Source organism: Balaenoptera ricei, chromosome 6 (assembly GCF_028023285.1).
Source record: "Balaenoptera ricei isolate mBalRic1 chromosome 6, mBalRic1.hap2, whole genome shotgun sequence".
NCBI lineage: Eukaryota > Metazoa > Chordata > Mammalia > Artiodactyla > Balaenopteridae > Balaenoptera > Balaenoptera ricei.
The window spans coordinates 78,609,522-78,681,610 of record NC_082644.1 but is presented as its reverse complement, the minus strand read 5'-3'; positions in this window follow the sequence as shown (position 1 = coordinate 78,681,610).

Here is a 72,089-nt window from a genome sequence, read left to right as displayed (position 1 = left end):
TAAAGAAAAAAGAATGAAAAGAAATGAAGACAGCCTAAGATATCTCCGGGACAACATTAAATGCACCCACATTCACATTATAGGGGTCTCAGAAAGAGAAGAGAGAGAGAGAGGACCCAAGAAAATATTTGAAGAGATTATAGTCGAAACCTTCCCTAACATGGGAAAGGAAATAGCCACCCAAGGCCAGGAAGCGCAGAGAGTACCATACAGGATAAACCCAAGTAGAAACACGCCGAGACACATAGTAATCAAAGTGGCAAAAATTAAAGACAAAGAAAAATTATTGAAAGCAGCAAGGGAAAAACGACAAATAACATACAAGGGAACTCCCATAAGGTTAACAGCTGATTTCTCAGCAGAAACTCTACAAGCCAGAAGGGAGTGGCATGATATACTTAAAGTGATGAAAGGGAAGAACCTACAACCAAGATTACTCTACCTGGAAAGGATCTCATTCAGACTCGATGGAGAAATCAAAAGCTTTACAGACCAGCAAAAGCTAAGAGAATTCAGCACCACCAAACCATCTCTACAACAAATGCTAAAGGAACTTCTCTAAGTGGGAAACACAAGAGAAGAAAAGGACCTACAAAAACAAACACAAAACAATTAAGAAAATGGTACTAGGAACATACATATCGATAATTACCTTACATGTGAATGGATTAAATGCTCCAACCAAAAGACACAGGCTCGCTGAATGGATACAAAAACAAGACCCATATATATGATGTCTACAAGGGACCCACTTCAGACCTGAGGACACATACAGACTGAAAGTGAGGGGGTGGAAAAATAAATTCCATGAAAATGGAAATCCAGAGAAAGCTGAAGTAGCAATACTTGTATCAGATAAAATAGACATTCTCAAATTAACATTCTTTAAAATAAAGACTGTTATAAGAGGTAAGGAAGGACACTACATAATGATCAAGAGATCAATCCAAGAAGAAGATATAACAATTATAAATATATATGCACCCAACATAGGATCACCTCAATACATAAGGCAAATGCCAACAGCTGTAAAAGAGGAAACAGACAGTAACACAATAATAGTGGGGGACTTTAACACCGCACTTACACCAATGGACAGATCATACAGACAGAAAATTAATAAGGAAAAACAAGCTTTAAATGATACAATAGACCAGATAGATTTAATTGATATTTATAGGACATTTCATCTGAAAACAGCAGATTACAGTATCTTCTCAAGGGCACACGGAACATTCTCCAGGATAGATCACATCTTGGGTCACAAATCAAGCCTTGGTAAATTTAAGAAAATTGAAATCATATCAAGCATCTTTTCTAACCACAATGCTATAGGATTAGAAATAAATTACAGGAAAAAAACGTAAAAAAACCAAACATATGGAGGCTAAACAATACATTACTAAATAACCAAGAGATCATTGAAAAAACTAAAGAGAAAATCAAAAAATACCTGGAGACAAATGACAATTAAAACACGACGACCCAAAACCTATGGGATGCAGCAAAAGCAGTTCTAAGAGGGAAGTTTATAGCAATACAATCCAACCTAAGAAACAAGAAAAATCTCAAATAAACAATCTAACCTTACACTTAAAGGAACTAGAGAAAGAAGAACAAACAAAACCCTACGTTAGTAGAAGGAAAGAAATCATAAAGATCAGAGCAGAAATAGAAACAAAGAAAACAATAGCAAAGATCAATAAAACTAAACACTGGTTCTTTGAGAAGATAAACAAAATTGACAAACCTTTAGCCAGACTCATCAAGAAAAAGAGGGAGACGACTCAAATCAGTAAAATCAGAAATGAAAAAGGAGAAGTTAAAACGGACACCACACAAACACAAGCATCATAAGAGACTACTACAAGCAACTCCATGCCAATAAAATGAACAACCTGGAAGAAATGGACAAATTCTTACAAAGGTATAACCTTCCAAGACTGAACCAGGAAGAAATAGAAAATATGAACAGACCAATCACAAGCACTGAAATTGAAACTGTGATCAAAAATCTTTCAACAAACAAAAGCCCAGGACCAGATGACTTCACAGGTGAATTCTATCAAACATTTAGAGAAGAGCTAACACCCATCCTTCTCAAACTCTTCCAAAAATTGCAGAGGAAGGAACACTCCCAAACTCATTCTACGAGGCCACCATCACCCTGATACCCAAAAACCAGACAAAGCTGTCCCAAAGAAAGAAAACTACAGGCCAATATCACTGATGAACATAGATGCAAAAATCCTCAACAAAATACTAGCAAACAGAATCCAACAACACAGTAAAAGGATCATACACCATGATAAAGTGGGATTTATCCCAGGGATGCATGGATTTGTCAATACACGCAAATCAATCACTGTGATACACCATATTAACAAATGGAAGAATAAAAACCATATGATCATCTCAATAGATGCAGAAAGAGCTTTTGACAAAATTCAACACCCATTTATGATAAAAACTCTACAGAAAGTGGGCACAGAGGGAACCTACCTCAACATAATAAAGGCTATATATGACGAACTCACAGCCAACATGGCTCTCAATGGTGAAAAACTGAAACCATTTCCTCTAAGATCAGGAACAAGACAAGGTTGTCCACTCTCACCACTATTATTCAACATAGTTTTGGAAGTTTTAGCCACAGCAATCAGAGAAGGAAAAGAAATAAAAGGAATACAAATCGGAAAAGAAGAAGTAAAGATGTCTCTGTTTGCAGATGACATGATACTATAAATAGAAAATCCTAAAGATACCACCAGAAAACTACTAGAGCTAATCAATGAATTTGGTAACGTTACCGGATACAAAATTAATGCACAGAAATATCTTGCATTCTTATACATTAACAATCCCTTTCACCATTGCAACAAAAAGAATTAAATAGCTAGGAATAAACCTACGTAAGGAAGTAAAAGACCTGTACTCAGAAAAGTATAAGACACTGATGAAAGAAATCAAAGATGACACAAACAGATGGAGAGATATACCATGTTCGTGGATTGGAAGAATCAATATTGTCAAAATGATTATTCTACCCAAAGCAATCTACAGATTCAATGTAATCCCTATCAAATTACCAATGGCATTTTTTTACAGAACTAGAACAAAAAAATCTTAAAATTTGTATGGAGACACAAAAGACCCTGAATAGCCAAAGCAATCTTGAGGGAAAAAAATGGAGCTGGAGGAATCAGACTCTCTGACTTCAGACTATACTACAAACCTACAGTAATCAAGACAATATGGTACTGGCAGAAAAACAGAAATACAGATCAATGGAACAGGATAGGAAGCCCAGAGATAAACCCATGCACCTATGGTCAGCTAATCTATGACAAAGTAGGCAAGGATATACAATGGAGAAAAGACAGTCTCTTCAATAAGTGGTGCTGGGAAAACTGGACAGCTACATGTAAAAGAATGAAATTAGAACACTCCCTAACACCATACACAAAAATAAACTCCAAATGGATTGAAGACCTAAATGTAAGACCAGACACTATAAGACTCTTAGAGGAAAACATAGGAAGAACACTCTTTGACATAAATCACAGCAAGATCTTTTTTGACCCACCTCCTAGAGTAACGGAAATAAAAACAAAAATAAACAAATGGGACCTAATGAAACTTAAAAGCTTTTGCACAGAGAAGGAAACTATAAACAAGACGAAAAGACAACCCTCAGAATGTGAGAAAATATTTGCAAATGAATCAACGGACAAAGGATTAATGTCCAAAATATATAAATAGCTCACGCAGCTCAATATTAAAAAAACAAACAACTGAATCAAAAAATGGGCGGAAGACTCAAATAGACATTTCTCCAAAGAAGGCATGCAGATGGCCAAGAGGCACATGAAAAGCTGTTCAGCACCACTAATTATTAGAGAAAGGCAAATCAAAACTACAATGAGGTATCACCCCACACCAGTTAGAATGGTCATCATCAGAAAATCTACAAACAAATGCTGGAGAGGGTGTGGACAAAAGGGAACCCTCTTACACTGTTGGTGGGAATGTAAATTGATACAGCCACTATGGAGAACAGTATGGAGGTTCCTTAAAAAAGTGAAAACAGCATTACCATATGACCCAGCAATCCCACTCCTGGGCATATACCCAGATAAAATCATGATTCAAAAAGAGTCATGTACCACAGTGTTCACTGCAGCACTATTTACAACAGCCAGGTCATGGAAACAACCTAAATGCCCATTGACAGATGAAGAGATAAAGAAGATGCTGTACACATATACAATGGAATATTACTCAGCCATAAAAAGGAACAAAACTGGGTCATTTGCAGAGATGTGGATGGACCTAGAGACTGTCATACAGAGTGAAGTAAGTCAGAAAGAGAAAAACAAATATTGTATATTAACGCATATATGTGGAATCTAGAAAAATGGTACAGATGAACCAGTCTGCAAGGCAGAAAAAGGGACACAGATGTAGAGAACAAACGTATGGACACCAAGAGGGGAAAGCGTTGGGGGGTGTGGTGGTGGTGGGATGAATTGGGAGATTGGGATTGACATATATACACTAATATGTATAAAATAGATAACTAATAAGAACCTGCTGCATAAAAAAATAAATTAATTAAATTAAAAAAAATATTTTCTTTTATTTGGTCTGAATACCAGTAAGGTATTTTGTCTCTTTTCCAGTCTGTATCTAGAAATAGGTCTCTTAATTAGTTTTGCCTGGAGTGAGCTTGTTCAATATATACTTGTTCCCTCAACACAGGAAAGACTTTTTTCTGCTATTGCATCCATTCTAGGCTCTAGCTCTTCATTTTTGTACAGTAGTCCCTCCTCCCCACCGCAGTTTCACCTTCTGTGGTTTCAGTTACCTGTGGCCAAGTGCAGTCGGAAAATATTAAATGGAAAATTCCAGAAATAAACAATTCATAAGTTTTCAATTGTGCATCGTTCTGAGTATCATGATGAAATCTCATGGTTTCCGGCTCCATCCTGCCCAAGACGTGAAATCATCTCTTTGTCCCACATATCTGGTCTGTTAGTCACTTAGTGGCTGACTTGCTTATCAAATTGACTGTCACGGTATTGCAGTGCTTGTGCCCAATTCACCCTTATTTTACTTAATAATGGCCCCAAAGCACAAGAGTAGTGATGCTAGCAATTCAAATATGCCAAAGAGAAGCCATGAAGTGGCTTCAGCAGAGGTTAGCGTGCTCTTGAATTCTGTTTACCATTCTTTTGAGTTTTTTAATTAAACTTTTTATTTTAGAATGATTGTATATTTACAGAAAAACTGTCTGGATAGCATGGAGAGTTCCCACATAGCCCCTTGCTATTTTACTTAGCATGCAGCAATTTGGATTCTCTTGACCTAGTTTAGGTGTTTTTTCTTTTAATAGAGTTTATATCTATTTATATTTTACAAAGGATGCTAGACAGTTTACCAAAATTTTCATCTGTGTGTTTCAGTGAATTATTTTTAGAGTATGCTTTTCTTCTGAGCCCTCTGGATGGTGATATTTTCTTTTAAACATGGTAGTAGTGACAGGAGACTTTTCTTTTGAACCTTGCTCGTTAGAGTCTATACTTTGCATTTTAATATTGTTGGTAATTTGAGAACTAAGATTTTTTTTTCTTTTAAACAGCTAACTGTCAATTGGGAAAACGAATTAGCACTATTATTAAACAAATTATCACAAAATTGGTGACTTAAAACAGCAAAAATGAATTCTCTCCCAGTTCTGAAGGCCAGAAGTCTGAAATCAGTACACTGGCCCGAAAGCAAGGTGTTGGCAGGGCCATGCTCCCTCTGGAGGCTCTCGGAGAGAACAGTTCCTTGCCTCTTCCAGCTCTGGTGACTGCTGTCATTCTTTGCCTGTGGTCACATCATGCCAATTTCTGCTTCTGTCTTCTCATCTCCTTTTCCTCTGTTTACGTGACATCTTCCTCTGCCGCCTTCTTATAAGGATAGCAATTACATTTAGGACCTGCAGGATAATCTCTCCATCTCAAGATCCTTAATTACATCTGCAAAGATTCTCTTTCTTACAAGGTAAAATTCACAGGTTCCAGGAGTTAGGACCTGATATCTTTGGGCGGCCTTTATTCTACCTACCACAGGCATGATCTACTATGATTCAGCAATTCTACACATACACACATTCATTTTTTTTTCTACCAGAAGACATGTAAAAAAAAAAAAAGTTCATAGCAGCATGACTTGTAATGGTCAGAAACTAGAACATCCATCAACAGTAGAGTGGATGAATAAGCTGTGATAGTTGTGCAGTGGAATACTTTACATCAGTGAGAATGAAATCACAGAAACTACATGCAACAGCATGATGACTCTCACACATAGAATAGGACTGAAAGAAAGCAGATAGAAAAGAGTACGCCCTAGAAGAGTCTACTTATGTAATGTTAAAAATAGGCAAAATTAATCTGTGTGTTAGAACTTAGGATAGTGGTTACCTTGGAGGGGGTAATGATTACAGGAGGGTGAATGAGGTGATAGTAGGATTCAGGGGTGATAGAAGGATTTTCTGATCTGATCTGAATTCTGAGTGAGAATTCATTGAGCTGTCTACTTGTGATTTGTGAACATTACCAAAACAGAATATTCAGTGAAAAGAAAGCTAACAGTTTTCTTAGGGCCAGGCAGAATCTTCAGGACAATGTCCAGATGACTGGAGCTGGAAGAGGAAGGGGTCCCAACTTCAGGTCAAAGTCAGGCTTTCAAAGTTTGAGATGATAAGAACTTAAGAACTGGTAGGTGAGGTGATGATATTTAGAGGAATGTCAGCTCCCTCACATTCTTGTATAAATGAATATTGTATAAATAAATCAGGTGATAGAAGGGACAGATGGATCAATAGATAAAGCAGACATTTGGTCTGAGTTCAAGGAGTTGGGTCAGTTAAGTCAAGTCGTTTACTCTCAAGAACTACACTGTCCAATATGTGGCTATCAATCACTTGAAATGTGGCTGGTCCAAACAGACATTCTGTACATCAGATTTCAGACCCAGTACAGAAAAGAATAATTTATTTGTATGTTGATCATATATTGAAATGATAACCTTTGAATTATTGGGTTAAATAATATCTATTATTAAAATAAATTCCATTTGTTTCTTCTTAAAATATGGCTACTAGAAAATTTTAAATTTATTATATGACTAGCGTTTGTGACTTGCATTCTATTTTTATTGGACAGTAGTGATCTAGACCGTGATAAATCTGCTAGGCGGTTACTAGACATGCGAGCTATCAGCTACTTACTTTTCTTGCATATGCAAGACTTGGATAGGGCCTGATGGAGTTTGGTCTCATGATAGGAAGAATGAAGTGACTGAAGTTACAACTGAACTATTACCACTGAACTATTATTTCTGAGTTTTCAAGTCTATGGGAAACCTAATTGTTCTAAACAATGAGTTCAAAATTAAGGTACCACTGCTCATCTGGTAGTTACATAATCTCTTAACAGACCCAGTGTCTAGTACCGTGTAAGCGGCTTTTTGGGAGATGGTGGTATGAAAGAGTGGGCAGAGAACAGGCTTTGGAGTCCGACATTCCTGAATTCAAGCAGGAAGTCTATTACTTATAGGCTGGGTGGCCTCAGTTCAATGACATAATTTCTCTGGGCCTCAGTTTCCACAGCTATATAATGGGCTTATTAATATCCACCTAGTAGGGTAGGTGTTAGATTTGAAATAATATATAAAGTATACAGTGCATAAATGACACTCAAAATATGGTAGTTGCTGTCATTCTTGAGTTCATTAAGAAGTGTGAGGAAAACACTAAACATTTTATAGGCTTTGATGAGAAAAATTCTAAAGATTTTTCTTTGTACATCTTTGTAATACTTCAGACCAATTCAGGCCATTCCAAACCTTTGGTTTCTCTAGCAAATAATGAGGATAAGCTCACACACATGGAAAGCCAGGCCACAGGAAGCCTCCTCTTTCTCACTGTGTACATTTAGCTTCAGGGATGTAATGCCGGGATCACAAAGAATTACTCTGCATTCAAAACACTCAGCAATGTCAATCTGCTCCTTTTAGTACCAGATGCTGACGGGCCACCCCATCAATCATTCTCACAGTCACCCATCAGCGTGTCATCGCTGTGTCAGAGATCTGTTTTGGCAGGCTCGCTGCAGGGTACACGTAATCAGCGGAGATGCCACACTTAACTGTGATTGATGCCTGTCTTTTGACAATTTCTCCTGCCAGACCCCTCCATCACTCCATGGCAATGTTTTCCTGAGTGCTAAATAATTTCTCTGAATTATCACAGACGCTTTATAGACTGACTTGCAGAGATGTCTTTTTGTCACAGCTGCATTTGGAAGGATTTTTATTTTGTATGTCCTTTTTTTTTTAAACCTCTGATGATTCTTTCCATGTTTCTATCACTTTCTTCATTCATCACAGCAGGACATTTTTTTGAGGTAAATAAAAAGGATATTATATGCTGGAGAGGGTGTGGAGAAAAGGGAACCCTCTTGCACTGTTGGTGAGAATGTAAATTGATACAGCCACTATGGAGGTTCCTTAAAAAACTAAAAACAGAACTACCATATGACCTAGCAATCCCACTACTGGGCATATACCCTGAGAAAACCATAATTCAAAAACAGTCATGTAGCACAATGTTCATTGCAGCACTATTTACAATAGCCAGGACATGGAAGCAACCTAGGTGTCCATCGACAGATGAATGGATAAAGAAGATGTGGCACATATATACAATGGAATATTACTCAGCCATAAAAGGAAATGAAATTGAGTTATTTGTAGTGAGGTGGATGGACCTAGAATCTGTCATACAGAGTGAAGTAAGTCAGAAAGAGAAAAACAAATACCATATGCTAACACATATATGTGGAATCTAAAAAAAAAAAAAGGTTCTGAAGAACCTAGGGGCAGGACAGGAATAAAGACACAGACATAGAGAATGGACTTGAGGACATGGAGAGGGGTAAGGGTAAGGTGGGACGAAGTGAGAGAGTGGCATTGACATGTATACACTACCAAATGTAAAATAGATAGCTAGTGGGAAGTAGCCGCATAACACAGGGAGATCAGCTCGGTGCTTTGTGTCCACCTAGAGGGGTGGGATAGGGAGGGTGGGAGGGAGATGCAAGAGGGAGGAGATATGGGGATGTATGTATATGTATAGCTGATTCACTTTGTTATACAGCAGAAACTAACACAACATTGTAAAGCAATTATACTCCAATAAAGATGTTAAAAAAAAAAAAGGATATTACAATCAGTCTAGTTGGGCAGATGTCTGAAATCCATTTCAAATTCTTCATTTGGCTGGCAGCATGACCTTGAAAATATAAGTATTACTACGCCTTTGCTTAAACTATGCCCTTGTTATTGCTATGTCTCTTCTATTAGAGGTTATGATTTTTAAGAATCTGAGATGTCAGGCAAATCCAAGTAAGTGTCCCACACCTCCCTTATAATCTGGCATCTGATGTTGGCCACAGAGGCCCTTTTTGGCCAAATCTGCACTTGTGTGAGGTGACCTCATTGCTCCCTGTCCTTCTTCTTCCTCTCTGCTACCCCCATTGAGCCCTAGCTCTAACCCAGATGCATAACTGTCATGGAACCATTAGTAGATGACAAATTCAGATGGCCCAAGAAGCTCCTCTGTTACAAGAAGACACCTGTAACTGAAAGCTAAAGTTATGCCAAATGAAACACTTACTTGATCCTCTTTAAGGAAAAATGAACAGCACTTTCATTTGATGATACCCAAAGAGTCATTGAAAAAGAGGAATAGTCATGTTCAAATTAATAGGACACATTCTAAAGACTAGAAGGCAATAGGTGGTTAACTTCAGCTTCCATTCAAGATCAGCCATTGCTCCTCTCTAACACACTCTTCCTTGAAATGGAAAATATCCTAAAAGATTATTTCTTACAAATGCCCAGTTAGTGACCTTTTCTCTTGTATGCCCTCCTGTAAATCCCAATGAATAAAATAATACCAATAAAAATTCTTGGGAAACATGGTCTTATCCATTTAGTTACTTTAAGGAATAAGTAAGCTACTAAGGAATGTAATATGTAATCTTTTTCTGCTCTTCTTATATATTTATCCAGTTTATTTGTATTCTCACCATCTTTTTGTTGAGAAGTGGGCATTTTAGGTAATATATTGTAGCAATTTTTGATACTAATTCCCTTCCCCCATCTTCAAGGCTTGTTTTTCTTATTAGCTTGTTTATTACTTTAGTGACTTGGCTGGACTATTTTAGGGAAATATGTTTTCCCTACAGTGTGAAGCCTTTGATGTTGTTCCTTAGAGAACACAGCTGTGTACAGTCAACCTGGGATAAGAGTTATATTAGGGCTTTCTAGACTGCCTTTTCCCCTGACCTCTCTGCTGTCTGATAGGTTTTGGTATGACACTCAGCTGTTAAGTTTCACTAATTGCCAGACGACAATATTCACTATTTGACAATACCCTGGCATAAACTGCTCCACGGTATGATCCAATTAATTTCAGGGCCTGTTGCAAGGACAGATTTTGAGGCCAGTCTTTCAGGTTTGTTCTGATTCCAGGAGGGCTTTTCTTAGCTATATTTTTCCTTGGTTCTCCCTGGTAAATTAGCAGTCCTACGGTTTAGCTTGTTGCTCTCATAGAGCCAGCAGCTTCCTCTTAATTGTATACCACCAAAATCTCCGTTGTTTTTGAGAGTGCCCTTACGCTTGAACTTCTCCACAATCTGTTTCAAATAAAGTAAGCTTTTGGAGCATGTCAGAGCTCTATGTTCTAATGGATTGCTTCTCCCCTTGCACAAAACTCAGAGATGCTGTTTTAGAGCTGGGGGCAGGAATAATACTTGGGCTTTACAATCAGGGCTCTGGGCAGTGATGGTAGCCTCTGGTATTTCAGCTTGTCTCTTATGGCATGGGAGCTCTGCCCCAGAGGTGAAGTGGCCTAACATGCCTGGGGCCTGTGCCCTAGGAGTGGGGACCGGGTAGAGAAAGGGAGCCCTGACCTCTTAGCCACCCTTACCAGGAATTTAGTCTCTGCAACATGGATCTGGAGGAAATGAGAGTTACTGATGGCCTGTCCCTCCTGGAGAGAGATTGTATCCCTTGATTGATGAGGGGAGAGGGACTTGTCTTCTTGGCCATACCTGCTCAGAATGAAATGTCCATCAAGCTGAGCTGGGGGTATGGAAGGAGGGTCATAGCTGAAGTGCCATAAGTTCTTGCTGTTTTTACTAAGATTTAGTAGATTTTCTTGAATAAATGCCCATCCATTTGTTGTATGCCCTTAGGATAATTTCCAGCAACTTCAAAGGTTTGGGGAACAGGTCCATGGAACTCCTCATGCTACCATTCTAGACATGGAATCTCCTAAGAGCCTTTTTTTCATTTTATATACAAAAATGGAAAAAAACAATCCTTAAAATACTTAAAAATACGTGATGGGCTGGGTTTAGCTTGTGTGCTAAATTTGCCAATCCCTGCTCTACAGTAGTAATGCCAATTTACATGTCACTTATGGCACATGCCTCAAAATTTTATACTCATACATTACATTTGGAATTTTAAATATATTTTTCTGCTGTGCTATTGGTGATGGATTTCATTCATCTGGGCATATACTCTGTTTGTTATTCTTAGGGTTATACAATTCTGGCCTTACTAGCTGTACCTCTACCATTCTTGGTATCTTACTCCTTGATGTTCGGGTAGGGAGAAAGACAAAGGAAGGTAAAACATAAGTCCTTACATGCCTGTCCTGGCAAGACTGATGTTCTGCCGATCATCACTGTTGATCTAGCTCATTGTCTGTAAACTCTACAAGACTTAGTCATTTCTTTGACAAGTCTTATCACTAAGGACTAATTCTCAAATAGTTCTCTTAGGGACTGGTGGTCCCCTGAGAACTTTGATATCCATCTGGAGGATTTACATCATTGTCCTCTGACGCTTGCACCTCCCTTTTCTATGCTATGGAGGTTCTAAGCACTCTGCAGCCTCCACACTCGTCAGTCCTCTGTGGCTCTAATTCTGGAAAGCGTGAAGGAAAAAAGATTTATCTTTTATACTTCTCGAGAACATACTTTTGGGAGGAGTGGTGTTATGGACTGAATTGTGTTCCCCAAAATTCATACACTGAATTCCTAACTTTCAATGTGACTGCATTTGGAGACAGGGCCTTTAAAGAGGTAATTAAAGTAAAATGAGGTCGTAAGAGTGGGGCTTTAACCTAACATGACTAGTGTCCTTATATGAAGAGGAAGAGACAGCAGAGATGTGCATGCACAGAAGAAGGCCATGTGAGGACATACCAAGAAGGCAGGCATCTGCAAGCCAAGGAAAGAGACCTCAGGAGAAACCAACCCTGCTGATACCTTGGCCTTGGACTCCCAGACTCCAGAAATGTGAAAAAATAAATTTTTGCTGTTTAAGCCACCGGTCTGTAGTATTTTGTTATGGCAGCCCAAGAATACTACGACAGGTAGCACTCACTGCTTCATTTTCTGTCCGTACTACCATCCCACACCCTCCCCAGTGTTCTTTGCACTGCTCTGGAAAACGTTACCAGTCCCACTAGTTAGGAAGACATAACATCATGGAGTAAGAATGTACCTCTTCCTTGAAGCAACTATCAAACCTTAAAACCAGTTATCCTGTGTGTCCTTCCCCTGATCTTCAAGGCAGTGTGTGTGTGCTGGGTTGTGGGCGTGGTTACTGAGAATTCGCTCATAGCCTGTGAAGAAAGGAGATGCTGCACTTTCTCCAAAAGCTGTTTTACCTCCCCAGCCATTCTGCGTATTGACTAGGTTGCTGGCTCTGGTTGTGGTGGGAGTGCTCACTCTGCCAAAATGACATCTCTTGATAAAATCTATGAAGCAGTGTCTCATAGCCCAACTTGAGGACTTATCCGGAATTATCATGAGGTATTTATTCCTCTTTGTTTTCAGCGGCAGGACTGAGTCATTTTCCAAAACAACAGGGATGATCTTTCTCATCTACCATATCACCCTGTCTCACAAAATTCCGAGCATTTTCCTAGAAACATAGTAATAAATCTATCAAAATTACTGAGGGTTGCTTTGGCATAAAACACATATGATAGAAATTATCTCTGTTGTCTGGCTAATCATTTATCAAAGCAACAAGGTAGAGTCCTTTGATAGCCAGATAAAACATCTAAGGTTAATATAATTCAATGACTAAACTAAGCTGAGCAAATCTATCTCTTAATCATCTGGTAAAGATTTCTTGCCATCTGATTAGGAAACAGATTGTGCTCATGTTGCTGACTGGTTCCATGTCATTGTTCACTCCTCTGCCCTGGATCACTTCTTATTTTGCTGCCAGTCACCGCATGGATTTTCAAGACATCATTTTTTTCCTGAAGAGCAGCCACAATAATGGCTTCAGAAAAGATGGAGTTAAGGAATGGAAGTGAGGGTAGGGAAAACTGTTTCTGTCTTTATCCACATGCTAAGCATGGACACAGCTAATTCCACACTATGCTGCCCAAACCAGGCCAAAACCGTTAGCAAACTTTACTGAAAACTTGGGTATAACAGGAGAGAATTACATTTCATAGATGCTCAAGCTCAGATACTAGATATGACTGATCTCATACTCACAAGGGTCCAACCCCTTACCTTGTGATCCTTCTTGGATGCTTCACAGTCTAGCTCTGAGCCTGCTTCTACATAGAGGAAGTCTGCCATAATCTCTAGAAAAGAGGGAGAGAGAGAGAGAAAAAAAGAGAGAACATGAGTTCCAGTGCCTCCTCCCTACGGTGCTCCAGGCCACAGACACCTGCTCCAGGTCTGCTTTTGAGTCTTCACGTTGCATCCCAGATCCCTCACCTTCTGAGATGATTGGCTTTTGGGGTGCTCAATACTTTCATTAAAAAAACAGCACTTCCTATCCTTGGTAGTTACCCTTGGCCTTCCCTAGAATCCCCTTCAGGATTTTCTGTCATATCACAAGTATCTACTATCAGCACGTTCATCAATATCTAGGAAATTTAGTCTATAATAAGTGCTGAGACCAACAACTTTAATATATGGTTCTTGTTGGGTGTCAGCAATCAAAGTCTGGTGTCTTTATGCATCTTCCACTAGCATGAGGTGAGATTATGTCCCAGAACTCTTACTATCATCTTCTGGTTTCCAATCCTATTTGTCTGTGGATAACTGCTTGAATGAGAAAACAAGCGCGCGCGCATACACACACACACACATTTTTCAAAAGCAATTTTCAGGTGAAGTGAAACCTTAATCTATAATTTTGGGAAAAAAATTTCTAAAAGAAGTGATATCTAGAGATCAAGCTTTACCACAAATAAGATAGATTTGATATTTTAACGGAATTAGACTCTTTTTTTTTTCTTTGCTTTCCTTTTTACCACCAAAAGTTGATAGAAATGGACTTTTCAGAAAGAACTATTTGTCCTAAAGAGCAAATCCAAGCCCCCAACTTCTCATAACACTTGAAAGTTTGAGATTTCAATTTTTTCCATTAAGGTTTCAAAACTCTAATTCATAAGGGTACAATTTCAAAAATGCCCTTATCCTTAGCAGTCTCTATAAGAAGAAAGTTTCCCAGATGTAAGAACACTGAGTCCTAAGATGCAGACAGTAGATCAATCTCCACCTGCCACAGCAATCCCAGGGGAGAGAGCCCTCCACTGGTAGCCTGGACAGAAGTAAGATCCCTTTCAGCTACAGCCAGATTCTTCTGCCACCCTCAATCTTCAAACTTAAGAGAAGTGGCCAGCATAGAATGATCCAGGCCCAGCCTTCTGAACGTATTATAACTGTTAACCCTGTAAACCAGGCTTGCGTAGAGAAATACGACCTAGTGCATGAAATATTTCTCTAACCACGACACCATCTCTTTAAAAAATAACTTAAACGCCAAAGACTGAGATATTTTAATGAAATGAGTCCAGGCAATTTTTTCCAAGACTGTACAGCCCAGCATCAAGCTCTGAGTCTAACAGCACCAAGCTACCTGGTTCTCGAGGGACCTCAATGCCTGAGTGAGTCTCCCAAAGTGCCTCACCAACTCCCAAGGCAAGACTCAGGCCCAGGGTATGAGAGCTCCATTACTCCAAGTCTGCATAATCGCACATTTTTTCCTTAAATCCTTGGTCTCGAGGGACTACCTTGCAAAAGGAAAAGCCAATTTACCATTAAACATTTAATAAAGAAAAGACAACAAAGAAAATCCTCTTTTCATCACACTGCATGCTCGAGACACCTTTCATGGTGAGAACTGCTAAACTGAAACCACAGATAAAGAGGTCTTAAATTTTTTCTTTTTGGAAGTAAGAGATTTGTCCATTTTTTTCGCAGTAAGCATCTAACAAGTTTCCACTCTTCACCAGGCACTAGGCAAGGCTCTGGGGCTACAGTCAGGAAAGAGCCTTGCTCTCTGCAAGCAGTGCACACTGCTCTGGAGGAAATGCACGTGTAGTTTCCTCCAGTATCGGGCAGAATAAAACACACATCAAATATAAAGCCCAAGCAAAATACTACAGGCACCCAGAGGTGATAATGATGCTAGGGGTAATGATAAAATATTATTAATATAACAGCTCCATTTTTTTAAAAAAAGGTACTCTGCTAAGTGATTTATATACATTGTAGTAGAGTCTTCTTGACAGTTCTATGTGACGGGTACTATTTTTGCCTCCATTTCACAAATATGGAAACTGAGGCACGCAGAGGAAGGAATGCCCAAGTGGGTTTCAAGCAGACAGGACAACTTCACAGAGGATATAAGCCATAGCCTAGGAGGATAAATGGGATTTAGACAGATGGGGTAGGAAGAGGGGAGAGATGGGAGGCAGTTCAGGATAAGGAAAGAAAGAGTACATGAAGAACTAAGTTAAGCAAAATTAAAGGGACGGTTGTGCTGAAAATGGAAGGAGAGTAGTGTTAAAAGTGACATCCAGTATTTAAAACAGTTGGAACGGTACCACACACCCAGCAGACCCTCAACAAATGCAATGTTGTGAGGTGAAGTAATGAATGCATTTCTCAGCACCAGCCTCACTTTCAGTTCTATGGGGCCGCGTTAAATGACACTTGCTTCTTGCCCGTGCTGCAGGCAATTTTATTATTTTTGATTTCTTAACCTGTTTCATAATTCCTTTCCTTTCTCCTATAAGCTGAAGGGAAATGCAATCACAGGAGAGCAACAGGCTAGGATACGAAACAAAAGTTTTAAATGTGAAAGAGGAAAAAAATCTACCTTGTCAGCACAACGGCAAAATTGAATGAAAGTTGGCATGCAGTGACAGGAAGAGAACGTGGAGGGTAAATGAAAGACATAAAACATCATTCCAGTCACAGAAGAAGTAAACTAATCTTTGGTGAACACCTACTTCATGCCAGCGCTTTCCCTACATCATCTCTCCAAACTCTACTCACAAGGCACTATGATTCCTATTTTACAGATGAGAACACTCATACTTACAAACGTGAAATTCTTACCTGAAATCACTGCAGTTAGCAATGGCAGATTCCACTTTTGAAACCTTGTCTATCTGACTCCCAATCCTATGTTCTTTCTACTATGATGTATTGTATCCACGAGAACTAACAGTCAATCAGGGTCTTATTTTAATGATCTCAATCTCTCTCTCTCCTTCTCCCCCCCCCCACCTAAATATATTATATAATATGATGTATTTGATAAATATTTTTTACTTACTCAAAACCATGAATAAATATTGAATCAGTCAAGCTTTATGATCCCATAGCAAGTCTTCATGCGTAAGTACTTGAGAAACAGTCATGAGAAAAACAGAGATATAAGAATGGCTCTATTCGCCAGTGTGTTGGTATATTAAATGAAAAGTATGAAAACAATTGTAAACACTAATAATAATTAAATAATTTTAGTACTTTCAGTATTTTAAAAGGTTGTCTTTAACGTAAAGTGGTTAATCTTTCAAAAAACTGGAAAAGGTGTTTGATAGTGGGGAAAGAACCAAAGATCAAAGCTGAGAAACACAGAATTTCCTGACTGCATGCAAGCGTGACTATGACCTTCCAACCACTGCCTTCTGAGCTGTCACTCTTCCTACAGAGTCTAGTGATTAGCCAAAATGTTATTTTCAGAAGATAGAGAAAACTATGACTTTATCTAAATAGAAAGCTTTGCCACTGTTTGATTTAAAATTTCACTCAAAAGCATTTAGAATTGGTTTAACTTTGTAACTGGAAAAGAAGCAAGAGTGTGATGCTATTGATTAAACCATATGAACAGAAATGATAGATTTGCGCCCTTTATCTGATACTAATCATGCCTTATGTCAGTGCAGGGCTGTGTAAATTTCAAAGCGGTTATATATATTTATCTTTGCAATGGATTTGGTCAACATTCCTCTGGAGTAAATCGTATAGGAAAAAGAATCAGCATTTTATGTTAAGAAAACTTGAGGCCTGGAGATATTAAGCAGCTTTCCTACAGTCTCAGAGTTTGGGAAAAGTTAGTAAGGACTGAACTTCTTGTCTCCCTAAATCCTAGCCTGGTGTTTGTTCTGCTGCTCTAGTATCTCACGACACAAGTAAATGCACTACAGATCCCACATTCCTCTTGGGGATTCTATAGCAATAGAGAGGATTAGGACCTGAGACTCTGACTCCTTAAAAAGTGCCAGGGGATTCTTTGATCAGAAATTTGGGGAAACTCCAACCATTTGGTAAATATGGAGCAATATATTGCAGAATAGTTTTCTTTGGAAATTCAAGCCCACATTAATTGCAGTTAATATTTCTTTAATATTCCTAGAGATAGTGTAAACAATTGAATCAAAAGATGAGTTATTTCAGCTCATGGTTCCAGGGCAAATAATAGAATATGATTAAAATGTTGTTTAAGAGTAATGTTTTTAAAAACAACATAGTGTGATCACAACTGCAATAGGTAGAGAAACAAGTCAAGAGAAAAGTATTATTCTGGGTGAGTGGATTAATACTTTACTTACAGTGAGTATACATATAATTAAAAACACAGTTATCTTTAATTAAATACCATCAAGCAAGAGAAAAAAGAAGGAAAGATAGCTACAGAACTGTAAACTCTCCTAGAACTACACTTAAAAACTCAGTTTCCATCCTTGGCACCTCTTGACTTGATTCTGTTGGTGACTGCCTAGATGTTTATTTGATAATGATGAAAATAAGGGAGTCATGAGCTGTGCATAATGGCTTCCCACAATTCACTTATTTACTCATTCAGCAAGTATTTGTTGAATTCTTACCACATAGCAGGCCCTGTGCTAGAAGCTAGTTTTACAAGGTGATGCAAACTCAGGATCTTTTCTCCCAGGGTTTATAATCTAACGGGGGTTGTAAAAGAGTAAAGTGATAACAGGAAATAAAGGAGCTATGAGTACATAGGAAGGGAACCTACTCAAATCTGGGGGCAAGATTTCAAGTACCATTTAAACTTAGAACCGAAGATAAATAGGAGTTGGTCAGGTGAAGAGTGAGGGAGAGACTGCTCCAGGTAGAGGAGATATTTGTGCAACATCCTGTAAGTGAAACAGAGCCTGAATCTTTCATGGAACTAAAAGAAATTTAGTGTATGAACAGCAGTTTGTCAGGAGGAGAGTGGAATGAAAACAGGCTTAAAAGATAAGCAATGCTAGATCATTAGTATCCTGGACATAAGGATTGTAAGCAGTACAGAGAGATATGATCAGGTTTGTGTGTTTGAGACACATCACACTAGCTATTATATGAAGAATGGTTTAAGGAAGGAATATCTGGAGTTTCACTAGGAAGATTTTTTCACAGCTCAGGTGAGATATGGACTGGAATAGTAGCAGTGGGGATGGAGAGAAGTAAGTATTTTCAAAAGAAACACCAGGACTTTGTGAATGATTATACATAGGAGTAAGAGAAATGTGGGCACCAAGGAGAATGTTTAACTTTCTGGCTTGAGTAACTGAGTCAGTGATTGTTCCATTTCCTATTTCTTGAGTAGGGAACATAGAAGAAAAGCATGTTTGAGGAAGCTGATAGTGATTTTGAGGGACTCATGGTATATCCAAGTAGAATATTCAGTAGGCAGCTTTATATATATATGAGTCTCTGGGCTGGAACCATACATTTAAGAGGCGTCACAAGAATTCTATGCTGCAACTAAAAAGAGATAAGTTTCACCCATTTAAAAACTGTTGATCAAATGGAAGATGCTGCAGTAGAAACATGGTTGTAAAATCTAAAAATAAGCCACCCCACTCCCAGATTAAACTCATCAACTAGAAAGGGGAAGTTTCGTTTGAATAGCTGGACTTAATCAAAGGGCCCAGGTTCATGGAGGGAGAGCTGGTCCTGAGTATAGGGTCTAGATCTCTCCTGACCCCATTTACCATGGCACTCTAGGTATGTTTCTAGGAAAAGAGCTGCATAAAAGCTTGAAATGGAATTGTTGGTTATTAATAGCCGTAGAATGAAGATACCAGGCCTACTTTGGCATAAGGATCCTGAGACTGAGTGTAATGCTAGGAAGAGTAAAGACAGTCATCAAATTACAAGAGAAGAGAAAAAAGAAGAAAGAAACAAAAAAGAACTACAAAAACAACCAGAAAACAGTTAACAAATGGCAATAAGTACATACCTATCAGTAATTATTTTTTTATTTTTATTTTTTAACATCTTTATTGGAATATAATTACTTTACATTGTTGAGTTAGTTTCTGCTATATAACAAAGTGAATCAGCTATACGTATACATATATCCCCATATCCGCTCCCTCTTGCATCTCCCTCTCACCCTCCCTATCCCACTCCTCTAGGTGCTCACAAAGCACCAAGCTGATCTCCCTATGCTATGCAGCTGCTTCCCACTAGCTATATATTTTACATTTGGTAGTGTATACATGTCAATGCCACTCTCTCACTTTGTCCCAGCTTACCCTTCCCTCTCCCCGTGTCCTCAAGCCCATTCTCTATGTCTGCGTCTTTATTCCTGTCCTGCCCCTAGGTTCTTCAGAACCTTTTTTTTTTAGATTCCATATATATGTATGAGCATACGGTATTTGTTTTTCTCGTTCTGACATACTTCACTATGTATGACAGCCTCTAGGTCCATCCACCTCACTACAAACCACTCAATTTCCTTTCTTTTTATGGCTGAGTAATATTCCATTGTATATATGTGCCATGTCCTCTTTATCCATTCATCTGTCGATGCACACTTAGGTTGCTTCCATGTCCTGGCTATTGGAAATAGTGCTGCAATGAACATTGTGGTACATGACTGTTTTTGAATTATGGTTTTCTCAGGGTATATGCCCACTAGGGGGATTGCTGGGTCATATGGTAGTTCTATTTATAGTTTTTTAAGGAACCCCCATACCATTCTCCATAGTGGCTGAATCAATTTACATTCCCACCAACAGTGCAAGAGGGTTCCACTTTCTCCACACCCTCTTCAGCATATATTGTTTGTACACCTTTTGATGATGGCCATTCTGCCAGTGCGAGGTGATACCTCACTGTAGTTCTGACTTGCATTGCTCTAATGATTAGTGACGTTGAGCATCCTTTCACGTGTTTGTTGGAAATCTGTATATCTTCTTTGGAGAAATGTCTATTTAGGTTTTCTGCCCATTTTTGGATTGGGTTGTTTTTTTGATATTGAGCTGCATAAGCTGCTTGTATATCTTGGAGATTAATCCTTTGTCAGTTGCTTCGTTTGCAAATATTTTCTCCCATTCTGAGGGTTGTCTTTTCGTTTTGTTTATGGCTTCCTTTGCTGTGCAAAAGCTTTTAAGTTTCATTAGGTCCCATTTGTTCATTTTTGTTTTTATTTCCATTTCTCTAGAAGGTGGGTCTAAAAGGATCCATTTCTCTAGAAGGTGGGATCTTATGTCATAGAGTGTTCTGCCTAAGTTTTCCTCTAAGAGTTCTATAGTACCTGGCCTTACATTTAGGTCTTCAAACCATTTGGAGTTTATTTTTGTGTATGGTGTTAGGAAGTGTTCTAATTTCATTCTTTTACATGTAGCTGTCCCGTTTTCCCAGCAGCACTTACTGAAGAGGCTGTCTTTTCGCCATTGTATATTCTTGCCTCCTTTATCAAAGATAAAATGACCATATGTGCGTGGGTTTATCTCTGGGCTTTCTATCCTGTTCCACTGATCTATATTTCTGTTTTTGTGCCAGTACCATACTGTCTTGATTACTGTAGCTTTGTACTATAGCCTGAAGTCAGGGAGCCTGATTCCTCCAGCTCTGTTTTTCTTTCTCAAAATTGCTTTGGCTATTTGGGGTCTTTTGTATTTCCATACAAATTGTGAAATTTTTTGTTCTAGTTCTGTAAAAAATGCCATTGGTAGTTTGATAGGGATTGCAATGAATATGTAGATTGCTTTGGGTAGTATAGTCATTTTCACAATGTTGATTCTTCCAATCCAAGAACATGGTATATCTCTCCATCGGTTGCATCATCTCTGATTTCTTTCATCAGTGTCTTATAGTTTTCCGCATATAGGTCTTTTGTCTCCTTAGGTAGGTTTATTCCTAGGTATTTTATTCTTTTTGTTGCAATAGTAAATGGGATTGTTTCCTTAACTTCTCTTTCAGATTTTTCATCATTAGTGTACAGGAATGCAAGAGATTTCTGTGCATTAATTCTGTATCCTGCTACTTTAAAAAATTCATTGATTAGCTCTAGCACTTTTCTGGTAGCATCTTTAGGATTCTCTATGTATAGTATCATGTCATCTGCAAACAGTGACAGTTTTACTTCTTCTTTTCCAATTTGGATTCCTTTTATTTCTCTTTTGTCTCTGATTGCTGTGGCTAAAACTTCCAAAACTATGTTGAATAACAGTGGTGAGAGTGGGCAACCTTGTCTTGTTCCTGATCTTAGAGGAAATGGTTTCAGTTTTTCACCATTGAGAATGATATTGGCTCTGGGTATGTCATATATGGCCTTTATTATGTTGAGGTAAGTTTCCTCTATGCCTACTTTCTGGAGGGTTTTTATCATAAATGGGTGTTGAATTTTGTCGAAGCTTTTTCTGCATTTTTTATCATATGGTTTTTATCCTTCAGTTTGTTAATATGGTGTATCACATTGATTGATTTGCGTATATTGAAGAATCCTTGCATTCCTGGGATAAATCCCACTTGATCATGGTGTATGATCCTTTTAATGTGCTGTTGGAGTCTGTTTGCTAGTATTTTGTTGAGGATTTCTGCATCTATGTTCATCAATGATTTTGGCCAGTTTTCTTTTTTTGTGACCTCTCTGTCTGGTTTTGGTATCAGGGGGATGGTGGCCAGGTAGAATGAGTTTGGGAGTGTTCCTCCCTCTGATATATTTTGGAAGAGTTTGAGAAGGATAGGTGTTAGCTCTTCTCTAAATGTTTGATAGAATTCTCGTGTGAAGCCATCTGGTCCTGGGCTTTTGTTTTTTGGAAGATTTTTAATCACAGTCTCAATTTCAGTGCTTGTGATTGGTCTGTTTATATTTTCTATTTCTTCCTGGTTCAGTCTTGTGTTTCTCCTTAGATTTATCCTGTATGGGACTCTCTGCACTTCCTGGACTTGACCATTTCCTTTCCCATATTAGTGAAGTTTTCAACTATAATCTCTTCAAATATTTTCTCAGTTCCTTTCTTTTTCTCTTCTTCTGGGACCCCTATAATTCGAATGTTGGTGCATTTAATGTTGTCCCAGAGGTCTCTGAGACTGTCCTCAATTCTTTTCATTCTTTTTTCTTTATTCTGCTCTGTGGTAGTTATTTCCACTACTTTATCTTCCAGGTCACTTATCCATTCTTCTGCCTCAGTTATTCTGCTATTGATTCCTTCTAGAGAATTTTTAATTTCATTTATTGTGTTGTTCATCATTGTTTGTTTGCTCTTTAGTTCTTCTAGGTCCTTGTTAAACGTTTCTTGTATTTTCTCCATTCTATTTCCAAGATTTTGGATCATCTTTACTATCATTACTCTGAATTCTTTTTCAGTTAGACTGCCTATTTCATTTGTTTGGCCTGGTGGGTTTTTACCTTGCTCCTTCATCTGCTGCGTATTTCTCTGTCTTCTCATTTTGCTTAACTTACTGTGTTTGGGGTTTCCTTTTCACAGGCTGCAGGTTCGTAGTTCTCATTGTTTTTGGTGTCTGCCCCCAGTGGGTAAGGTTGGCTCAGTGGGTTGTGTCGGCTTCCTGGTGGAGGGGACTTGTGCCTGTGTTCTGGTGGATGAGGCTGGATCTTGTCTTTCTGGTGGGCAGGACCATGTCTGGTGGTGTGTTTTGGGGTGTCTCTGAATTTATTATAATTTTAGGCAGCCTCTCTGCTAATGGGTGGGGTTGTGTTTCTGTCTTGCTAGTTGTTTGGCATGGGGTGTCCAACACTGGAGCTTGCTGGTCGTTGAGTGGAGCATTGAGACGGAAATCTCTGGGAGAGCTCTTGCCAATTGATATTACGTGGGGCTGGGAGGTCCCTGGTGGTCCAAAGTCCTGAACTTGGCTCTCCCACTTCCGAGGCTCAGGCCTGACACCTGGTTGGAGCACCACGTCAGCCACACGGGTCAGAAGGAAAGGGAGAAAAAAAAAAGAAATAAAATAAAAATAAAAATAAAATAAAGTTATGAAAATAAAAAAATTAAAAAAATATTATTAAAATAAAAAATTTAAAAAGTAATAAAATAAAAAAGAAGAGAGCAACCAAACCAATAAACAAATCCACCAGTGATAATAAGTTCTAAAACCTAAACTAAGATAAACATATAAATCAGAAACTAGTCAGTCGCATACAGCAAACCCCAAGTCTATAGTTGCTCCCAAAGTCCACTGCCTCAGTTTTGGGATGATTCGTTGTCTATTCAGGTATTCCACAGATGCAGGGTACATCAAGTTGATTGTGGAGATTTAATCCACTGCTCCTGAGGCTGCACAGAGAAATTTCCCTTTCTCTTCTTTGTTTGCACAGCTCCTGGGGTTCAGCTTTGGATTTGGCCCCGCCTCTGCATGTAGGTTGCCTTCTGACATACGTTCTTCGCCCAAACAGGAGGGGGTTAAAGGAGTGGCTGATTAGGGGACTCTGACTCAGGCTGGAGGAATGGAGGGGTATGGAATCCAGGGCAAGCCTGCGGCAGCAGAGGCTGGCATGACGTTACAACACCCTGAGGCGCTCTGTGTGTTCTTTCGGGGAAGTTTTCCCTGGATCACGGGACCCTGGCAGTGGCGGGCTGCACAGGCTCCCAGGAGGGGAGGTGTGGATAGTGACCTGTGCTTGCACACAGGCTTCTTGGTGGCAGCAGCAGCAGCCTTAGCGTTTGATGCCCGTCTCTGATGTCCGCGCTGAAAGCCATGGCTCGTGCCCATCTCTGAAGCTCGTTTAGGTGGTGCTCTGAATGCCCTCTCCTCCAGCACCCTGAAACAATGGTCTCTTGACTCTGAGGCAGGTCCAGAGTTTTTCCCGGACTCCCTCCCGGCTAGCTGTGGCACACTAGCCCCCTTCAGGCTGTGTTCACCCAGCCAGCCCCAGACCTCTCCCTGGGATCTGCCCTCCGAAGCCAGAGCCTCAGCTCCCAGCCCCCACCCGCCCCGGCAGGTGAGCAGACAAACCTCTCAGGCTGGTGAGTGCTGGTTGGCACCGATCCTCTGTGCAGGAATCTCTCCACTTTGCCCTCCGCACCCCTGTGGCTGTGCTCTCCTCCGTGGCTCCAAAGCTTCCCCCCCGCCCATCCCCCGTCTCCACCCGCGAAGGAGCTTCCTAGTGTGTGGAAACTTTTCCCCCTTCACAGCTCCCACCCAGAGATGCAGGTCCCGTCCCTAATCTTTTGTCTCTGTTTTTTTTTTTTTTCTTTTGCCCTACCCAGGTACGTGGGGAGTTTCTTGCCTTTCGGGAAGCCTGAGGTCTTCTGCCAGCGTTCAGTAGGTGTTGTGTAGGAGTTGTTCCACATGTAGATGTATTTCTGATGTATTTGTGGGGAGGAAGGTGATCTCCATGTCTTACTCCTCCGCCAACTTGAACGTCATCCTCCAGTAATTACTTTAAATGTAAAATGACTAAATGCTTCAATCAAAAGACAGAGAATGACTGAATGGATTAAAAAATGTATATATGCTGCCACAAGAGACTCATTTCAGATCTAAAGATAAGCACAGACTGAAAGTGAAGAATGGAAAAAGGCACTCCATTCAAATGGAAATGAAAAGAAAGCTGGGATAGTAATACTAATATCAGAGAAAAAAGACTTTAAAACAAAGACTGTAACAAGAGACAAAAAAGGACATTATATAATGATAAAGAGATTGATCCAACAAGAAGTACAATTGTAAATATATATGCACCCAACATAGGCGCATCTAAATACGTAAAACAAATGTTAACAAGCATAAAGGGAGAAATGGACAGTAACACAATAATAATAGGGGACTTTAACATCCCACTTATATCAATGAATAGTTCATCCAGACAGAAAACCAGTAACAAAACACTGTCCTTAAATGACACATTAGACCCAATGAACTAAATAGGCATATATATATATATATATATATATATATATATATATATATATATAAAACATTCCATTCTAAAACAGCAGAATACACGTTCTTTTCAAGTGCACATGGAACATTCTCCAGGATAGATCACATACTAGGCCACAAAAGAAGCCTTGGTAAATTTAAATTAAAATCACATCAAGCATCTTTTCTGACCACAATGCTATGAGACTAGAAATCAACTACAAGAAAAAAAAACTGCAAAAAACACACATACATAGAGGCTAAACAATATGCTACTAAACACCCAATGGGTCACTGAAGAAATCAAAGAAGGAGTAAAAAAATACTGGAAGACAAATAAAAATGGAAACACAACAATCCAAAATCTATGGGACACAGCAAAAGCAGTTGTAAGAGAGAATTTTATAGCAATACAAGCCTACCTGAGGAAATAAGAAAAATTGCAAATAAACCACCAAAACTTACACTTAATGGAAATAGGAAAAAAAGAACAAACAAAACCCAAAATTGGTAGAAGGAAAGACATTATAAAAATCAGAGCAGAAATAAATAAAACAGAGACTAAAAAAACAATATGAAAGATTAATGAAACTAAGAACTGGTTCTTTGAAAAGGTAAACAAAATTGATAAACCTTTAGCCAGAGTCATTAAGAAAAAAAGAGAGAGGGCCCAAAACCATAAAATCAGAAAGAAAGAGGAGGTGTTACAACTGACATCACAGAAAAACAAAGCATCGTAAGAGACTACTATGAACAACTAAACGCCAAGAAATTGGACAACCTAGAAGAAACTCATAAATTTCTAGAAACATACAATCTCCCAAGACTGAATCAGAAAGAAATAGAAAATATGAACAGATCAGTTACCAGCAATGAAATTGAATCAGTAATCAAAAAACTCCCAATAAGCAAGATTCCAGACCAGAGGTTTCACAGATGAATTCTACCAAACATTTATTGAAGAATTAACACCTATCCTTCTCAAACTATTCCAAAAAATTGAAAAGGAAGGAATGCTTCCAAACTCATTCCACAAGGCCAGCATCATTCTGATACCAAAGCCAAACAAGGACACCATAAAAAAGAATATTATAGGCCAACACCACTGATGAACATAGAAGCAAAAATCCTCAACATAATATTAGCAAATCAAATTCAGCAATACAGTAAAAGGATCATACACTGTGATCAAGTGGGATTTATCCCAGGGATGAAGGAATGGTTCAACATCCACAAAGAAATCAATGTGATACACCACATTAACAAACTAAAGAATAAAAATCATCATTATGATCATGTAACTATATCTTTGCTTCAGGCGTCTACTTTATGGTGAACCCAAACTGAGCAGAACCTAGGAAGTCTTTAGCACATACTAGAATTTTAGATTTTTCTCTTTGAAAATTACCTGGGAGGTATCTATTCTATGGTGCCAATAAGAAATATAATAATAATAATAATAATAATAATAATAGTAATAGTAATAATGGCTAGAATTTTAAGAGGGAGTACTCTATGCCAAGCACTGAGCCAAACGCCTTACATGGATTTGGTCCCAAGACAAACCATGTGAGATAAGAGCTATCATTACCCCTGTTTTACAGGTGAGAAAACTGAGATTTAGAGTCCTGACACTATGTGTCCAAAGTTATGAAGTTAGCAGGTGTTAGAGCAATCTATACCCAGGCAAGTTTTACCCCTGTATCTTAGGCAAAGGGGTAAGATTAGCACCCATGTAAGAAACTGGATAAGTTTGGGGGGAAGCTGGGAACAGTCACATAAGTAGGAGGCAAACCCACTTGCTTGACAGTTGGTTGACTGAGTGGGCAAGCCCGCAGAGAGGGAAGGAGTACCAGTTTCCAGTTGGCCACCCTGGCCTGCGTTAAAAGCAACACTCTTCCCAGGGAGTCTGTGTTTAACATAAAAATAAATAATCCAAATGTAAATCGCAATCCCCACAGTGTCTTCCTCCTTTTTTTTCCTTTTGGGATATAAAAAGCATCTACAAACATATGCTCCTGCTGCCTTTTTCTTTGTGGCTCGCTCCACAAAGACACTTAAAAAAACGACAGCCCACGGTCTTTTTCAGAGCCTGTATCTCTGGTTTGTCACTTGGCAAAGGACAGAAATATTCCATGCGTGGTTGAAGGTGGTGCCAGGAGAAAGCATGGAAGATTTATTCTTTGGCTGCTCAGGTTACATATTAACGAGGGACTAGGGTTCAAAAAGGAGCTTGCAGCTCTGCACATCAGAGGTGTCCACTTCCGCTCAGTGTTGAATTAAACTGAACCGTGGCCACAAGGGAGGAGTGTCACAGGTCACTTTTAGCAAGAGGGTCCTGAAGAGGGACCACTGTGCTTCCTCCCACACTACCTCCTGGCTCTTGGGCTACTGCCAATATAATTAGCATTAATTACAATGCTGTGGCACTTCAAATGTCAATTTCAGTCTGTGACTTAAAGAAAAGCAAAACCCCACACATTAAAGCAGTCAGAAGAAGTTTTAATTTGGTAAAGAAGCAAGCCCCTCTTTGAGGTTCCAGATCTCTGCTGCAATTGCTACTACAGCAGGAAACAAGCAAATGAATGAATAAGAACCTGGAGTGTTTCCTTTCCTCCTTGGAAATCTTTATACCAAAAGAGTAGCATTTTGGATACAGTTTAGGTACTGGGTCATACAGTGAATCCTTTTGGGTGGCTTTTTTGTGAATTCAGTATCACAACCTAAACAGACAGCAATATACGATCTGAATACAAAAGAGTTTATGCCAGCTAGAGAGTAAGCATAGGGTTTCCGAATGTATGAATGACGTACCTGCAGCTTGCTGCCTCTCAGCAAGTCTTCTGAATATGAACTCTTGAAGCCTAGGAAGAATTTCCCAGAGAACTAAATGATCTTTGCATATTTGAGAAGGAAAATGCTAATAACTGAACTGAACCTAACTGAATTAAATATTAAATCTAACTGGTAGCAGTAAATTATATTCCAATGTTTTCCAAAGATTAATGTATAGGGCTTCCCTGGTGGCGCAGTGGTTGAGAATCTGCCTGCCAATGCAGGGGACACGGGTTCGAGCCCTGGTCTGGGAAGATTCCACATGCCGCGGAGCGGCTGGGCCCGTGAGCCACAATTACTGAGCCTGCGCGTCTGGAGCCTGTGCTCTGCAACAAGAGAGGCCGCGACAGCGAGAGGCCCGCGCACCACAATGAAGAGTGGCCCCCACTTGCCGCAACTAGAGAAAGCCCTCGCACAGAAACGAAGACCCAACACAGCCATAAATAAATAAATAAAATTTAAAAAAAAAGATTAATGTATAATTTCACAATTATTTCTGCAGTGGACTCAAATAACCTTTAAAAAATATGGTAATCACAGTTCTCTTCCTGAAGACACCTGCATTCCTCAGAAGAAAATGGTTTTTCTCCCCTTATTTCTGTTGTGAACAGTAGGGCATCCAATGAAAAAATGAAAAAAATGTGTCTGGATTTACAGGGCACAAAATGTAAAATTCACTCAGATACACTGTGTTGTTTCCTTACCATCTTCTCTATTCAGAAGTCTTTAGTTAAGAAACAGAAGCTGTCACATTTGACCAGGGCCCAGACTGTGTGAGATGAGTAAGGCAGGTGCTAGGGTGCAAAATTTAGGGAGGTTCTCCCTCTCAGAATTACACAATGCTTGACCCAGCCACAGGGGCCTACCTCACTACAGGATGGCTCGGTCAAACTAGAGTGGAGGCTTTTGCTCTGGCCTGTGACCACCAGCACACTGTACTGCACTTCATTCATTCATCTATTAATTCATTCAATAAATATTTGTTGAGCATCTGATACGTACCAGGTACCACTCTAGTTTTCAATGAACAAAATCAACAAAATTTCCTGCACTCACATTCCTGGAATGGAATACAAACAGCAAAAAGCAAACATAATAAATAAGACATGGTACAGTAGGTCAGAATGGGCTAAGTACTCTGGCTAAATAAAAAGAGAATGGATAAGGGAAACTGGGAGTGCCAGAAAGAGCTACAGTTTTAGATGGAGGTGTCTAGATTTATGAGGATCAGTGGACATCAGAGAAGACATTTAAGTAATTCCTTGAGGTAAATGTGGAGTAAGCCAGGCAGATTTTGGATGGGAAAGCATTCCAGACATCAGGAACAGTCTGTGCAAAGGCCCTGAGACAGGAATGTGCCTAATATGTTTAAAAAGCAGTGAAGAGATAAGGAAATACACTCAGAGAGGTAAGAGAGTACAGGGGGGACTTGCTGTACATTTTAAGGACCGTGGATTAGATTCTGAAAGAAATGAGGAGCCACTGTGAAATATCGAGGTAATCTGTTCCAAGTTTAGCAGGACCATTATGGCTGTCTTGTTGATAATGACTACAGGAAGGGGCAAATGTGAAAGCAGGGACACCAGTTAGGAGGTTATCATAATACACTAAGGCAAAGATGATGGTAGACTGGCCCACCCTGGTGATGAAAAGTAGTTGTATTCTTGATATATTTTAAAGGTAGAGCCATCAGAATTTCCTGAAGCATTGGATACAGGGTGAGATAGAGGGGAGTCAGAGGTGATTTTAAGATACTTGGTGTGAGCAAGGGATTATGCCATAACGGTCCGTAATTCAGTTATTGCTCAATATCTAGGAAACATATTTGCTAAAATAATCATATTTTTCAAAAGAAGTTTCCAAGGCTTCCCTGGTGGGGCAGTGGTTGAGAGTCTGCCTGCCAATGCAGGGGACACGGGTTCGAGCCCTGGTCTGGGAGGATCCCACATGCCGCGGAGCAACTAGGCCCGTGAGCCACAACTACTGAGCCTGCGCGTCTGGAGCCTGTGCCCCGCAACAAGAGAGGCCGCGATAGTGAAAGGCCCGTGCACCGCGATGAAGAATGGCCCCCGCTTGCCGCAACTAGAGAAAGCCCTCGCACGAAACGAAGACTCAACACAGCCAAAAATTAAAAAAAAAAAAAAAGAAGCTCCCCAAACAAGCAAACAAAGCAGGCATAAACTCATGACTACCACAACTGCATGCAAAATTTAGCTCAAATTTCTAATCTTGTTAGGGTGGTGAGAAATTCAGTCTCAGTCATTCCTGGGGCTCCCAACTCCACTGGGGTTAGGCTGAAGCCCTAGGGTGGGGGCTTACACAGTCCAGGTCTTTCAGGGAGACCCCATTATCTTTAGATTCATGGTGGTCTTTATGATATGCTCATGTAGAAAAGTCAACATGGTCGAACCCTTTAAGATGTGCATTGAAGAGCATCTCTGAGGAGGCTAGAAGCTCACATAACTAAATGCCTTAAGCTGTTTGTTTTTCTCAGGTCAGTCCTCTATTCTAGGCAGAGAAGCAGCAGGGTAGGGAGAGGAGGTGTGGGTCCCTGAAAACACAGTTTTTCCAGTGTTGGACAACTTCTCCCTGCCCCAGGTTGACAGTTTCTGCCTCTACCTAAACTAACACACTTCTCCATCTCCCTTGTATCAGTTTATATAAGTTATACTGCAGAAACAAACAAACTCTTAAGGGGCTTACAACACAAAAGTTTATCTCTGCCCATGTTCATGTCAGCTGCAGACTGGAGATGGCTCTAATTCACAACTTCTTCATTAGTGGATCCAGGTTGTTGGAGCTGCCCTTAACTGGCCTCAAGGGAAACAGAGCAATACCACATCATGAAATGACCTTTTCATTTTTGTCTGGAAGTTGCATACATCAATTCTGCTCAAAATGTATCATACAAAACACATCATCACATGGCCAAGCTGATGGGTAGGGAGGTAAAAACTACTCCCTGGGAGAAACATGGAAGAACTGGGGACAATGACATGACCTACCATACTCCAGCTCCTGGGGCGTTTTACAGAAACAAAATGTCAAGTTTCTTTCCTGGAGGTAAAGTAGCAATGAGAAAATCAAACCAGTTAGCATTTTTTCTTATTAACTCAGTTTGCTGTTTTAGCAAGCACTTTGTGGTTACATAGAGTTGAATGAGGAAATTTTGGAGAGTGGGGTCTATCAATTCTATAATATTGTCAGTCAGGCTCTGATCAAGCTTTTAACACATATTACCTCATCTAACCCTTAGAAGATTCCATGAGGCAGACATTATTTTTACTCCCTCTCCCCATTTTTATAGATACAGGAAGTTAGGCATAGAGATAATGTCATGTTAAGAAAAAGCAAGTGATAAATTGTGGCTGCAGGATTAGGACCCTAGGTGTTTAGCTCAGGATCTGAGCTCTTAACTACTGTTCTACAGTATTACTGAGAATTAGACCCAGTCACAGTATTTAGGGTGCCCTAATGAGAGAATGAGTGACAACTATCCAGTTTCATTCTATATAATATCCTTCTATAAAAGTCTGGAAAAGGACTTTTTTCCCTCTGTGTTTCCTTTGAAACGTAAAGTCTTGCTGTGCCATTTTCAGATTAAAGCCCAATTAAGGGAACAAAATACTTAAGCTATTGATCTTTCAGTAGGAAGGTTACAGTTATAATCACTTACTCCTAGGAACCAGTTATCTTTCCAGATGTTCAGCTGTGACCTTTCATCCATCTATAGGGATTCCTGAGTCCATAGTCCAGGCCCTGACATGTCTTGCTGTATGCCAAGAATTACTACAAATTATTAAGGCTGTACATGCAGATTCCCACAGCAGAAATTTCTGCCAGTTGCCCACTTCCTTCCTTCTATCTCCCCTTCTTTTCCCTACATCTGGTAAGAGTAACTAGGGTGACCGGTTGAACTAATGAGTTTATGAAAGCAACAATCCCAGCATGCATTGCCACCAGGACTCCTTCTCTGTCACCTTCCACTGTGCTGCAGTTGGGAAAGGGTACATTTTTCAGGATGAAATGCCACACTGCCATTTCTGTGTTTTTCCCCTTACTTCATACATACGCAAACACACTAATCCCAACATAAACACACAAAGACATGTATGCATGCATGCAGGCACGCACATGCATTCCCCCTGATCTTTTGTTTTCTAGAAGTTTCACTTTCTGAATGTTAAGTGCCAAGTTGCTGGACATAGCGCTAGGTAGGACTGCCTCAAGAAGTAGCATCCAAAACATAGAGAGATGACTGCCAATTCTATACATAGCATTTCTTCTTAAGGAGTTTAAAATTTGAGTATTTAATTAAAATTGGCCAGTTTTAATTTCTTTAGAAAATACTTAGTGGAAATATAATAGAAAAGTGCTTTCTTCATTCCTCCACATCACAAATCATGGCAAGTTCTTCACAGAAAGCATCAGGGTCTTCTCTTGTTGTTAAGCACCCCATGTTCTATCATTATGAAATAACAATATTCTGTAATTAAAATATCCTAAAACGAAAGGATTTTAAAGAAATGTTTCAGATCCATAAGGAAAAAAAATTGAATCCCTACATAACAACTTTCACTAAAGTCAACTCTAGATGTATCAAGAGCTTAAATGTGAATGGCAAAACTTTAAAACTTTTAGGAAGAAATACAAAAGTATATCCCAGTGACTTAGGAGGTAGGGAATAATTTCTTCAGAAACAAAAAGCACAAACTATCAAGGAAAAGACTGATAAACTTGATTCATTAAAATTAAGAATTTTACTCATCCAATGATTCTATTAAAGAAGGCGAAAGACAAGCCAAAAACTGGGAAAAGATATTTGCAATATCCGGAACTGAGACAGGATTAACATATAAAATACATAAAGAAAAAGGGAACTTACTTTGATAAGTTAACCACGGAAGCCCTCTGTTTGGTGAGGACACGGAGACCAAGGGCAAACGATGAAAAAGAAGTGAAGGGTGGAAGAGCGTTCCAGCAAGAAGACAGACTGAGTTCAAAGAGCAATGCGGCTGGAAAGCAGAGAGAGGCTCGGAGCGGTAGTCGACGGCCGGAACACGCAGGATGGTACAAAAAGGATCCAATTGAGGGTTTAATTGAGCGCAGCTGGCTGCTATGTGGAGCGCGCATGCGCGGCCGAGATTACTCTTGGGGAGACGTTGGCGCCTCTGTAATCTAATACTGTAGAGGAGCTTTCACAGACTCTCAGAGAGGCAGCCACAGGGTCTCGGTTAAGGGCGTGAACTCTGTAGCCAGATTACCTGCGTTTCTCTCCTAGCTCTGCGCCTTATAAACTCTTTGACCTTGGGCAAATTGCTTAGGCTTTCTATGCCTCAGTCTCCCAATATGTGAAATGGGTAATGGTGCCCATTAGGTGTTCTTCATCTTTTCTATGCCTTGAACCCCTGGGCAGTCTGGTGAAGCCTATGGATCTCTTCTCAAAAAAAATATTTTTTTTAATGCATAAAATAACATACCATAGGATTCCAAAAGACACCAAATATATTTTTAAAATAGTTATCAACATATTTAAACAGATATAGCTGACAGAGTTGTATGTATTTATATATATCTTTACTTACTAGATAATAAGAACTAAGGGGTATAATACCTACCATAATCTTGAGATTGTGATGAGTGAAAATAATATTTCAAGTTATCTACAACAATTATAATGTGTTACCAGAAAAACCCAACAATTTTTACAGGTCATAAAGTGACAGCCAATTCTACTGTGTGGTTTGGTGCCTGCATTCCCAACTGAAGGATATATTAAATTTCAGTTAGAGGTTACTGAAATTAAAGATATATATATTTAGATCTCTATATCTGTGTCTATCTAGATTTATCCATGTATCTATCGATCTACCTATCTATCTCCAAGTTGAAGGACTCTCTGAATTCTAACCACTTATCCCCCGGTCATCCATGGATCCTAGGATAAAAAGCCCTTGTCTTAGTCTGTCCTGGCTGCTCTAACTGAATTCCATATACTGGGTGGCTTACAAGGAGCAGAAATTTATTTTTATTAAAGAGTTTCAAGTTCTCCAAAAGTAGAATGAGGGGCCATAAGCTCTCTGCTGGGATAAACTGTATTTCTTGACTTGCCTATAGTTCTTTATTTCATGAATATGAATAAGTTCCTCTAATCTCAGATAAACGCAAATAATGAAACTGGTGGTAACCCAATGCTTTAAAGCTTCTATCCTCAAATTCTATTCCTTTCAGAATTCTTTCAAGCTGTCAATTGGTGTTTTGGGTTGACTTCTTAGGAGCACCAGTAAGTGGTGGGGAAATGAGACAGGAAAGGGAAGAAAGTCAAGAAAACGTGTGTTATAAAGTGGATTTCCACTGTGGGCAATTGGAGCTTGGTCCCACTGGGGCACTCTGAGAGATACTAGAAAACGTCCTTTCTGCCCAGAAGTTGTCTCACCCAAGGAGCAAGGAAGCTAGGGTACTGACTCTCCCTCATTCATCAGTGATTCAGGGCTGCTCCCAAGGGCTTTAAATCCCTAGCACTTCCTGCCTTCTCACCTATGGATCAAGGGAAAGCAGTCAGCTGCTTGTAGTTATGGGCATATACTGGAATTTCTGTGTTTTGAGGGGATATGGGCCGGGCACTGCTGGTGTCACTGCAATAGGTGCAACATTATAAACAGACATCTGGTTAAATAATTTTGGAATATATAAAAATGACAGCTAGGTTGCTTAGCTGCACATCTTTTCATGTCCTTTTATGTTTTAATATACATAGTGAATCTCTAAAAAAAGATTCAACTATTCCAACGTACTTTACTCAAGAATTATTATTTTTCTCTTTTGTCACTGTATGTTCTTAATACCTAAATATAAAATATAGTTTAAAATGAAAACCACACTCAAAAGTTTGGAAATTGAAATTCTCACTTCTCAAAAGAAGAAATCATAATGGAAATTTGAATTTTTAGAAGTAAAAAACAATGAAAACACTATATATTAATATTCATGGAATGTAGCAATACTTAGAAGGAAATTTACAGCATATAATATATACACATTCAAAAACAAAAAGTTTGAAAATTAAAAATTAATGAGATAAGCTTCCAACTCAAAAAAATAAGTTGGAAAAAAATAAAATGGTTAGTTTTTCTTCCTTATACATAAATTGTGAAATATTCACATCCTAGAAAAATTGATAACTCTGATGCTTAGTGTATCCTAGCTGCTGCCCACATGGTCCTTGCCCTTAGGCCGTGTCCATCTGAAGGTATTAAGCACCACTCACTATAATAACATTTGCTTAGTATTTGACTGGTATATACTTATCCTTTTGTTTTTTCTTTTTGTCATCTTATGTTTTTAGATGTCTTTGCTAAATAGAATATAACTACTTTTTTTTAATTTATTTTTTATTTTTATTATTTATTTTATTGGAGTATAGTTGCTTTACATTGTTGTCAATTTCTGCTGTATAGCAAAGTGAATCAGCTATACGTATATATATATATCCCCTCCTTTTTGGATTTCCTTCCCATTTAGGTCACAACAGAGCATTGAGTAGAGTTCCCTGTGCTATACAGTCAGTTCTCATTAGTTATCTATTTTATACATAGTAGTGTATATATGTCAATCCCAATCTCCCAATCCATCCCACCCTCCCATCCCTCTTGGTATCCATACATTTGTCCTCTATGTCTGTGTCTCTATTTCTGCTTTGCAAATGAGTTTATCTATACAATTTTTCTAGATTTCACATATATGTGTTAATATATGATATTTGTTTTTCTCTTTCTGACTTACTTCACTCTGTATGACAGACTCTAGGTCCATCCACATCTCTGCAAATGGCACAATTTCATTCCTTTTTATGGCTGAGTAATATGCCATTGTATATATGTACCACATCTTCTTTAACCATTCATCTGTTGATGGACACTTAGGTTGCTTCCATGTCCTGGCTATTGTAAATAGTGTGGCAATGAACACTGGGGTGCATGTGTTTTTTTGAATTATGGTTTTCTTTGGGTATATGCCCAGGAGTGGGATTGCTGGGTCATATGGTAGTTCTAATTTTAGTCTTTTAAGGAACCTCCATACTGTTCTCCACAGTGGCTGTACCAATTTACATTCCCACCAACAGCGTAAGAGGGTTCCCTTTCTCCACACCCTCTCCAGCATTAATTGTTTGTAGATTTTTTAATGATGGCCATTCTGACGGGTGTGAGGTGATACCTCATTGTAGCTTTGATTTGCATTTCTCTAATAATTAGTGATGTTGTGCATCTTTTCATGTGTTTGTTGGTCATTTGTATGTCTTCTTTGGAGAAATGTCTATTTAGGTCTTCTGCCCATTTTTTTGATTGGGTTGTTTGTTTTTTTGATATTGAGCAGCATGAGCTGTTTGTATATCTTGCAGATTAAACCTTTATCAGTTGCTTCATTTGCAAATATTTTCTCCCACTCTGAGGGTTGTCTTTTTGTCTTGTTTATGATCCTTTGCTGTTCAAAAGATTTTAACTTTAATTAGGTCCCGCTTGTTTATTTTTGTTTTTATTTTCATTACACTAGGATGTGGGTCAAAAAAGATCTTGCTGTGATTTATGTCAAAGAGTGTTCTTCCTATGTTTTCCTCTAAGAGTTTTATAGTGTCTGGTCTTACATTTAGGTCTTTAATCCATTTGGAGTTTATTTTTGTGTATGGTGTTAGGAAGTGTTCTAATTACATTCTTTTACATGTAGCTGTCCAGTTTTCCCAGCACCACTTATTGAAGAGACTGTCTTTTCTCCATTGTATATTCTTTCCTACTTTGTTATAGATTAGGTGACTATAGGTGTGTGGGTTTATCTCTGGGCTTCCTATCCTGTTCCACTGATCTATATTTCTGTTTTTGTGCCAGTACCATACTGTCTTGATTACTGTAGCTTTGTAGTATAGTCTGAAGTCAGGAAGCCTGATTCTTCCAGCTCCATTTTTCTTTCTCAAGATTGCTTTGGCTATTCGGGGTCTTTTATGTTTCCATACAAATTATAAAATTTTTTGTTCTAATTCTGTGAAAAATGCCACTGGTAATTTGATAGGGATTGCATTGAATCTGCAGATTGCTTTGGGTAGTATAGTCAGTTTCACAATATTGATTCTTCCAATCCAAGAACATGGTATATCTCTCCATCTGTTTGTGTCATCTTTGATTTCTTTCATCAGTGTCTTATAGTTTTCTGAGTACAGCTCTTTTGCCTCCTTAGGTAGGTTTATTCCTAGGTATTTTATTCTTTTTTTTGCAATGGTAAATGAGATTGTTTCGTTAATTTTTCTTTCTGATCTTTCATTGTTAGTGTATAGGAATGCAAGAGATTTCTGTGCATTAATTTTGTATCCTGCAACTTTACAAAATTCATTGATTAGCTCTAGTAGTTTTCTGGCGGCATCTTTAGGATTTTCTATTTATAGTATCATGTCATCTGCAAACAGTGACATTTTTACTTCTTCTTTTCCAATTTGGATTCCTTTTATTTCTTTTTTTTCTGTTGCCATGTCTAGGACTTCCAAAATTATGTTGAATAATAGTGGCAAGAGTGGACATCCTTGTCTTATTTCTGATCTTAGAGGAAATGCTTTCAGTTTTTTACCATTGAGAATGATGTTGGCTGTGGGTTTGTCATATATGGCCTTTATTATGTTGAGGTAGGTTCCCTCTATGCCTACTTTCTGGAGAGATTTTATGATAAATGGGTGTTGAACAGCAGTACTTTTTAAAAAGCAAGTGGAGACTCTTTGTCTTTGAATTGGTAAGTTTAGCCCATTGGCATTTATTGTGATAATTGGTACATTTGGATTTATTTCTTCCATATTACTTTGTAGTTTCTTTGAATAATGTTTTTTCTTAGGTTTCTTTCCTGGTTTCTACTGGTTTGAGTATTCCTCCCTCCCATCTACACCTGACTCATTTAGGGGTTATACAACCTGTAACTGTTTTTGAATATGTTAGTTTTTCTTGGATATATGTGGCCGTGCTGGGAAAAGCACTAGCTGGATTGTGTCCACAAAGCTTTACCAAGGACAAACTTCTTTTGGTCTGTCACTCCTAAGATGGCAGTTCTACAAGGATGAATGTAGGAAACAATTAAATGATACAGGTCCCAACCATAGAAGGCTATGAAATCATAAAAGTAATATTTGGAAACAATGAGAGTAATATCTGATGATTAGGTATTTGTTATTTTGAGTAGAGGATAAACGGACTTGTTGAAAAGCCATTTGACTAATGACTTTTTCTTGGATTTCTGAGTTTTTTATTTATTGCCTTACAAAAAATAATCCTATAATTGATTTGAATATTGGCATAGAAGAGAGAGGCTGTCGAGACTTTGGCCAAAAATATCCCTTAAAAGATTTAAGGATTTATATTTTTTAAACTCCTTGGGCCGTGTATGCATTCCACCTGAAAATACATGTCTTTTGCCTGTTCTAGAAATGTAGTCAATCATCGAATATTGAATATCATATTGAACCTTGCCAACAAGTATTTTCTTTTCTTTCCTTCTGAACTCCTATTAGATAATGTTGAACCTTCTCACCACATGCTCCATGGTGCTTAGAATCTCTTTCATTTGTTCCATTTTTTCAGATCTCTGAGCTACTGTCTGGAAAACTGCTCAGATCTCTCAATTGTACCAGTTCTCTCTGCCACCAGGTCCGATCTGCTAATTAGCCTGTAGATTGAGGTTTTAATTTAAATTGTTATATTTTTCATTTTTGCAAATTCAAGTTTGATTTTTCTTTTCTTCACATCTGCTTGTTGTTTTTTTCACAGTGTCTTGTTGTTTTCCAATGGGTTCTATCTATCCAAGTTTTGGGGACTATAAATCCTGCTGTTTATTGTGCCTGATAACTCTGACACACATGGATCTTTTTCAAACACATTTTTCAATTTTGACTGAGAATTAAATTTCAACAAAGTTTGTTTTCCAAATATGAATCCTTCATCTTTGTTTGTAGCTATATCTTTCGTGTGTGTGTGTGTGTGTGTGTTTGTGTGTATGTGTGTGCATGAGCATTCCTGTGTTATGTGATTTCCTGTTAAGCGCCTCAAGGATATCATATTAAAAATAATTCATCCAGCTCTCCAAGTAGTTGTTACATGAGAGTTTCTCAATTGGCTTAGTTTGCCAAGTTACCAGAATTGGAAGTCAAATTAGACTATTGTCTTTGCATTTTTCAGTCAATTCTCTTAGTATCAACAGGCGTTACTTGGAGACATTCTGTGGACACTTCAATTCTTTAACTTGGCCAGTAAAAATACTTGGTTACAGCATAGTCGTTAAAAAAAACAAGCTTTGGAGTCAGATTGTCCTAAGTTGGAATCCTCGTTCTTTTATTCACTAGCTTGGTAACTGGCCGAGTTATGTAATCTTCCTGATTCTTGGCTTCTTTGTGTGAAGAAAAAAGCAAGATAAAAGAATATACCTGATTGAACAGTAGAAATAATATGTATATAAAACACTTAGCATAAAGCTTGGCACATAGTATAAATTCAAGAAATGTTAGCTCTTCTTCTCAACAGAGATGACTTTCTGAGTCATCTTAAGCGTCTGTAAAGTGATAAGCCATCTTTGTTGCCCTCTGAGCTACAGTATATTCCAATTCAATTCAATTAAGCTAAAACTGATTGAGCACCTATTCCATACCACATATTGTGCAAAGTTCCTATTCAGGCTTTTCTACCAACTAACTGCCAAGTTATGCCACCTCCTATGGCCAGAATTTCCTTACAGTAAAGTTAAGATGATTTTTCAGGCCTCTTCTAACTCAAACATTTTATGATTCAATGTACTGTCACAAAAGTGTAATATTCACATTCTATTTACAATGGTCACAGCTATTTCATAAATGGATTTAGGAAGATATAAAAATCCATGTCGTTCCTTTTTGCGTAAGTTCCAAAGACTCAGGCTTGGAAGGAATTGGTGTTGAGAACACAGAGGAGAGGCTGGGGAGCAACTATGCAACTGAGTGATTGCAGAGTGTCCAGTGCAATCTGACAATGACATTTCAAAAGTCCATTCAATGATTCCCATCCATCCTTTATCTCCAGGGAGGTATACTTCTTGTCAGTTTTTGCTTTTCAAGAAGGTATTGCTCAGATTTTTATAAAAAGAATGAGATACATTTGAATTGTCATGACTGAAAGAGCTCAGATCAACTGGCACTTCACTGTAACAGGAGTTAATTCAAAATAGACATTCATCACCTTTATCACTTTGCTCAAGAGAATTGCAAAGCTACAAAACAGGCTGGCAAAATCCCTACCCAAAGAAACAACTGTTCTGCAACCACTGAATTATTTGCTCATGTTTTATGCATTGAACATAGAAATATAATTCTACTTTCAATATCCCCTGGACTGAAATATGTATTATTTGATTTCAATGTAGCAAACCTAATCTAGAGGCTTCTGACAAGAAGACAAACCTCCCGCAGGCAGAGTTGTCTCTGGTTTCTTTGAAACATTTGTGTTCTTTTTACAGTTGTATGTCTGCACAGCAGAATAATATTTGCTCTCATTCTATTCCCAAGAAAATTTTAATTGTTTTTTTAAGTCTTTCAAGGGAGAAAGTAATAATAATACAGGTAATCAAAACATGAAACAAGGTTCAATTTCACTATCATTCTTCAAGACTGCTCCCAGTGTAATGTGTACCAAGAGGGACTAATTTAGTAGATAAACTCAGCAACTATATTGTGTATTAGACACATCAAAACAACATTAGTTTGCAAATCACCCCTGAACCTTCATAAAATTGTCTTTAGTAACAGAACATAGACCTTATGGTGGCTTCTTAGAAGAGCATGATTTTTGTCTATCCAGATTAAAATACTTCCCTAGTTAGTTGTCAGAGAGAATTAATTTATAATGAGTGTTATATAAAAAAGGTTGAAATAGCTCCTTAGAGAGGACTATTTTATGGATTTGTAACGAGCTCAACAATTCAAGGCCTTTGCTAGTGCATCAGATTTATAATAAAAGGCAAGAGACAGCCTTTTGGTTCCCAGTATTTCTCAGCTTTGATTGGAAACATATTTCTATGCAGGATTCGTTTAACTTTTGCTAGCACTTTTGTTCCTTTCTAAATCAGGGCTACACACAAATTTCATTTTTCTGTGTAAGTTTTCAATTCTGTATTTAGCAGTGACCAAATTAAACAAGTACAAATCCCTAGTCAGCTACACAAGTGAATCAAAATAGGCAGACTTACCATCAACCCCAGGGTCACATGGTCCCATTCCAAATTTCTGTTCACCTAAGTATGTGTGTGTGTATGTGTGTCTTGGGGGTGGGAAGACAGGAGATAGAAGTATTTCAAGCAGATATAATGACAAACACAAAGGTTTTGGATGCAAAGAAACTAATGGTGTGCTTTAAAAATAGAAAAATTTTAACTAAACTAGAGTAAGGCAAAATACAATTTGGTAAAGGGGCAAAGCAAAGCTGGAAGAAGTAAATTTGCACCAGACTCTGGAGATGTTATATATATATCTAATTTTAGCAAATGGCTATCTATTTCTGCTAAGGATTGAGGGATAGCTATTCTCAGTCACATTTTTGTGATCATTTCCTCTATGAATTATGAAGTATTCATATTCCAGAAAAGTTGATGAGGACTTCTGATGTTTCCTCTATCCTAGCTGCTGCTTGCAATGCTCTCTGGCCTGGGGCTTCCCTCCATCTGAAAGCCAGCAGCATCTCTCCATCCATTATGAGCACTGCAGAGACAACCACATTTTCCATGGATTCCAAAATGCAGGGCTCAGGGGCGAGCATCCCAGAACATATGTGTATCTGAGGTCCTGCCACCCACTACGGCGTAAATATAAGCAGAGTCCTGGTGCCTGCCACTCATGAAACCCACAACTTACCTGTATTTCCAGTTTCACAGGAACCAAGAATTGGTTCTCCCTCTAGGATTGGGTCACATGCCTTTTCTTCTCAAAGTACCCTTTTCTATACTCTCTTAGGCTTTCTAAACAAAGGCATTCAAAGATATCTTTAGTGATATTCTGGAAAAACAAAGGAATTATTAATCTCCACTATTACTAGGGCAAGAAGTCCAAAAGACAGACGCTTGGTTGTCCTTCCAGAATACAAATGGAAGGAATGTTTAGCTTTTCATTCTTTGAGTCTCCTACAGGAGACTTAACATAAGACAATAAAGTGATATCTAAATGAACTTTTGTGCCACATCGACCATGTTAAGGAGTTTGGACTTTATCTTTACGCCTCTTCTCAGTTGCTTACTGTCAAATGAGATGAGAGGAAGGAGCAAAAACCTTGGCACTAGATCCATCTTTTCCAGGGTCATATATAAGGGCTTCCAGAAAACTCCATTTGGAAGGTAAAGGATGGTCCAAAGTAATGACAAATGGAAATGAGAGCAAGGAGCCTGCATCAGGACCCAAGGCAAAGGAGAAGCAGGATCCAACAGAGGAGGACCAAGCACAGAAAGAAGGAATATAGGGGAAAGGCAACAAGAGGGCAGGCAGACAAGGAGTAGGGAAGAAAAAGGGAGAGTTCCAACCCTTTAAGCTGACGAAGATGCTGGATAAGTTACTTAGGAATAAGCAGGTGTTACCTTTCTAACCCAGGTCAGTAAAGACAGAATCCCACCACTTTAGCACTCCACCCCAAGGTGGGCAAGACCTGGCAGCTCTTTCTATACTTTCTGCTTCAAGGCAAGGATGTTTCTCACATCTAGGAGAGATGCTGAACCTACCTATGTTAAGTGGGGATAATAAACTGTCACCATAGCGTACTCATAAAAATAAGAGATAAGGCATGGAAGCAACCTAAATGTCCATCCACAGATAGATAGACAAGTAAGATGTGATACACACACACACATATATATATATATGTATTTATATATAATGGAATATTAGCCATAAAAATAATGAAATAAGGCCATTTGTAGTAACATGAATGGACTTAGAGATTATCATACTAAGTGATGTAAGTCAGACAGAGAAAGACAAATATCATATGTGTGGAATCTAAAATATGATACAAATGAACTTATTTACAAAACTGAAACACATTCACAAACATAGAAAACAAACTTATGGTTACCAAAGGGGAAAGGGGGAGGGAAGGATAAATTAGGAGTTTGGAATTAACAGATACAAACAACTACATATAAAATAGATAAATAACAAGGTTCTACTGTATAGCACGGGAACTATATTCAATGTCTTGTAATAAACTATAGTTGAAAAGATTATGAAAAAGAATATATATATATGTATAGCTGAATCACTTTGCTCTACACCAGAAACTGATACAACATTGTAAATCAACTATACTTCAATAAAAGAATAGATACTGTGTCTAAACTGCCTAGTAGGCATTTAATAAATGATAATTCTTATTTTTGCTGTGTCAGCAACTCTCAAAACACTGAATACATACACACAGGACCACCTCCAATTGCCACATAAAACACAACTGTCTTTTTCTTGTTTTCTTTATTGTTTTAATAACATCTCTTCATTTAAATAGATTGGTCAGTAATACATTTCTTCACATTGAATAAACTTTTTCTACCAACTTCCACTATGGAGGGCAGGTGTTTCCAGACCCCCACGTTAGCTGCACGAAAATTTTGCATCCAGCTAACCGGAGCATCCAGCTCCACATTCCACACCAGCATGATGAACGATTTTGGGATTTTAAACCCTTCCATGAATGAGTCATGAGTAGATTAAAAAAATAAACTGAGTGGACTGAATTTACTTCCCTTGACACTCAATACAGTGATCTCCTGTGTGCTTTCTTCTGACCATTTATCTTTTTCAGGGACTAAGAGTTTTCTTGTCTGAGATAATCCTAGTGAAATTAACCAAAGAAGCTTGGAAACAAATTACGGGAGGGGTGTGTTTCCAACGCCTGCCTCTGTGTGTGTGTCATATGACCTCAATGTGTGCCTTGGCCAGAAAGTGGTTCTCCACTTAGTTTCAGGAGCTGCTGGACCTTGTCACTTTTTTTTAAAAAAATATTTTATTTATTTAATTTATTTATTTTTGAGTGCGTCAGGTCTTAGTTGTGGCACACGGGATCTTCATTGCCGCATGTGGGCTCTTCCTTGCGGTGCGTGGGCTTCTCTAGCTGTGGTGCATGGGCTCCAGAGGGCGTAGGCTCTGTAGTTTGTGGCACGTGGACTCTCTAGTTGAGGCGCATGGGCTCAGTAGTTGCAGCACGCGGGCTTAGTTGCCCCGCGGCATATGGAATCTTAGTTCCCCAACCAGGGATTGAACCCGCATCCTCTGCATTGGAAGGCAGATTCTTAACCACTGGACCACCAGGGAAGTCACCCATGTCACTTTTAGGGAGTGACTGACCTTTCCTTGCTTTTGTCAAGTGCATATTGAGAAAGAACAGAAGTATTTGTTTGGAAGTCCCTCATGTGATCAATAAATAAACACTGTGAATGTTAGTTACAGACACAGAAGGCCTGACAGGAACGATCAGTGACATCTCCCCTGACCACCCTTCTTTAGGCACCCATGGAAGCTTTCACCTCTTTTCACGGCACTTTCAAAGTTGCAACTTTTTTAATGAAAAATATTTTTTTTCATTTTTTCTGTGAAACATATCATACATACAAAAACAATATATGATAAACGTACATTTTAAAGGCTAATAATAAGGTGAACATCCTTGAAGTTCACCACCCAGGATGAAGCAAAAGAGCATCGTCATGAACACGACAGTCCCCTGGGTGTCCTGAATGAATGAATCCTCCTCTCTGTCCCTAACAGATGTGACCACTGCCTTGAATTTGTTGTTAATCATTCTTGCTTTATTTTTTTTGAAGGATTGTACATATGAAGGTTCTCTAGGGAAACAGAAACAATAGGATGTATATAAATATGGAAAACGATTTATTATAAGGAATTGGCTCATGTGATTACGGATGCTGGCAAGTCACAAGATCTGCAGGATGAGTCGGCGAGCTGGAGGGCGTTGGTGGAGTTCTAGTCCGAGGCTGAAGGCTGAGACTCAGGAGAGCTTTCCTGTCTGAAAGCCAGCAGGCTTGAGACCCAATGTTTCAGTTTGAGTTTGAAGGCAGGAAAAAAGCAAGGATCTCAGTTCAAAGGTCATCAAACAGATAGAATTCCCTCTTACTAGAGGGACAGTCAGCTTTTTTGTTCTAGTCAGGCCTTCAACTGACTGGATGAGGCCCACCCACATCCAGCGGGAAGAGAAATCTGCTTTACTCAGTCTATTGATTTAAAGGTTAATCTCATCCAACAAGGTCCTCACAGAAACAGCCAGAATAATGTTTGACCAAAAATCTGGGCACCTCGTGGCCCAGTCTTTTTTTTTTTTTTTTAATTTATTTTTGGCTGTGTTGGGTCTTCGTTTCTGTGTGAGGGCTTTCTCTAGTTGTGGCAAGTGGGGGCCACTCTTCATCGCGGTGTGTGTGCCTCTCACTATCGCGGCCTCTCTTGTTGCAGAGCACAGGCTCCAGACGCGCAGGCTCAGTAGTTGTGGCTCACGGGCCTAGTTGCTCCGCGGCATGTGGGATCTTCCCAGACCAGGGCTCGAACCCATGTCCCCTGCATTGGCAGGCAGATTCTCAACCACTGCACCACCAGGGAAGCCCTGGCCCAGTCATTTTGAGACATAAAATCAGCCACCACAATGGATATACCACATATGAATGTATACCTAAATAGTACGCCTTTAATTTTGTCTCATTTAAAACCTTACATGAACGGAATAATTCCACATGCATTTTTTCTGTGATTTTCTTTTACTAAACATCATGTTTGTTCATAGTTGATTCATGTTTATTCCTGTTTTTTCCCCACTATTTTATATTCTACTGTCTGACAAACTACAATTTATTTACCCATTCTGTTCTTGATGGATATTTGAAGTGTTTGCAGTTTTGTACAATTCTAAAAATAGCTTCTAGGACTATTCTTATGCATGTTTCCTGTTGCTTTTGGTTATGCTATTCAAATCTACTCTATATCTATAGTAGTTAAGATATAGGCCAGTAGTTATGATATAGTAAAGGCCCAACAAGTCTGTGACTTAAACAAGGTAGAAGTATTTCTCTCTCCCAAAACAGTCCGAGCATAAGCAATCCTGGACTGATATGATAGATAACTATTATGCCTACCCAACTATGTCAATGGACACCTCTCACTACACATAACACAAACTTTTCTCCCCAAGGACAACAATCCATCCCTGAAATCCCCTCCAGAAGTGTAGAATTGCTGGGAGATGCCCTGTTCACTCCATCAGGTCTGGCTCTGCAAGACCCAGCCACCTACAATGAAGGCTATTAATATGCTCACCCTTGTGGAGTATGAATAGAATATTGGCAACAAAAAGCTCCTCATTGAGAAGAGGGAACCTTAGTCACACCCAGGAGTCATTCCTCTATAGGAAAATCTAAATGCTACTGAGCATGTGGAGATATACTGTCCTGGCAATGGAGGAAAATTCTTGCTTAGCCCATGTTGCAGTTATTGTTTCAGGTCTGGCAGGAACTCCTTTGTCCTTTGTCCTCTGGCTCTGCCATTAGAAGGAGCTTCCCTACCTCTTATCTGTCCTGTGGCACACTGAAGTGGCTATTAGAATGTGCACCTCCTCGGTGACCGTTGGTATTACAGGCATTTCCTGCTTCTCCAAACTTAAGGCTTGGGATTGCTTTAAGGAGTCAACAAGCACAGATTTTTCAGGCTAGGCTTATGGGTTCTTTGGCAAAACTCGCTTAGCCTTCTTAGGCTGCTTGCTTCTGGTCAGTTCCATGTTGGAGTTACTACAGCCAAAGACCTTATGTAAAACAGAGCTCTTCAAGCAGTGCACTGGGCATACTGTTTAGCCACAAATAGGTTACAAATACATCCAAGATATTGTTCCCTTTGGGCTCTACTTGGGATGATCAGAGCATGCAGTCTGGTCACCACTGGCTATGAGTAGCTTCACTGATGTACCCCTATGGGCTATACAAATATTATATTATATTTTTAGTGCATGAGTGAACAGGGTTAGAAAGCACTAATCTTAGCAGTTTTTCAGTTCTGGACTTTTATTAATGATCTCTGTGCTCTGCCAGTCCTGCTCTGCTTCAACTTATTGGTGGCTACCTTGAAGTCATTCAAAATAAAGGAACTGAGTGATTTACTAAGTGATTTGAGCAGGCCCCCAGATTTCCTCAGATTTGCGCAGGCCCCCAGATTTCCAGCCTGCCCTGTCTGCATTCTCAGAGTCTGCATTCTGAGTAGTGCGCCTTCCAAGCAAATGTCACCTAGATTCTGTTCCTGTAGCTCCACTTCCAGGGACTAAGTTTGTATTTGTTATGATGTACATGTTGTATTAAAGACCCACAATAACAGTGATTTAAGCCAGACAGGAGTTTACTTCCCTCTCAAACAGCAGTTATCACAAAAGCAATGCAAGGTGTTTATAGTGTCCAGGGCCCACACTCCTTGTTGCTCTTCCCCTCAACACATGGCCTCCATCTCCCGGTCCATCGCTAGCTCTTACATTCACCTTTCCAGTCCAGCCAGTTTCCTTCTAAGGACATGATCCAGACTGTGTACTTACCACTTTCACACTTTTTCCTTTAGCAAGAACTTGGTCACACAACCGCACCTGGGTGTCAGGGAAGTTGGGAAACACAGTCTTTACTCTGGATGCTAAGTAAGTATTTAAAGGAAGGGAAATAACCCCAGATATTGAGGGAAAGTAGCTGTCTCTGCTATAATCCTTATGACTTTTCTCTGATCAAGCAATTACTAAGTATGCTGTTAAAAATCTCCTTTTTAAGCTAGTGGATTTGTCAGTTTCTCCTTGGATTCTGTTAAGTTTTGCTGTAAGCTATAATATTAGGAATATACAAAGTTAAACATGTATCTTTCTGGTGAAATTAACCATTTACTAATATGCTGTGATCTTCTTTATCTCTTATAATAACTTGTCAAATTCTATTTTGTCTAAAATTAACTTTTTTATCCCTCCTTCTTGTGGTTTGTATTTGCTTTATATATCTTTTTCTATCATTTTACTTTCAATCATTTTAAGTTCTTTTATTTCTGAAATATTTCTTATAAACAGCATACAGCATAATATTTTATTGATATTCAATCAACTTCTTAGTTCTCTGTTACAGTAACTTATTCTTCTAGTGCTCTATGAGCATTTGCATTGTTTCTAGTCTTTTGTTGTTACAAATAAAGCTGCAATTTTTAGCCACTTGCTGATATCAACTTGTACATTTTTTGGCATACCTTTGGGATAGATTCTTAGAAATAGGGCCCATGTGTACAGGGGTAAATGTGTATGTAATTTTACTAGATAGTCTCCTCCATGGGAGTTGGAGCATTTTGTATGACCATCAGTAGTAAATGAGAATGTCTTTCTTCGGTATTTTTACCAGTTTTGTAGCTGCAAAGTATTATTTCAGTGTATTTTTATTATGACTGAGGTTTATCATCTTGTCCTATGTTAAACAGTCATTTGCATTAATTTTCTCTATGGACTGTCAGCAATACCTTAAATTATGGTTTTGGCCTCCAGCCCCTTGGTCTTCACACTTAAAGCCAAGCCCCCTTGGTCATCACACTTAAAGCCAAGCCCCAGTATCAGGTGATCGAAGGCTGTAGTAACGGAGTCTCAGAGGATCCTGCTTTCATTTCATTTCATTTGCTCCACCCAGAGCTGGGGATGAGACTGAAGTGATCTCATCTGTGGGATGGAGGTTGGCTGGCTCACTCCTGTATGATTACTCCTTAGGGTCCACCCTCAGTAGGGTTTCTGACCTGATCTTTCTTCCTTAGCTCCTGGTTTGTTTCCTGTCCCCCTCTCACACGTGGCCTGTTGAAAACGAGCCTCAAGGACTCCAAGGACGCAGACCTTCATGCCCATTATAGCTTATTCTAGGAAATTACACCATTTTTATATCAAGCCTATCACATTTTTTTCCTCTTTATCTGCTATTCAGCTGTAGTTTTTTAAAAAGTGTTTGAGAAACAATTTTATCCATCATTTTGAAGTCTTCTGAGTTGAATTCTCACAAATATACAAATGAATATTTGAGTGACATTTATTCCCTTTGTTATGCAGTCAGGTTCACGAAGACTGGAGCCACGGCTTCTCTGTTCACCTCTGGTCTCCCAGGGGCCAACACAGGACTAGACTAGTGGATGCTCCAAAATAATTTTTGAATGCATATGAATGAATATGAGCACCGTAAAGACCTTGGAGATGAGTGGGACAGTGGAGACCCTAGGGGTGGCATCCAGAAGCGAATTCAAATGCTGGGAACGCAGCTGAGACAGGTCAGCTCTGGAGTGGGGCGTTTGTGCCAAGAATCAGTACTAAACTGACGTGGTGGCTGATGAGGGAATTTGTAAGCAACAGAGATAGATTGAAAAAGTGAATTAGCCATTGTTACTGACTAGAAATAAAATAATAAAGTTATTCCCATTGCCTATTTATTTATGAACTGGAGACAACGTGACAAGGAAGGAAATCGGAATCAGGCATTGTTAAGGGACAAAAGGGACACTGAAAGAACCACCTCATGAGTGGCTGAACAAGAGGAAATCAAAGAGACCAATGGCCTGCTTCCTGCCAAGGTGGAATAATGAGGGCTGGATGTACAGTCCCCCATCACACACTCTTAAAGAAATAGATAACCATAAAAACATATGAAAAAATGTTTTTCAGGCAATAGACAACAGACAGTGCAGGGCAGTGGCCTCTGAGAAAGGGGACACAATAAGGAGAGAGCTCTGCTGTTGCCCCAGCTCACTGCTTGGAAAGCGTTTCCAGGCCCCAGTGCAGGAAAGGGAAACCCAGGCAAGCCCTCCAGGTCTCCCTGAGTTGGGGAGATGGAGATGGGAGCTTTTGAAAGCCCAGGCAGCTAGACCAGAGGGAAGTGCACAGAGCAGGCACTCTGGAGATCTGCATACTAACCAGCTCTTACATGTGAAGAAACTAGCTGAGGCCAGGGAATGAACTACGGGCAAAGGAGCAGGTGGGGCCACCCCTGGGGCTCACACAGGCCTGGGACAGCTCCTGTTCCTGCCCAGAAGCAGACAAAGCCTGTAGCCCGTGGAAGGCTGGGCAGAGTACTCAACAGCATATCACCTTCATAGGGGGGCAAAATCAGCCCTACAATAAGGCTCCTCTAATCCCACTTTACAGAGCTTGTAGAAAGAAGCCCTCAAAAAGATCCAAGAATTTCCAAGTAACCTAGCACAAAGTTCCCGGGTATTTTTTAAACTGAAAGAAAACCCAGCACCCAGTAAGGAAAAATTCAAGACATCTGGCATCCAATCAAAAATTATCAGACATACAAAGAAGCAGGAAAATATGATGCACAATGAGTAGAAAAATCAACTTATCAAAACTGACCCTTAAGTAACAAAGATGATAGAATTAGTACCAACTACATTAAAATAGTTATTATGACTATAACTTATATGTTCAAGAAAGTAGAGGAAAACATAAGCATGGTAAGGAGAGCTATGGACGATATTTTTAAAAGACCCAGATTGAACTTCTAGGTATGAACAACACGAAGTCTGAGATGAAAAATACACAGGATGAAATTAAAATATCCTAGATACTAAAGAAGAAAATATCAGTGATTTTAAAGATACAGCAATAGAAACTATCCAAAATGAAACACAAAGAAGAAAATATCTGAAAAATAATGAACACCAGTTATAGAACAACTTTATGTATAGCTAATATATGTGTAATTTTGATGGAACTTTTCTATATCTTGATTTTGGTTGTAGTTATATGATTCTATGTGTTTTCAAAACTTGCCAACTGGGGACTTCCCTGGTGGTGCAGTGGTTAAGAATCCACCTGCCAATGCAGGGGACACAGGTTCGATCCCTGGTCCAGGAAGATCCCACATGCTGCGGAGCAACTAAGCCCGTGCGCCACAACTACTGAGCCTGTGCTCTAGAGCCCGCGAGCCACAACTAGTGAGCCCACGTGCCACAACTACTGAAGCCCGCACGCCTAGAGCCCGTGCTCTGCAACAAGAGAAGCCACCATAATGAGAGGCCCGCGCACCACAACGAAGAGTAGCCCCTGCTCACTGCAACTAGAGGAAGCCCACGCGCAGCAACGAAGACCCAACACAGCCAAAAATTAATTAATTAATTAATTAAAAACAAAAAAGTTTTGCCAACTGTACACTAAAATTAGGGTGATTTTATGGTATGTAAATGACATCTTAATTTAAAAAAAAACCTGGGGGGAAAGTGACCAGTAGCAAGGAATTGGACCGAGCTGAACTTCTGGTAACATAATCTAGGGGGCGTTTGTGCACTTGGTACATCCTCCTTCATGTTCAGTGTTCAATGTTCACTACCTCAAGGGCAGAAAGATCAAAGTTCCCTATCCTGACTCCACCCTTATTAATAGTAGAAACTTAGACACATTACTCAACGTCTCTGGGACCCAGTTTATTCATCTTGAAAATGGGGATAACATCGATTCACTCACTCATGCATTTAGTCCTGCATTGAACAATACTTATTGGGTGCTGACAACACGCCAGGTACTGTGCTAGACACCGAACAAAAGGGATGCACTGTTTGCCTTCAAGGTGCTTGATCACAAAATCACAGAATAAATGACAGCAACAGAAATACTCAGAAATCATCTGGTCCTACATCAGGAAATCGATGTCCTGAGAGTGAAAATAACTTACTGAAGGGTTTTGAGTTTGTTGGTGGCAGAGCTGTGAGTACAACCCAAGTCTCCTCATGTAAAAATGCAGACCTATTGTTAAAAATATGGTTGATGACAGAAAGTTCTTCTTTGTTTCTTTTTCCCCTAGAAAAAGATATTTCCTCTTTAATCTTGAGATGGAGATTTTAAATCAGTGGGTACTTGTAGAAGCCAGGCTTTTTCAATGATGATGATGATGATGATTTTACCTGGATTGTGTTTTCAAAAGAATTTAACCAGTCATCTACATTTTTAAAAGCAGGAAATTACATAAAAGTCGGGATGCTTTGTTTTCCTTAAAGAATTTTATAAGGTCTGGCTGTACTGGTACTGAAATTCACATTCTAATGGAGCAACAGTCATCGAAAAAAAGTACCTGCTTCTCCATGCAGCAGGGGCCTCGGCTCGTCAATGCTGCAGCCCTCACCCAGCCTACTTCTTTTATTTATGTTACCTTCTTGGCCCTTAGGAGACTATAGGTATATACCTTAGATTTTATAAGATTACTTCCTAGTGACTGGTTTTAGTTACCACCCAGCACAGATTATACTGGGCATCTCAATCTACCAGCGGCTTCGCCAGGCAGCCATCAACACAAAGTATCAATAATTCGGGCCCCAAGCCAGGCTGTAATAGTACTCAGTGGTCAAGGAGTCTCACAGCAATAACTACAGGCTTCTCTGGCCACAGTCCGTAGATACAGGACGTGAATCTTTATGTACAAATAAATGCTAAGGGTATTGCTCCTCTGTCTTGATTTATAAATTAATATCTAAAACTTGGATTTTGTTTGCATTTCCAATTCAGGAGTTCATACAGCAAGAGGTAATTTCTTTTGCCCTCTGTTGGCCTCCTCTTTGTGGCTTTGCCTTGGAGTTCATTCTAGTCCCCTAAATCTGCATTACAAGGCAGCCCATAAACACGGAAAGATACCAGTAAGTCAAAGTGACTCTCAAGAACCAGGCTCTTCCTTTATTGGCCCTACAGAAATGTTTAAACATTGTGAAATATATCTGTCCATGTTCTCTGAAGTGTTTTATAGAAGGATAAACTGGATTGTGCCTTAGAGTTGATGTGCCATTTGGATAGCTAGCTATCCTCAGTGAGCTTTAAACCCCATCGTTGCAACTAAATCAAACTGTTGAAGCTCCATGCCAAAGTATGTCCCCACAGCCTCTGGGGTGAATGCCTTCCTGGAAAAGGTACAGCTGAAGTGCCAGAGCAACCTGAACGCCTACGGTTGCATTTTAATAGCTGCAGCCCAGAGGGCTGGGGTGACATCTAACTCCCACGTCTAGTCCTGGCCACAGGCTCGATCGGCAGTCTTGGGCTGGCGTGATGCCTTGGGTGAAGGGGAGAGGAAGTGCTTGCTGCATGGCCTTCAATTGTGTTCTGGCTTGAACAGCGATCTCTCAAATTCACATCCACCTGGAAACTTGGATGTACTTAGTTAAGTTAAAATGAAGTCATACTGGATTATGGTGGACTCTAAATCCAATTGCAGTTGACGAACAACACAGGTTTGAACGTCACAAGTTCCCTTATACATGGATTTCTTTCACTAGACGCGTACTACAATACTACACAATCTGTGGTTGGTTGAACTGATGCAGAACTATGGGTACAGAGGGTCAAGTGTAAAGTTATATGTGGATTTTTAACTGCACAGAGGGTTGGCCCTCCTAACCACCACAATGTTCAAGGGCCAACTATACTGGTGCCCTAATAACAGGAGTGACACAGAGATGCAGAGGAGACACACACAGAGGGGAGAGGGCCACGTGCAGATGGAGACAGAGACTGGAGAGATGCAGCTACAGGCCAGGGACACCAAGGGCTGCTGGCAACCACCGGAAGCTGGAGAAGAGTAGGAAGTCTTCTTCCCCAAAGCCTTCAGAGGGAGCATGGCCCTGTTAGCACCTTGACTTTGGATTTCTAGCCTCCAGAACTTTGGAAGATAAAGTTTCTATTGTGTGAAGCCAAGTAGTTTGTAATGCATTTAAAGCCACCCTGGGCAACGAATACAAATGGAAATGCAAGGCTGCAATCTAAAGGAGAAGGGTTGCTGGTGCTCTCCAGTACTGGGCTGGAGACAAATTCGGGACAAGATCAGGCCCTTAGAGCTTATGGGCTCATGGCGGAGAGGAGGAGGTAGAATCAAGAAAGACTTAGCAACATTCATTAGGACTGTAAGACACAGCACACAATAAGTGACATATAACATTCAAAAGCCGAAAATTTAAGATCAAATATCTGAGATCATGCTTTTCCTTTCATCACCATGGTCTAAATTTGTGGGGAGGATAATATCTCAGCCCTTATAGCCCATAAATCCATAAACCCACTTTAAAAAGCTGATAAGGAGGGAGGAAGAAGGGGAGAGGTTAGGAGGAGAAAAAAGAAGTGAGAAAGAAGAGAGTGGCAGAGACGTCTTTTCAAGGAGTGATATGAATGCTTACATAACGTGATTCATGTGGTTCAGTCCCAGAGAAAAGTCGCAGTTAAAAGAACACAGTCCATGTAATCAGAAGCAATTTAGAAATAGCTCAAGTCCTTTATATGTATCTCTTGAACACCAACAAGGGACACAATTTCCTGCAATACTTGTCTAAAGCTCCCATTTTGTTTCTTGCTCTGAACACTGCCCTCACACGCCACAGTTGCTTTCCTCAACTTGGGATTCCTCCCAAATCCCTCCAACTCTTCCATTTATGTGCCTCTTTCCATGCTCCTCTTTCCTCTGTTTCCTCCAGATTGTCCGCTACAACAGTCTCAGAATCAGTCTATCAATGCGGGACCTTCGTAGGGGTGGGAGGTGGAGGGCACTATGGGGAAGTGGATAGACTGAGAAGGTCAAGCCATCGTCCTCTTGACTAAGCAAGGCCTCGGGGTAAGACTAGGTACACCCAGCAATGAATGATTTTCACCCCTCAATACTGGGTTGGGGGGGGCGGGGGCAGATTATGTTTTGAAACTTTAACCCATACTTTGTTTGCTGCCACATTCTGCTACTCCAGTTCTTCTTTCCCCACAGCCCCCAGTTCAGGGTAGAGTTGTTATAGCAGAAATACAAGAAGAAATAAAGACAATGTTCAGCTTCTGAGTTTCAAAATATATGTTATAAATTGTGATAGAGACACCAGCTTAAAAGAAAACGTTTTGATCTTTGCCACTGAAAAGTAGACATCCAAATACATGATGTAATACTGTGTTTAATCCTGTCTCTGAGGTGATAAAAGTCTTCTGGACTTGAGGGGATGGGGCTGGGGGAGTCAAAGGGAAAGCAAAGTAGCAAGATGCTGGCAAATGTGCCCGAGTGTGCCTCCATTTAGGGCTTTCCCTGTGTAGCCTTGGGGCCTGGGGTCAGGTCCCCTCAGCTGGCCTCTGCCTTCAGGAGCACTTCTACTGAGTGGGCACAGAATCACCTTACAGTGGTGGCGTCCTATGACAAATGACAAGCTTCCTGTGTTAGTCTTCCCACTTTCTGCCTCAAGGCTGTATCTAATGATGTCAGAAAACCAAAATTATAGGGAATTTAAACCTCCGGGGGCAATGTTCGTCCATTGGGGTGGGACTGGGGAGGCGGGCAGGAGCCAGAGAAGGAACCCCGATGGTTTCTCCTTAAATTCTGCACCCTAAGCATTTCACCCTCCCTCATTCTGGCCATACTTAGCTCTCTCTCTCTCCAGATCCCCATCTTTTCATACCTCGCAGTGGTAAAGGTGCTCCACTGTGATCACCTTCAAGATACTGTACTCTCTCTCATGTTTCCCTGACATTCTGCCCACACCTATGGAAATAAGCAATCTTCAGTATTATTTTGGTGGGACAGCCTGCCCCCATGAACCGCCCTGTGTTCCTATCATTTTTAAAAAGTGCCATTCAAATGATTAACTTTCCCAGTATGTCTTGATCAAGTGAGATGCACTACGGCTGCCCTTCATGATGGAAACCTGATGCTTGTATTGCCTCTAAGTTGTATCCTGAAGAATTTGTATCCTATTGTAGGACAGACAATCACAAAAACGACTGAGCACAGCATCAGTTCAGCAAATTAAGGAATGTTAAATCTCCCCAAATCAAGGTTGTTTTTTCTCTCTACCACAGGGTGTAAACTTCTGTCTTAATCTTAGGCAAATACTTTTAAAAGCAAGCTATATTTGATTAGGGTGAGGAAAAGGAAGAAAAAATTAACATTAGCCACTGTGGGATCCATTTTCTATACTTCCTCTGATTAGTAAACAGTCCAAGTAATGCCTTCCAAGGATGATTGATTTTAATTTTATTAATAAAGTTTGGGCTTTTATTATGTGATTCCTTATGAAGCTCTGTTTTAATGGAGAAATAGCACTGTAAAGTTCACAGTCCCTGACTGAGACATCACTCCAAATATGAAACAAGATTAAACTTGACAAGCTACTCACTCCCCCAATGTAGTTTGTTATTGTTTTCAAACACATGTAAAAATTATATTGTGGGAATTGCACACAAACATCAATAGAGCAAGTTCCACAATGTGATGATTAGAATAAAGTTAAGGAAAACTTTTTGCTTTCAATCTTAAATATATTGTAAGCAATTTAGAGGGGCCAGATTAGCCATATACATTTTGACTCTTACTGGAAAAAGAAATCTAAATAATGAATGGATTATACACTGAAGTAGTATAAACATGATAACACGTAATTGAAAAAGAGACAATCTCTCTGGGCGGCCACTAATCATGTGCACAGCACTGGGTGGGTCCTCCAGTCCTTGGAGGTGAATACAGGACAGGGATGCAGCCCAGATCCATCAATCCTACCTCTTTCTTTTGCATCTTCTCCTTCATAATCTCCTTAATAATTGCTTTCCTCAGCTTTCTATGGTTGGCTCTAGCAGTAATGAAATTAGTTAATTTTGATCAGGAATATATCTGAACCCTAGTCTCTCAAGTAGTAGGAACAGAAATTGTCTTGTGATATCCAGCAGATCAGGCTGTAAGCTACATAGAGGGGCTGAATCTCTAAGTGCTGGCAACCGTCCTCAGAGGGCAGGAGAGCCTTGCGACATGATGCTCTGGGTTCCTGTATCATCAGTGACACAAACCCCCAACCCTTGACATTTTGAGAACCAACAATTCTCCTGTTGACCTAAACCATTTTAGTTACTTTTCTATAACTTCCAAGTGGTAGAATCCTGACTATTTCAAAGGAGATCTTAGTTGGAATTTAGCTTATTTACTCAATGATAGAGCTATGTCTCAAGTATGTCTGTTGTTCCAAGTACACTATTGAGGCTGTGCGGTTCCATTTCAGGCCCAGTATTCAGAAAGCTTGTTTCCCTGGGTGCAACAGCAAAGTAGCCTCCAAAATTTGAAATGAAGGTATTCCCTTGAGACCTGAGATATAAACTCAAAACACAGTGGGCCAACTTAGAGAAGAGTTTATATTTGAGATTATCGTCAATATTGAATTGGAGTTAATCCGACTGTAAAGGCAAAAGTAGAAAGATAGATGGAAGGAGAGGTAGGGATGGAATGACTTTAATGTGCACCCAGATCCCTGAAGATCTTATTAAAATGCACAATCTGATTCAGTAGGTCTGGGGTGGGGCCCAAGATTCTGCATTTCCAACACGTTTCCACGTGAAACCAACACTGCTGGCCCCTAAACTACACTTTTGAGTAGTGAGGTCCTTTAGCATACTTCAAAAATTGAAAATAGTCTAAGGAACAGACTAACAATGATGACAACAAAAATAATAATACCTCATTGATGTTATTATCATATCTAAAGAAAGAATACAGCAATCAGAAGGGTAGGGAGGAAAGTCAGAACTAACACAGAGACAAGAGAGAGTCAGAAAAGGAAAAAAAAAGTCAGAAAAGCAATGTCTAAAAAAGGACAGTGTCTTGGCAAGAAGAGACCCACTTTGCAGTTAATCCCTGTTGTGAATATAGATGTACCGGGCTCTAAATTTCTAATGACGATAAACTTTTTTATTCCGTATTTGTGTAGCAACCTTTTGAATTTCATTTTCCTCTTTGTATGGCTTTGTCATAGGAAGAAAATGGGCTCTCCAGGTTAAAATGAATAATCTACTCCTCATGCGAGTTATGTTATTCCTTGTAAATTATTAAATTGTCATTATGTTTATAAATAACAGCCTCTGTGAGTTTAGTTTGTGTGACTCAGCAACCCTACCTCCAACTGTATTTGCAGCATCGATGGGCTAGAGTTTCTGATACTCCAACCAAATAAAATAAGTAAAACTGAGGGTGTTTAAATTATCACATCGAAATGCCACCACTTGAGGTCTATTAGCAACAAGATGTACCTCCTCACCCACATCTGAGATTGTCAGGTACTTTCTTTGAAATTTATCATGTCCTATAAGATAGTGGGTCAGAATACTGATCTTTAATTTGTTAACTGGTGTCATTTTGTGATTTTCTTTGTTTTTAATATAATTATTGTTTTTTTTTACTCATCGAATAAATCCTGATATTGGAAATAGCCTTTCTCCATCTTCCCCATTCTCTCTTGATGGTCTTGGAGGGCCCACTGCTTTATTTACAATTTGCTTTTCTTTACAGTTTCAGAACATTGTCTTATTCACTATTCCACTGTACTTTATCCCCCAATTATTCTTTTCATTCTTCCTTTTCTATTCTCAACAAAACAGGAGTGTTGTTTGAATGCATTTCTACATAACTGGTTGTGTGTATTGTATTAGAAGGCCAGTCAAATTCACCTTTTCCATTAATAAACCTCATATCAGTTTGTCACACATAAATTAGGAACGGTTGGAAATGGATGTATTCACTATGTGAAAAGCAGACGTACTTTGGCTGATGGTCGTCACTGAGCTTCTTGGTTTTGTGTCCACATTAATACTATTCTTTTAAACTGAGCTGCCTTGGTGGCATCTTGTCAAATCATTCATCAGGGAATACAAAAAGGGGTGGGATGGACTTTAAATCACTCTTGTGTTAGTTGACTATTTAATCCATGCAACAACTAGACCAAATTAGTTTAGATGCCAATGGTATTTTCCTCTATTAATTTATGAAAATACGAGGAGCAAAAATTGGGAAGATGGGTAGAAGAAAAATAATGGTTTGTTATAGAGTCTCTCAGGAGAAAATAAGAAAGGATCAACAATTTATTTTCATCTTTGTAGGATTACATTTTTTTTGTCTTTGATTCAGCTCAGCAATTTAATTTAAGGTGTACAGACCTGCCATCATGTGAAACTGTTACTCAGTTTTCATCACATGTACACCACTGGGGCATCTGCTGTTGACTTCATTCCTCCCCAAACACTGGAGAAGTTAAACATGAGTTATCCGAATTTTCTGTGTCTCTTAGGAACCAAGCCAAATTTGTATAAAACGTTTCAGACATCTGAATTTCTGTCCATAAACCAAACTTTTGGGCTGCATGTTAAATATGTCATTCTACCTTATTCCACATCTATTCCTCATTTCCTTTTTCTATATGCATGCATAATTCCTTTTAGATTAAGATTTATTCTGGTTTGTGGCATTCTTAATTTAACAGAATATTAATTGTTAAACCTTACTATCTACTAACTGTATCTTTAAAAAGGACATAGAGGGGCTTCCCTGGTGGCGCAGTGGTTGGGAGTCTGCCTGCCAGTGCGGGGCACACGGGTTCGAGCCCTGATCTGGGAAGATTCCACATGCCGCGGAGCGGCTGGGCCCGTGAGCCACAATTACTGAGCCTGCGCGTCTGGAGCCTGTGCTCCGCAACAAGAGAGGCCGCGATGGTGAGAGGCCCGCGCACCGCGATGAAGAGTGGCCCCCGCTTGCCGTGGCTGGAGAGGGCCCTCGCACGGAGGCGGGGACCCAACACAGCCATAAATAAATAAATTAATTAATTAAATTAAATAAAGTATAAATATTAAAAAGGACATAGAAAAACATTTCATTAAATGACTAAATACATTTCTCATGCTTGTTAAGTTCTCACTAGATCAAACCTTGCTGGAATGCAGACATGATGACTGGAGCTGGAGCAGCCATCTTGGATCATATGAAAGAAAGCAATGGATGCTGAAGCAGCAAGATGACCATGGAGTGAGATACCAGCTCTTGACTACTAAAATTTTAATTGTTTTTTTACACCTCAGTCCTGTCCCTGGGTATTCTCTTTGTGTCCACTGCTCACGTACCTCAAGGTCTGCTTCCTTTATACCAGACATCTCCACTTGCTCAGTGCAACCCTCCTTAGCTCTGAAGTGGTAGTTTCCCTGAAGTAAGGCTGAGATTTCCATTTGGTTCCTGATCCTGCAGGGCAAAGTGACACTGTGGTCTCTCCTGCTTTGAAAGTCCCAAGTGGAGAGTGAAACAAAAGCCTCTCTGCTCTTGGATTTCCCCTGGTTTTATCTACACTACCTCCCTGCTACAGAACTGAGGCTAAGAGTGGGGACGACAAGATAAACATGTCTCATAACCTGTTTCCCTACCTCCAATTTCTTCTTCTCATAATTCACTGAGACTGCCAGGGACTAGAAGTGTCCCTTTTCCTTACACTGTACCTAGAATTTTCTCTACCCTATAACTTATAAAAGGGTTCCATGATTAAGCCAGCTAGGCCTCAGGTGCTAATGAGAACATGAATTTGGAAAATCCCATTGATCATCTTGCAATGCACTCAGAAAATATTCTAATTTTCTAGAAAAAGGGGAATTCACCTTTCTTATAAAGCACTAAAGCCTGCTGTTTTAGGTGGTGTAGAGACCCCAGGGCAATAGAACTTGGTTAGAAAGATACACCTGGAAATTTAAAAGCAAGTGATCCAAGTAATATCCTTGGAGCCAAGTTCGGTGCCTAGCTGCATGTTTGTTGAATGACTATATGAAAGTGAACCACCAGCCACTGTAAGCATGGCGCTGCAGACACGAAGAGCTAGAACCCAGGGTCACTCTCTTCAAGAGCTTAGGATCTATTTGGGGAGACAGCTGCTAAATGCCAAATGAGCTAGGCAGTAGGTGCTTTAGAACAGTGCTTCTCAAAATTAATGTTCATATAAATCTCCTGGGGTTCTTTTAAATGGCAGCATCTGATTCAGTAGATCTGGGGTGGGGCCAGAGAATCTGTACTTCGAACAAGCTTCCACATGATGCTGATGATGTGAGCACATGGACCTCGTTTTGGGAAACAAAGTTAAAGAGGGTCAGGGAAAGAGAGGCTTCCCAGAGAAAGAGGGGATTGAGCTGAGCCCTAAAGAGTAAATACAATAGAGAGAAGCAGAGGACATACGGAGAGAGAGGGGGAGAGGGAGAGGGAGAATGAAAGAGGCAGCCCAGGTAGGAGTGACGTTGTGAACCAGTGTTTGGAGGTAGAAATGTCTCCAACATGCCTAAGGGCTGGTGAGCAGATTAATGGAGAAAAGGGTTGGTGATGGGACTAGGAGAGAAGGTGGGAAAATAGAAACCAGATTCGGAACAACTCATGCATTGGGTGAATGTCACAAGCTGGCTCTGCCAGCAATGCCATCAGATTGAAGGCTATCAGTACGTTTTGAGGCCTTAGCAACATCTGGACAAAGAATGTATTGACCCGATACAGACAGAATCCATACCAGAAAACCTAGTTATTAACAACTTCCTCCTCAGCCAAGCTAAGGAGGCAGCGTTCCAGTAGTCCCATAAATGAAAAGGAAACAAGGCCTGCTACGGTTCTTCAGCACTGACCAGCCTTTCCCACTCCCAGGTGACCGCAGGGCTTCAATAAATTACTTGCATCTTGAAGTCATAGTGATAGCCAGCCCCATAAATCCATTCCCGGTGCTTCAACGTATCTCTTCACTTGAAACACAGAGAAGACAGACAGGAGGGGATGGGAGGAGAGCCTGGAGTAGAGGTCTCTGTAGGGAAATACAATACTGAACTTGAAAATCTAAATTCAGGCCATTTTGATCAAAACACAGGAAGCACGAGCAATTATTCTTACCCAGTCTTTTCCACTAATAGATGGCAGGCAGCTGGCCATGGGGCTCTCGCAGGGAGTCAGGTAGTTTTATTTTTAGCTCAGCACAGAAGGAGAAAAGATCCAACCTGTTTACACCAGAGAGGCTGTGCTTGCAAAGCCCTGGGAACAGCTGCCCTGCATTGGTGGCATTAGCTACCTCTCACACATGTAGGTGAGATGACGGAGGTCTTCACCTGCTCCCGGCTTTACCACTGATGAGGACTGGAGAGCACATTGTTTCTGTTTGGTGCAGCTGAAAGTCAACATTACCTACCAGCATGAAATCTGGCTGCCAAGATGTGCTGTCTAAAACAATCCTCGTTACTAGTCTGTTGAAAAATCTGAATATCCAAGAATTTCTCTTTTCTATTTTTATGTCCCTTTTGTACGTTTCCAAGTACCCTCCCCAGCTTCATTCCCTTTGGGTATCCTCTACCCTCCTCTTACTGCTTCTCCTTTGTTGTAGAGAAAATAAATCAATAGTATAGGAAACTAGATGTGCTGCTACCCCCAGGTGGAAAAGTTTGGTTTGCAATCTAGGCTCTGCCTTTACCAGCTTTAGATCTTGGGCTTTGACATTAAAACTGTGCTTTTTGGTACTTAGGACTCACATGTGGTTCATGGGTCCCCTCTGCCACTGCACCACTGTCAATACCACTCAGAAGAGGGCATCCTTGGCAAGTCACATCCTTCCCTTGCCCTTCCAGCAGCTGCACTGGATAGTAGTGTTATTTGGGAGAGTACAAAAGAAGCAGCGATGGGCAGCGGAGGTGTGCACTCCTCAAACTGGTACCTAAAGGTAGTCAGGATGGGCAACTGCCCACCCAATGCAATCAAAGGTCCTCAGAGGGCTTCCAAATGCCTCCCTCAGTGGCCTGCCCTCCAGAGAGCAGACAGAAGAGAATAAGACCCTTTTATGGGAGGCCAACACGTTCCCTGAGAAAGGATAATATGTTAACTATACATACTCATTGCCAGGATAATTTGTCACAGTAGCTAACATGAGAGATAAGGATTATGAGGGAATAGGGCATAGGGTATGTAAATTTTGTCAATGAATAAAGTTGGACAACCAGAAAGCAGCATGGGAGCTGTCAGTGTCTGTAAAAAAAGTGGCACTGACACTTTTTGGAAGTGTTGCAAGAAATCTTGCAGAAGCCAACTCCCTTCATGCAGGAGACAAATTACTCCCATTTCACTAATAACTGATAGGTAGTTACAAGGTCCTTGTGCCCCATTTAGAGCCTTTTTCATCTCACTTTGCTTAGTCCAATACACTTTGAAGTTAAAAGAGGCTACTTTTATTTATTGCTCCCCTCTTATACCCCTCACTTCCTGCTGCTTCTGCTGGTCATTTCTGGATTGGTCTGTCCACCATGGGGCTCGAGCAGGAACCTTAAAGCACTAGACATGAAAGGGAGAGCAAGGGACAGATGATCAAACATTCCCAGGGACAAAGACAACCAGACATGAAGAGCAGAGGTCTTTGGGGCAGAGAACATAGAAGGCAGCAGAGAAATAAACATGCACAGTATAACGGTGAATACATCCACCTTAGAGTAAACAAACTTGGAATTGACAGTCATTTAATTTTAGAATTTGAATGAGCCCCCAGAAACACTGAGGTCTAAAATCCCACCACCTTCTCTCATACCCTTGAACAGCTGGTAAATCGTCATAAGGTTCACGTTTGTATATCTCCCATTTTAAGAAAGTTCTCTCTTATGCTTTCACTGTGTAAACATATATAATGTGATGCACACGTGGTTTTAATTTTACATCTAACATCAAATTTAAAATCCAAAAATAAACTATAGTATATCAGAAGGTCACTTGTAGAATGTTGTTCAAACCCAAACTATGGGGCTTCAGTTACTAAATAAAGACACTCACTTTATCTTGCTTATGCTGATGTCCAGGAGTGTTGTTAAGGTTTATATTTGAACCTTTTAAATTCAGAATGTAAAGACAGGAAAGCTCTGCTTTCTCCAAACTACTTTATCAGCTCAAAATATTAGCTATTTATTCAACTCTATTCTCCTCAAATAAAACAAAATGTATAGGTAACAAAGATGAAATACCTATAATCCCATGTTTGAAAAAATTCTGCGCTAGGGGATACTTCACAAAGAGTTCACGCTTAATAAATATATTTAATAGACTCTGGGCAAATATCTAAAATGAAATAGATTAAATGTCTTTTGCTATTGAAGAATCTCTCAAAAATTATTAATAAGTAAATATTTTCTCTGGTTTCCCAGGCATTTTATATATTGCTCTCCATTTTTAGAAAGTTTCAACATGTATTTTCCTTTCAAAACCAGCTGGTTTATGAAAAAGGAGGAAATCAGCCATGAGAAAGAAGGAAATTCTGTCATTTGTGACAACATAGATGGAACTTGGTGGCATTAATAAAGGGGATTATTTGAATCATTCAAATAATTCCATTTTAACTTATTATTGCCATTGCAACTCTGCATTTTTTTAGTAGTTGTTCCAGGAATAATAGTATACATCCTTAACTTTTCACAGTCTACATAAAGTTAATGTTGTATTACTTCACATAATACATAGAAACCTTAAAATCATATAGGTTTCTTTAATTTTGGCAAACTTGGTGCTATAGTTGTTATCTGTATTATATTGAAATACATTTTAAAATCACAAGACAATGTTCTGATGTTTTGTTTTAAATAGTCCTATTTGTTTTTAAAAAATTAAATAGAAAAAATATTTGATATTTACCAAGATATTTACCATTTCTGATATTCTTTACTCCTCAAAGATCCGCATTGTCTTCTTATATCATTTCCCTTCAGGCTAAAGAAATTCTTTTAGCGTTTCTTGCACTGAAGTTCTGTTGGCAATGAATTCTCTTAGATTTCTTTAATCTGAAAGTGTTTTTATTTTACCTTCCTTACTAGAAAGTCATTTTTTGTTGAATACTGAGTTCTCAATTGCCATATGTTTTCAGAGATGTTCAATAAGTATCAGCCCAGCTAATCCCTTTGGTTTTCATGCCCTGGCCATATGATCACTTCTGGAATAACTTACTGATTGTTTTCAGTTTTTAAAAAGTGCCCTACCCAATTTCCAAAAGCCAGCACCTGCATCTCTTTGCCTACTCTGCCCACGTGCACAGCAGATGGAGACAGACCAGGTATTACCCCTTCCAGGAGCAGGGCTACAGGTACTAGCAGCCTGGGTATACAAGCATCACAGCTCAGACCCTCTGGGGTGGGTGACTTAATGCTGAGGCATCTGCTGTATACCAATGCTTCTTAAACCTTAAGTTGTGAGGTACCAGTTTTTTGTTTGTTTCTGACCAATATTTTTGTAAAATACCATAAAAATCAATGTGTATTTCATGACAATGTCAACTTGCTATACGCGTTTATAAACATTTGGTCTCAACTTTTGGATTTATCTCATTGCCAACTGGTAACAAGCAGTTCGTGGAGTAGCACCAGGTTGCTCACTGTAGTAACTGCCTTCATAAACACACCTCTTATTGGCTTTATTTCCTTCCCTGTCTCACTTCTCCACTTCCCTACTGGCGCGTTTTGGGATCACCTCCCAAATAAACTATTTGCTCTCAAATGCTTGCCTCTGGTCTGCTTCTGGAAGAATCCAGTCTAAGACACAAGGAAATCCAGCTAAAGTATCAAATATAACACTAACTGGAGTGGTTAGTACTGTCAATAAACAAATTAAAATGTTCTCTTTTACTCAATGAAAAAGAAACTCATAAATTTTAGATGTTAAACCGCTGACTAGAATCTCTGAAGTTGAAAGAAGAAAGAAACTAAAAACAAACGTGACTCAGACCCATAATTGCATTCCAAAGTGGGGAAAAGATCTGATCTCAGAATTCTGATTATATGCTGCTACCGTCCATCTGGTAAAAGAATGCCATTTTCTTTGTGAGTCATGTGATTTGATGATTTCCTTCATAATGTCATAGTAAGCCATCAAAACAATAACTATTTTTTTCCTTTGGCTTGAATAGTAGCTTATAATTGGACATGAAATGTTTCTACATCAGTTAAAATAAATACAGTCCCTTCCTTTTTGTCCTAAGATGACCTTTATCCTTGTGTTTGACTATAATCCTTCAGTTGGGAAAAGAATGAGTGTAAGGGCCAAAGTGCAAAAATATAATTTGAGTTTGAGTTTTTAAAGGTAGAGTGCCCAGGACAAGTTATTGGTATAGAAAATATCTTCTTTGTATTAATGGTGTGTATTATATAGGGAAACTCAGTAAGATTTTAGCATCATGTAATAGAAAGTATATGACTTTTGAGTTTCAATCCTGACTGCTCTGGCTTGAATTCTAATCTTGCCAGTTACCACGTATGTGATGTGTGTAAGTTTCTGTAATGGATCTAGTGACTATATCTATCTCTTAGGAATACTGAAATTTAAATAATATAATGATGTATTTGAAAATATCTGGCTCAGTTGAAGAGATAAAGGAATCAAAAATTACTTCAATGTATAGTTCTCTGATTTTTGTAAGTGGGAAAAAGCATGTGAAAGAAAAAGTATCACATGATATTGGGGGTTAAGGAGTATTCCAGTAAAGGTAATAATTGTCTAGTGTTGTTTATCATTGTTCTACCAGATAAAATTTGCCAGCCCAAATTCCCCGTTCTCTGTCAACCAGAAGGGAGCTAGCTTAAATGGACTACAGTGCATTGAATAGGAGCCTCTCTGGCTTTTTTTGATTGTGCTCTGTGGAATGAAATGAAGCTCGAAAAAAAGAAAATCAAAGTAATGTCTGCTGCATATGAGGCCACAAGGACACTCAACGTAACCATATCATAAATCATCAAAGAGAAATGCCAGGGAAGATCTATGCTTCTAGGACAGCTCGCTTCATTTAATATATCTAATGCCGCCATAATAGTGACTCTTTAGTTCCCCTTTCCCTTTGTTCAGTGGTAACTGTCCTTCTGCTGGACCATTCATCCCTCGGAGAGTTGTCTCCTGACTAGGAGATGTGTACAACTGTCCGTGAGTTATGGGTTCTTAGCCTGGAAAACCTTGTTTCAGTTCAGTAGTGTTCAAAGTTGAAGTGAAGAGCAACCAAAAGCACAGAAGGAAAAAAAGGACCCTTGGAAAAGCTGGTTGAATAAAAGAGTGGTTGTTTGATAAAAATTCCTTCACTTTCTGCTGTGTTTCTTTAATAAAGAACAAATAATGAAAGAACTAGTTTTGGAGAATAATTAAAAGAATATGACAATAGTGATATAAATAGTCATGAGGATGCCAATTTAAGAGCCCAAATGCGGTATGTCACGGTCTTTTACAATCATAAATGGGTCAGGATGAAATCTTCACCCCTGACTTCAGTGTAGTTTGAAGCCAGTGCGTTAAAATGATCAAATATATTTTCACCTGAAATCAGAGTTCTAAAACAATATACAACCTACAAAATTCCTTAGGATTTGACAAATCCATTAGGACTACTCACAGCCATGAAGCCGTACCAAAAGTTTAAAAGCTTTAGTCCTTCTCAAGTTGGTAGCTACATCTCCCACTAGAGATCTATTCATGCACAAAAGAGATTAATAAATTTAGCTGAGAACTTGAGAGCAAAAACTGATCAAAATACAAAGACTCAGCCCAAAAGAAAATTATGAGTGAGTAAAAATAGAATAAGTAGCATTAGTATTCTGATTTTACTTCACGCACTACTCATGAATCCTTCATAAAGAAACATTCCAATAACACAAGGAAACATTCCAATAACACAATAACACAAGGGATCCAACGTAAGCCTACAAAAGAAAAAAAATTAAAAGCTGAGAACAGAAAGCATTACAAGAGGATAATGGAAGCAGCCAGGGTAGCTGGTTAGAAGCAGCAGGTATAATAAATATATTTCTTGATGAGGTGCACAGTCAAACCTTTTTCTTGATTTGTAGCTACAAAAGCAAGATAGATTTACTTATTCTCATTCACAGCAGTATGTGATACAAAGATAAAACCCAACTTTTCAGGGACTAGAACACATGCAGTCTAACCAAAGCATTCACTTTATCTTCCAAAGGACCAAGACAACAGCAGCAGAAAGCAAAACAATGCTCTGAGGATATGAAGCATTCAAGTTCCCTTTAAAATTCATACAGCAGCTCCTGAAATTTTTACTATTTAAGTGATTCCATCAAAATTCTCTTTTCCTGTCTGGTTGAGTTCATTTAAATTGATCGCCAGTGGAGTTAATCATCACAAGTCAGAACTTACACTCTGACTTTAACATGATTTAATGCTTACCCTTGACCTCCTCTCTTCTCCTTTTAAAGGACACACCTGGCCCCATAGTTGGAAAGCCCGTGAGGATTCCTTCTGTCTCTTGAGGAGGAAGCAGAGCAATGAGCCTTGTGACTGGTAGCTTGCAGCCAGTCTCTTCCGGCCTGCTATAGAATACTGGGGGACCAAAGTCAACAAAACTAGAAAGCCCCAGTTGGGTGGCAGACGTGAAGGTTAGCCCTTTAGCCTTTGCATGCCACTAAAACCTCTTTAGACATTCAGTCGCAGGCATTACCTTCACGCCACAAGTTTGCATTTGCTTTCTGGAGCTGACAATGCATCAATTCCAACTCCACGTAGAATCTCCTATCTTATAGGCTACATTTTTTAGCATATCCTAGATTAGTGACATTTACGTAGAGGTCAGACTTCAGAGAAACTCAATTCATGGTAGGACACAAAGCCCATGCCTGAGTGGTCTGCTGTTTAATTCAAAGTCCCCAGTTAGTACCGAAGCCTTGGTTCCATTCTCACTGAGATCTGCGAAGGAGTTGACTATTCCCTGTAACAGTCATGGGAACATAAAGCCAGCATCACATAGACCTTCCCTCCAGCTTCTTTCGTCGCATACTGCTTATAATTCAGGGAAGCTGGCCGCGTGCAGCACACTCAACCAGGAGAGGTGACTGCCACCAGATAGAAGATCTGGTTCAGCACTTTAGTATTTTTCACCCCACACTTAGTCACTGAGTTTAGCAGGAACCTCCTTGCTGAGTACTCAGAAAAAATGATAGAGGTGAAAGCCCAGTACTCCCAGTACTAATCATTTGTTCATGTACCTCCACCCAAAGTGCTAATCCAGACAACTATGATGATTAAAAGAAAGATACACCAGTCTCCACTACATACAGGGACTAAATGATTGAGGAGGTTATAATAGGGAGAACAAACCATCCAACATAGAAAAAAAAAAAAAAAAAAGACAACATAAGACTATGGCCTCAGAGGATTAGCAGAGAGGAAGACTGATGTCTCTGAAACTAGTCAAGAAAACTTGGGGAAGTCCAAAGAGTTTGCATAGATCTGGTCCAAGTTCTGGTTCAAGTTCATGTCTTGGCTATGTCATTTTTAATAAATTGCTTAACCTCTCTAAGATTAAATTTCTTATTCTGTAAAATGGGGGTGATAATACCTACTGCAGAGTGTGCATAGAGGAATAAAATAGAGGAATAAAATGATGATGCATAAATGTTAGCTAGAATGACATAAATGTTACCAGAGCAGGGATAATGAAGACCTAAACAGAAGCCACATGTTAATCTAATGGGGTCAGAGGCTACGACACTGAGTGATGACCTTAAAAATGGTATAATGAGGCCTATTAAGAGTGAGCCTTAGATATTCAGCCAAAGAGTTTGGGTTTGGAGTATGGAATAACCAAGATTCACAGTCATGTGGAGAATATAAAAGAAGAAATGTTTTTGATGGTTAGGTTGGAGGTGATGAATAACAGTACCTTTTATGATACTTACTATGTCCCAGGCACTGTTTTAAGTGCATTAAGCATTATCTCAGTTAACAATACTACAGAGGAAGAGCAGGGAATGGCAGGCTCAGGGAAAGCTGAGAGGCAAAGGGAGGAATTTAGTGGTGAGGGGATAAGAAGCTTGAGTATCACAGTGGCTATATAGAGAGAAATGGAGAAATATGGTAGACATTGGGAATGGGGACAAGAGAGCAAAGGGTCACAGTGGTTGACACCAGAAGGCTAGAGAATATGATTCCTCAATTAAGATGAAGAGTCATGGAAAGCAGTTGTAAGAGAACATTCCACTGACAATTCCCTTTTCTTGTCAACCTTGATTCAGTTCTTCAGCCCCCTCTACTCCTTAGCTTTTCACACATGTTGTGTGACTGTTGGAAGGAATCCAGTTGAATCTTTTACATGTTTTTGACCATGTGCACATGCTTCAAGGCCCTTTGCTACTTTTTCAGTTGTTGATTTCCTCCACTTACCCTAAAAATTGATATAGTTGCTCTTTTGATTTTTCAATTTACACCATATCTTCAGGTACTAATTCCACAAAGTACATGAGAAAACTCCAAAGAGGCAAAAATGCTACAGAATTCATGTGTGACTTATTGAGAAAACCATTAAACTAAGTCATTCTCAACTTCCCAGAAGGAGAAATAATGAGAAATTGATACTACAGTTTAGAAAGAGAGTGGGAAAAAAATGTTTCTGAGCTGAGAGACATTCTGGGCTTCTCATTCCACAATAATTCTTTTATAGAAAAGTCATAAAGTGCTGAAAATAGAGGTTTGTTCATACATATGTGACAGACCCTTCCTAAGTGACAAGATGGGTCATAATTTTAATGAATATTGTGACACACCCATCAATTATCCTTGAATATGAATGTGACCGTGTGAGTGTGCAAAAGCTGGAGAGTGGGTAATTTCAGTCAGCATATTCCTGCACATCTGTCAACAGTTGTCAGGAATCTAAATGACCCATACCAGATAAAACTAATTTTGTGTCTAAAAAGAACCTCACCTGCACATTCAAAACACCATGCGCTTAGAACCATACGGAGAAAATTACAGAGCAACCCACAGTAAAATACTGCATTGAAGTAAAGTAATGGGGAAGGGGGTGGGGACAACTTGGAATTCAGAGCTAAAGAAGTTAAAACTATCAATGGAAGCTTGTGTTGTCATGGAAACCTAATGCAATTGAGGAGCCAGGAAAGCCATCACTTAGCTATATCACATTGAAATGTACAGATGCTATTCAGAACAATTGGAATTGACTGGGCAGATGACTCCAAGAAACCAGTAACTGAATTAGTGATGGGTCTAAAAATTACAAATAAAGGATTGGAATAATGAAGGTAAGGAATAGAGAATTCAGGTGGTCCCAAGTAGAAAAAAGAAAATCCCTTCAGGCACAGGTAGAGTTGAATAGGAAAAGAAGAGATGAGAAAAAAGTAATTAGGATTGGTTGGACGTTCTAATAAAATTAAGGATAACCATTTAGGTTATATAATAAAGGAGGAAAATTGAAAAACAAGTAAAGAACATGTTTTCATTACAGTATTAATCACATTATAATGTATTAATTGCTAATATATTGACTTTCTATAGACTATGAGCTTCTTTAGAAAGAGTCTGGCTGTGTTTTTCATTACCCCTCCAGCCCCCCACTCTTAGTAGGCCCAGCACAGTGTAGGCACTCAACCAATGTTTGTCAAATGGTAATAGTGCTACTATTTATTTAAAAGTGGACTGTGGTACAGTTACTGTAAAAGTTGTATTAGTTTGCTATGGCTGCCATAACAGAATAGCATAGACTAGGTGGCTTTGACAACAGAAACTTATTTTCTCACAGTTCTGAAAGCTTGAAGTCCAAGATCAAGGTGTTAACAGATTTGGCTTCTTCTGGGGCCTCTCTCCTTGGTTTATAGATGGCTGTCTTCTTTCTGTGTCCTCATGGCCCTTTTTCTGTGCAAGTATCCTTGGTGTATCTTCCTCTTCCTCTTCTTATAAGGACGTTAGTCATGTTAGATTAAGGTCCCACCATAAGGGTCCCATTTGAATTTAATCACCTCTTTTAATACCTTATCTCCAAACGTGGTTACTCTCTGAGGTACTGGGGGTTGGGACTTAAACATATGAATTTTAGGTTGAATTCAGTCCATAACACAGTACAGGTGACTCAAAAAACATGAGTTTGAACTACTC